This window comes from Amphiura filiformis, chromosome 2 (assembly GCF_039555335.1).
Source record: "Amphiura filiformis chromosome 2, Afil_fr2py, whole genome shotgun sequence".
In the NCBI taxonomy this organism is placed as follows: domain Eukaryota; kingdom Metazoa; phylum Echinodermata; class Ophiuroidea; order Amphilepidida; family Amphiuridae; genus Amphiura; species Amphiura filiformis.
In genome coordinates, this window is record NC_092629.1 from 4,394,811 (window position 1) to 4,466,899 (window position 72,089).

A 72,089-nucleotide genomic window follows, 5' to 3' on the forward strand; every position below is an offset into this window, starting at 1 on the left:
CAAATTTAACATAACATGTATATTAGACATAATATGCTATCTACTGAAGATAGCAATATATTCACAAATTTAACATAACATGTGTATTAGACATAATGCTATCTACTGAAGATAGCAATATATTCACAAATTTAACACTATCAATGGCTATCAGATATAATGCTATCCACTGAAGATAGCAATATATTCACACATTTAACACAACATGGCTATCAGATATAATGCTATCTACTGAAAATAGCAATATATTCACAAATTTAACATAACTTAGACATAGGCCCTAATGCTATAGGGCTAGATGAATTAGGCCTACATCAGCCCGCGCGGCCGCTAAATCATCCCGTTTAAAGGAGTATTTCGTGATAAAGCATCCTCTTTTTATGACATTTGTCAGTAGATATCCACGAAAAAAGCTTATTCCCAAAATTTCAGTTAATTCCGATCATTTTGCGAGTTAGGCCTATATTTATAGGCCTATAGTGCATTACGGTACCGTAGGCCTAGGCTACACTGCTCCATCATCGGGTCACTGTTGTAAATTTCGTTCGAACAAAATTCAAATATGACGATATTTTTGCTAAACGAATTAATCTGCAAGAAAGTTTTGGTAGGCCTACATCATAGCCAGAGGTTTCCAGTGCTATAAAAATCTCAACTTTTGAGAGAAAAGTGGGGGATGAGGCTGTGGATCACGAAATGCCCTTTTAATATAGGCCTAGATGCATGAAATGCAATGCACTTTTTTTTTTAATCCAGACACCATCTGTATGATATTTTGTAAAGTCATACATTTGCACCTTTTGAGACATTAAACGTTAGTGTAGTGATTTTATTTCATCATTTGCTCAAAAATAAAAATTACGACTAGAACTTGATTTTATTACCCGGTTATTTTGAAAGAGATGCAATGAAAAAAAAAAGCAAAATGTATATTTTTAATTCTAGTAGGGGGCCTACAGGCATCCAAACTAAACACATCCAAAAAAAATAATTTACCCCATTTCATTACGAGAGAGTAACTCAAAACATATGCAATGTTAAAACTGAAATGCCAAAAAGATAACAATTTTGTTCAGCAAAATGTTGATTCCTCATTTGTCTTAATAGCCCAAATTGTATTGCCATGGTGACCCTTAATTGAATAAAAAGGGATATGCACCCATTGAAATTGTTTCTTTTGTTGTTGTAGTGCCTGCTCGTCACTGATCACCAAGGAGTCATTTTGGAATTTTGTGTTTAATTTGTGAATATATTATCTTCAGTAGATAGCATTATATCAATTGTTAAATGTGTGTAGGCCCCCTATATATTGCTATCTTCAGTAGATAGCATTATGTCTGATAGCCATGTTGTGTTAAATTTGTGAATATATTGCTATCTTCAGTGGATAGCATTATATCTGATAGCCATTGATAGTGTTAAATGTGTGTATATATTGCTATCTTCAGTAGATAGCATTATGTCTGATAGCCATGTTGTGTTAAATTTGTGAATATATTGCTATTTTCAGTATACGGTGGTTGTTTATTTGCAAGGACTTTGACGCCCCCAAAAAATGGGGACCGCGGGCCAAAACTGAACAGAATCATCATCACAATTTTTTTTTGTAGGCTGGGACTACAATTTTAGTCTCGGGTATTTTAAATACAGGACATGATGCAGTCATGTCTACAGTAGAATTCATCTCGACCTTTGCAGGACTTAAACCCCATTAAAAGCTATTAAACCAAGATAACACTCATTGAAGCAGCTCAACTGATTAAATCAGATCTTCTCTGGTTGTGCACAAGTGTCTGTTTTCAATGTGCAAGTATAGCTTCAGTTGGGTAACCGATTATAAAGGAAACGAAAGGAAACAATGGTATGTGTAGGGCCTACCTTTGTTCACGAAATGAGACAAAGACCTGCTTTTTGTTAATAACCAGCATTCTTCAAAATGAGCAACATAATGATTGTTGACTTAACACGGTTTGGAAATAATTTCTTCATATTTTTGGTGTTATCTGTCGTTTACATATCCTTCCTAAAACACAAAAGTGCGACCCTCTCCAAACATCTAAATTAGCAAAAATTTAGGACATGTTACAAAACTATATTTTCTAGAACATATCAAAACGTTAGGGTACCCTAGCGTCATTGATCATTTTCTTATTTCATTCCATTAACAACCGTCCACTGACATCAACAAAATTCAGACATTTTCTCAAAACATTTGTATTACTAACCCCACAACTTTGACATTATTAGTCGTATATCATGCTTCTTCATACCAAAACAAGCATGAGAATGTCCTGCAATTTAAAATCGCATCGAAAACAATGTAGACGATATTGTTTACTCGCCAATAATTTTTATTCACCATCGCCTATGTATTAGAAATGCTCCGATCTGTGCCTGAGATCCGCGTTTTTCAGCTTTTCTACTGCTTTTCTATGTATTTTGACCATTTATCTCAAACCGTTATAACGTCGTGGCACCATTTGTATACCTGCTTCCTGGTATCCAATTGAAGCTTGGGATGTTTCAAGCTTCTCATCTAATAAAGAATCTGATTTGCCAAGTATCTCACTCGCTTATAGCGAAAAAACTATAAAAGGAGTATATGAACTTCTGAAGCAAAACCCCAATATCACCTCTGCATGAACCAGGTATATTGGTCTCTCCGCAATCTGTATGCAGTGCGTGCAGTGACACGGTTGGCATGCTGAGATTTCACCAAAGGTTAAGGATGGAATCTGAGAGAGCGATACACAGAGATTGCGTTTGACCTTGTGATCCCTATAAGCAGTGTTGGAAAGAAGTAATAAGTCGCAGTGTGCAAAGGGTCTCTCACAGCTAAAACGTTTTGATATGCCTATTTAGAATAGTTAAAATGTAGCTTTTACCGTTTTTTGTGGCATCCTTCAGAAGTGAGCGGTCCGATACCAATATTTTCGGTCAAATCTCCATTCAATTAACACGGGGAGTTGGCTAGCTATGCCTTGCCCTCACTCATCTATACTATTAAAGAGGAACTAGATAAATTATAAATTAATAAATAGATAAATAAATAAGTTCTAGCATTTCCGGATGAATGGTAAATGCATAGATAGATAGATAAATTAATAAATACAAAGAATTATTTGGATTTATTTGGTAGATCAACCAATGGTGAACCCGCACGCGTTGCTTCGTTGCTACGGACAAGCTTTAAAATACGCGTATCCTATACGCGCATGTTCAAGACAAACACACTACTCACGGCGGATATTTCATGCTGTAACCGCTACACAGATGATTTTCGAAAAATTTTAAGTGATCTTTTTGAAAGTGATCATAGTTTATCCGTTCGTGGTGACTTTCGATGGAGAGTGGGCATTATTAGCATGGTAACCGCAACCGCTATATAATAAATCAGCTGCATTCGTTTACGATGACTGTTGGTAACTTATTTTGTGATAACTTTCCGAAGATTTTAAATTCAAGGTAGGCCTATAATATTGGAAGTATAATTTGAGTTTATTCGTTTGTCATGTTGTGATGAATTTCGATGGGGAGGGTGGAGCATTATTAGCATGGTAACCGCAACGAACCACTATGATATCTCAATGGCGTAGATTTCTTTTTGACATTGGGGGGGGGGGTAGAGATATGAAAAACATTTCTTGAACTTGAAGTAGCCATACCGTATTATAATAGTGAATCCAGCACCTTTTGGCAACATTAACAGTGGCGTAGATTTCTTTTGATATGGGGATAGGTAGGGTCCGTTTCAATTTCTTGAAATAGGCCTACAGTGAATCCTGCGCCGTTTGGCGACAGAATAATTTATGGCCATAATGAAGATGGTATTTTATATGATGCAAAAGTGGAACAAATTCGCACGAAGACCGCAAAAATGGGCACTTTTTAGTTTGGCCAAATATGAGGTTGATATTGTCAGAAACCCACATGTATAGGCCTACTGTAGGTGTCAACTTTCTTGGGGGTGATTGTATGGACCATTGCCCTTATCAAAATATGGGGGGGGGGATATCTTGAAACCCAATGTTGCTATTATAGGCCTACTTGATGAAACAGAAACAAATTTAAAAGAAAGAAAGAAAGAAAGAAAGAAAGAAAGAAAGAAAGAAAGAAAGAAAGAAAGAAAGAAAGAAAGAAAGAAAGAAAGAAAGAAAGAAAGAAAGAAAGAAAGAAAGAAAGAAAGAAAGAAAGAAAGAAAGAAAGAAAGAAAGAAAGAAAGAAAGAGAACAAGCAAGAAAATGAAATAGAGAGAAATGGAACGAAATAACGGGAAAGCAATAAAATAGATAGAGAGAGAAACTGAAAGAAAAAAGGAAAGACAAAAGTCAAAAGGGTGTTTGGTACAAAAATTACACAAAAGATATATGCTAAAGGAAATCGTTTCCAAATAGAGGCAACAAATGGTACCACATCACTGACCGCGTACTAATTGAGCTGTTGAATCGATACCAATTGCCATGATTACCATTTCCATCGTTTATGCTAACTGCTACCGTTTACTAACCGCTCCTGTTTACTCATCTAGCGGGGGCCCGCGCGAAAAGGGGAAGGAATGAGGGCAGGAAAGAGGGAAAGAAAGATGGGAAGAAAAGAGAAACAACGGGAAAGCAAGAAAGAGAAAGGGAGAGAGAAACAAAGAAAGATAGGGAAAGACAAAGAAATAATAGACAGACAGAAAGAAAGAAGAGAGAGAGAAAGAAAGTGAACAAGTAAAGAAAAGAAAGAGAGAAATGGAACGCGAAAGCGAGAGAGAGAAACTGAAAGAAAAAAAGGGAAAAAGAAAAAAAAAAATAAGTAAAAAGGGGAAGGAGAGAGGGAAGAAAAAATGGAAAGAAAGAAACAAAGAGAAACAACGGGAGAGCAAGAAAGAGAAAGGGAGAGAGAAACGAAAAGAAAGAAAGGGAAAGACAAAGAAAAAAAGACAGACAGAAAGAAAGAAAGAAAGAAAGAAGAGAGAGAAAGAAAGTGAACAAGCAAGAAAAAGAAAGAGAGAAATGGAACGCAGGAAAGAGAGAGAGAAACTGAAAAAGAAAAAGGAAAGACAAAGAAAAAATAAGTAAAAAGGGGAAGGAAAGAGGGAAAGAAAGAGGGAAAGAAAGACAGAAAGAAAGAAAGAAAGAAAGAAGAAAAGAAAGAAAGAAACATCGGGAAAGTAAGAAAGAGAAAGGGGACAGACAAAAGAAAGGGAAAGACAAAGAAAAAATAGACATACAGAAAGAAAGAAAGAAAGAAGACAGAGATAGAGAGAAAGAAAGTGAACAAGCAAGAAAAAGAAAGAGAAATGGAACGCAGGAAAAGAGAGAGAGAGAGAGAGAAACTGAAAGAAAAAAGGGAAAGACAAAGAAAAAATAAGTCAACAGGGTGTTTGGTACAAAAATTACGCAAAAGATTTTATGCTAAGGAAGTCGTTTGCAAAGTAGAGGCAACAAATGGTAGGCCTACCACATCACTAACCGCGTAATAATTGAGCTGTTAAAAGCGATACCAATTGCCATGATTACCATTTCCATCGTTTATACTAACCGCTCCCGTTTACTAACCGCTCCCATTTACTCATCTAGCGGGGCCCGCGCGAAGCGCGGGTACCCGCTAGTATTTTTACAAAAGTGCGACCATTTCTGAACATCTAACCTAGCTGTAATTTTAGGTCATGTTAGAGAAATATATTTGCTAGAAGTTTTGGAGAATAAATAAAATATTGGCTGGTTATTTTTCACACAGTGATGTTAACTAGGCAACATGCATCATTTGTAGAGGTCACGCGTCAATGGTGAGAGCACTGTGTATTGTGTATAGGAAAACGGACAGTAACTGCAGTATGAATCTTCTGTGTAAATCATATAATTCTCGCCAGACACCCCCTGCCCACCTGCTGCCCACTGCTTAGCCCACTGCAGTTTACCCTGTAGTTACTAGTAAACTGGATAGACCCCGGGGGGGGGGGGGCACTTCCATAGTGGATACGCATCATGTGCCTCGGGAATGACCCCCTTTTTCAAACCGGCTTGTACCCAATGACCCCCTTTTTGTGTTATGGTCCTACCTATTACCCAATGACCCCTTTAAAAAAATCCATGTACTCAATGACCCCCTTTTTCTATTTCCTGCTATACCCAATGACCTCCCTTTTAATTCCCAAATTTAGGTGGTATTTGTGTTCTCCTCCAGAAATAATGAGATTTTTCACATTTCCAAGGTGGCCAAGTTGTTTTTACGCAGTTTGGCACTTATTTATGTGTACTTAATGATACTCTTTTGGCAATCCTGTACTCAATGACTCCCATTTTACTTTTTGTTACCCCAATGACCATCCTTTTTCAAAGTTTCATACCGAATGACCCCATTTTTTCAGGTTGTGTACTGAATGACCCCATATTTTTGTAATTGTACATTTGACCTGAATGCCCCCTACTTTTAACATGGCCGAGGCACATCCCTGCCATTTCAGATAGGGAGTGCCCCCCCCCCCGGGGGGATAGACATGCAGTGGATTTTTAGCCCACTGCAGGGGCCCACTGCTATGGAAAAAACGCCCTCTGTAAAGGAAAAGTTTAGCTATAAAAAATATTAATGCGCTAAATGCTCCGTTTTATTGCAGTATTTAGTAACATTATTAATAATTGATTAATTTATGTATAATGCCTTTTCACACTTCATTTCATTCAGTTTTGTTATGCTACTTATTTTTAAAGTGAGGAAGCATGCTTTGAAGAGTATAAAATCAATATTTTAGCAGAACTATTTGTTTAATTATAGCGTATACAATTTAAAATTTAGGTGTTGCTAGGCTCACGTTTCCACGTACACACGGTCACTGAATAGTGTCTAAGTTTTCACTTTTAGGAAGCCCGTTGTCACTTTACAACTTAAAAAGTAAGGATCATGTATGAAAAAATAAGGAAGTATATATATATATCCGACGCTCATCCAGACACAGCAAATTTATCCAATTTCAAACATCAAAGAACTGCCTAAAGTACTCATTTATACCACGTACCACTGTCGACTGGAATAATTTACCTTCAACTATAACATCAAATCCGGACAAGAAAAAGTTTAAAGAAACAGCTCTACAGTATTACACAAGAAAAGCAACCAACAACTAAGAACAGCAGCCTAGCACCAACTGCTTGTTTGACCCCTTTCAGGGGCGTTAGGCAGTATACAACCAGAACCAGAACCAGAATTGTTTTGTGTTGCTTGAAAGTTTCCAATGATTCCGAGAAGCTTAAAAATTGCATGTCATTTTTGGTGCAAAATTCGACAGCCTAGCACTAGTAGCAGCCGACGTACATGCGTATGTAAACACTAGCCTAGCTAGTACAAGGAACTTATACGATGTCCTCATTCACAAACTGATACTATCTGTCCATCGTATAAGACTGTCTCCGTACGGCAATGTGGTGAAGGAATATTATAAGACCCCTTAGGTCGGTTTTATGACGGGTCTCATTTAGTAATTCTTCTTAGTAGATTAGTGGTTATGTTAGACGACGGATGGTGTTAATAGTGAAGACAAAATCAAGACAGCATCAGGCCAGATGTGTGGTTCCTATTGATCCATGATTTATTGGCTGACAATCTTACAATATGAAAAGTTGATACGAAAAGTGAGAGAGAGAGCCACGATCTTCGCTCCGCTCCCCCTTATATGCGACCCCACCCTACCATCGATCCGGTATCTGGCGACTCTTGACCAATCGTAGCCGAGGATCGCCCGATACCCGTGATTGGCAGGGCGGTTCTCCAATAAAGAGGGAGTGGCGCGCATGATCGATATTAGGCTGATATTATCTTTATCTTATCGCGGTATGGTAACTTTCCTCAACCTTTTGTGGGGCTTTCCCTAGATGGCGCTCCACTCATTCGTTCCAGCCGGAGTATGATTCAGAGGGGCTTACATATACTTCCTCCCTCCGAAAACCAACGCTCCGGCGTTGATAATACGATGAATGGAATTATGGAAGGGGGTAATGAGTGGAACGCCATGTGGAAAAACCCCACGTGGAGACATGGAACCTTTGGTGCTACCAAAAATATAACATTGCCCTTTACCAAAATATATAGATAACCTTTGCCCTTTACCCAAATATATAGATAACATTGCCCTTTACCAAAATATATAGATACCATTGCTCTTCACCACAAATATATAACTTTATCCTGTACTAAGATATGCATAGCTTCACCTTGTACCAAAAAATATATAACTTTACCTTGTACCAAAATATATACAAGTAAGAAATAGACCTTTACGAACGTATGATAACGCGTCACAAGCTAACCTTTTGCACACCCAAACGGGCGTGTGTTTGCCATGGGCTATAATACTATGAAAATGAAGTAGCGGCATTTCAACTTAGTTCATTGTCGGATGACTTGACTCGAACCTCAAAGTATGAAGTAGAGAAGAAAATCATGTGAACGTCTGAACGAAAGCATCGTTAGACCGAACCGGCTTGGTAAATTGGGGGGGGCAACAACAATTTGTTTTGTGGAATGCGCCCGTAAAGTGGATGGAGTGGTACATATTTTGTATGTACCGCTATATAAAAAAAAATTTGACGTTAATTGCCTGCCAGACTGGACGGTAGCTGACGATGTAAATTAATTGAAATGCCACTACTGACAATTGGAAAACAATTGTGCCTACATACACGTGTGATAATACCCCAATACCGCAATTATTACTTTATTATTGCGTTATTAAATTACTAGCATGCTTGGCATAATTATGTTTATAACAGTATAATTGAAATAACTTACAAGTATGGACACCTCTTATGAAAAAAAAAAGAAAATGCAATTATAGGGAACAAAGACTTGTTGTTTGTGACTGCTGGTGGCAGTTACCTCTCACCAGGATCGTTGTCGAGGAACTGTTATTATCAAATACTAAATATGCAACTTTTATAATTTGGTGACTCCTCTTGAAACTGGGAACAATACCGGACTGCATACAATTAGCTGTAGGTGGGTGTTGTTACTGGTTTCGGTATCCGGACTCATTTGATACTCAACAATAGAGGAACTGAATAACTGACCGTAATTTATTCGTGGAGCGACGCCGTGTCGTGACCTGTTTGCTCCGAGCCCTTATCGAGAATGCTAATGAGCGCCCTCTCTTAACTAGGCAATTATTATGTGTATGCCGTCTCTGTGACGGCGCTATTGTGTCGGCAGGATGTAATTATCGAGACAATAATATTTGTGAGATAATCGAAACTCCGCTGATGATACACAGCGGTGTAAAGATTGAGTCGGAGAGTTGAAAGGTAGAATAACACCCTGAAACCTTTTAATCGGTAATGTATGCAGTCCAAACAACGGACTTCCGTCGTGGCTGGTGGATGATATCAACAGAGATGCATTACAATGAGCATTAATTCGTTATGTGGCCTTTTCAATAACAAAATGATTGCAATAATAACAGTACCTGACCAATAACTTATATTATGCGCTAAAATAGTCCTCCATTAGGCACAGATTTAAGTCAAATTCTACCCGTATTTTGGAAAACCAATCCTGTCCTGAATATGTGCGTGAAAATGCGAAACTGAAAGTAACAAGCATCTAATACCGTCCATAAAAATATATGCTTTAATATATAGTAAAGAAATTAGAATGAAACCATCCTTAATATATGGCTTTAATATATATATATATATTACGAAAGCACTCTTATCTCGTTTTGTTTTTCTTTTAAACTTAGTTTACTACCTTCACCTCTGAGGTGTTGTGACGTTCAAGGGATGACGGCCTCAAATAGGAAACCTCTATGCGTCATTGCCAAGTATGATATTTGACATTGACAAGTCGATGCACTAAGCAGTCCAGGAAAACGCGCGTTTTTCTAAGGTCCTGAACATATTACGTGGACCACCAGAACTGAAAAACGCGTTGTGTCGCTTACTGGAGCTAGAAATTGCGTAACTGACCAAATTCATGGTGATCCCCCCTCCCAAATGTCGTACGCATCTCAAGTCCTGACTCGGGTAGCGAGGCAGGTGGAGATCTGTATTTATTTATCATTGCTCCACACTAGCGAGCACCCAATTATGGAAATATTGCGAACTCATGCCAAAAACAAATCTGTCTTGCGCCTCATCTGGGGTTAGCAACATTGCGTGTGTCCAGGGATATGAGACAAATCATATCCCTGTCCCTGTGTGTCCCTTGAAACTCCACAACACCTCATTATACATACAATATATACAAACTTTAACATCTTAAAACTACTTTATGCATATAACGGAATGTAATACTGAATGACAAAAAAAAAAATGCCGACTCACCGTCCATTATGGGACATGAAGGATTTCGGAGACTTGGAGACAAAACATTTATTACTTCATTGACCTTACTGAAACTCCCTACGCGTTAAGCAAGTTATTAAACGCTCGATATTGTTTTCAATTGTGTGTTTGTTTTTGTTTTTGTTCTTCTCATTTGTTGGACTTCCTTACCTTGGGCCACTGGGAAGCTATCAAAGTTAAAGGGCAATCATAATTTAAGTTGGTCTTGTCGCCCTTGTATAGCTGGATTTTTTTTTGTGTGGTGCGAAAATCCATTCGCACTTTCATTGTTTAAGGGGGTTATGGGGGACTGGGGAATGTTTTAACTCATAATGGAACGGTGAATGGCATTGCGCGCAAACCTTCAATAGTGATCAAAGCTGTGCTCTTAGCGTTGGCTGATGTGAAACAAACCCAGAATGATAGCAACATTGTATTACTTAAACGCATGGACCCTGCTAAAAGAGAGTTCTTGAAAGATAGGAGGATAGGTCACAGTTAGCATGTTGTGGCACTAGGCTGCCCTTACAATGTAATGCAGCCTGGGTGATTTACTATGATGATCTGACCTGCCCCAATCAAACCTGGGGTTTATTTATAGGGGTGGGGATAAGGGATGGGGTGAGATGATAGGTATACCGAATTTGCACGCCTCGTAAATTAGGGGCACGATGACCAAATAAGCCAAGTATTGGCTAGTGTAAAATAAATGTGAAGCAGCATAGCCACCGGTTTTGCATACCAGTGTGTATGATCGAATACCAAAACATTGTAGCATATAAGCCTCGTAATCAAATTCAAACGGACATGACTCTCACTCCACCCGTGTCTACCATGTCGAGAAGTAAAAGGGGAAGGGGTGTGATCGCACAAAATCGAATGCCAGAAAATTATGGGCTGCCGGAAACGAGGGCCGCGGGCCGGATCCGTGTTCAATATTTTACCCGGAAGTACCCTCCGCAACTTTCCTGGAGCTGATAAATTTAGGGATTTTCCGTTTTGATCTGGGACATGCGCCTCAGTCTGTGAGCACGGGCGGGGATTCCTGAACACCCGTCTGGTGTTTTGTGAAAGAGTCATGTTCGTGTCGATTTCAAATTTCCCTTGAGTTACGCAATATTGAGAGTAGTACCCGTACCAACCCGACTGATCACATACTACTGTCCATATCGCTTTACAAGTTATAACTCCTCATTGGTCTCCAACGACCACTGAAGGAAAAGAGGACGCTTATAAAATGCCGAGGAGGTTCAAACGGTGGGGGCTGCTCACCCCCTCCCAAACGCACCTTTGGTGCCAAAATGAAATAGAAATATGTTATGACTTTGGGCAGATCTGACACCTGTAAACACTTAAGAATAAAATCGAGGCCATCCTGCATATTCCTTAGCGAAATATATACTAAGTATACCAAATGACCTTTGCAACCTGCAATAAGTAGGCTATACTCTGCGCTATTCATTTATGATATAGTATTTGCCTATACCATACAACGAAATTGAAAAGATTTGAGGTAAGTTGCTACCTCCTGACGACAGTATTACTGTACCGGTACGCGCAATCCCGACTTAACAAATGGCGAAATAATAAATTTTGCCAATTTTCTCCAAAATTCAGCTATCGACTAATATACTGTTAGAAACTCGTGATAGACTGTGTTGATCCCTCCTTCTTTTTTTTTTTTTTTTTTTTTTTTTTTATTATGAAATAATTGATAACCAGAAAGCCATAGAGCCTGTCGTGTTGCTTTAAAGCTACAAATACAAACAGAATTTATATCGCCTAGGCTAAAAGAAAAGTCAAGTAGGCCTATCAGAAAAGGAAATTCAAATACCATGTAAGGTCTATTACTTATTATACTATAAATGTGTACTTTATAGAAACATTGTGAATAAAATAATAGGCCTACTAATCACGCTAATATTAGATGGGCAAACTCCAACGGCCTAAATTTACAGTCTAGATTATACTGCATGCCCCCATGAGTGAGTGTTTATATCTCGTTATGTTTGTATTGTTGCTTGTTCTTTGCATGCAAGATGCTAATTATGTCTAATCAGGCAAGTCCAGGAAGCTTGTGGTCCTGTACTTGCCTGGCCTGTCAAAGCAGGCGCGACAGCGACCGGTGTCTCGCCGAATTGCGATGAATTGGCATCTTGCATGCACCGGAACCTGACAGCAGGGCATCCAGGTTGGATGCGCCGGGTTGTTATATGATCGGGGGTGAGCGGCATCGTCGTCGTCCAAGTACAACTTGTCGTGGCATGCCGCACACTCCCGACATGTGAACACTCGAGAATCTGGGTTGACAGAAAAGACTACTCGGAATAAAAACCCTTGTAGGATGGCCGCCTGAAATGGGCGGCAAAATACCGAGTTAGCCTGTCCCGGCTCTACAATACCCGGTGTGAGGCAGGGTAGATAGTCCGAACAGACGATCATGTCATATATCTCCGAGTTTGACTTGTACGTAAATTCTGAGAAGCGCCAGAGGGCCAGACGCGCCTTAAAAAGCGCATATTCTAGGGCGTCCCCAAGTAATTGTTCGTCTGGACCCCATAGCTTCCACGCGCGAACATCGTATTCGTCGCGCGTGAACTTGGCGATGGCCACCAGCATGTTTGGCATGTTTGCAATAGTAAAATGCCAAGCAATCCTGGTGGCCCAGAGTTGGATAATCAGATCGCAATTTAAGTATAGACCTATGTCTAATAGGGCATGGGGAGGAACGCGGTCCAGGGTGCGGAACGCGTCCTCCACTCTATGCCTGCTGTATAATCTGAAAAATATTATTACCTGCTGCCAAAACTTTTTGGCGATCGGGCGTGGGCTGTATTGGAACGCATAATATTTGGCCACGTCTCCCTGCACTGACCACAGAGACCAATCTGGGTGGATACGGTCGGAGAGGCAGGGGAGGGAGATGTATACCCAATTCTTATAAGGGAGGTCCCGAGTATGAGGGCCTATAATGATTGAGAGAGCCCTACAAAAGGGTAGCATGTATAGTAAAAGCTCCGAGTCTACTGCTATACGTTTTGTGCAAATCAAGTTCATAGTAAAATAAATGTCATTGATCGAGCGGCCTAACGCTGAATTGATTGTGGTAGTAATGTTTGGGGTAGGGAGCACCGATAATATAAGGAATTACCCTGGAGTATATGATACATGAATCATGTTATTGGCCTATACATGGTTGAGGTTAGAACATTAGTATTTGTTGTTATGTATGTCTGAATTTGTATTAACCTGTCCTCTGCTACCGTTTTGCATGTGTACCTTCGGGGTAACAGTGTCGATATTATATTATTTGTATTATTATCCCTGAATTCTTTAAGCGAACATGCATAATACAACTTCCACGGGACCTGGAGCAGGTGCCCTGAAGTGACCTCAATAAACAGAACCAAAATCTACCAAAGTGTATCCAAAGTCAATATTATGGTGTACCCACCCGATTTGCTATGCATCTGACACACGCCAGTGCTAATCAAACACTCCTGAGCTCATTTCAGTATAAAAATAGAATAGGAGGGCTATCCCCATTGATGATGGTAGCCAGTATATTTGTATAATTGGTGACTGAATTTCCCGTGACAGCACGCACATCTGTATATATTATGTGTGCGCGGTAGGCCTATACAGTTTGATATGCTAGTAGGTATATATATTAGTGATATAATAACGATAATAATTTATGTTTAGAACCCGGGACACCCACAATTGAACTATACTAATGAAAATGAACATCCGTCGAATATATACGATTAAATAAAGATATTACAATATTAGCGATTAATTGCGGCTAATACTACAGCCGGTAGTAAAGCCCGTTTCATAACTGAACATAGCAATTTTGGAAAACCTGGTGTCAACACTCCGGTCCCACTATGTCCGATAGTTAATATTTTGGGGGTAACTTTCGATTATTCATTTGGAATATATATCAACAAAAAAAACACAACAACAGCGGGGTTGTTCACTTGGGTGAAATCGCTGTTGCCTTATCACTAAGGGGGAAAATTTGACGTTGTCCGCCGACCAAGGTGTAACGCCTGGGAAACAAAACAGTCATGCAACCTATATGTATTTGCATGATGTATACTCATATTGCGTTGCAATAAGTTTATAAGATTTTGATATCCGAAATACCCTATGCATACTCTCATTCATATGTTATGAAATCAACCAATTTCAGGGGTCGAAATCGTCTACGCCCTGTACGGGGGGACAATTCCCTCTCACCGGTGTACTTGTAATGGAAGGATCAAATGTTGATGATGATGAAGTCGATTCTGGGGAAGTACCGGGGGTCACCGACTCTGCCATAGACGGGTCAGAAGATGCTAATTCATTACCCGTATTTGGGCTGCTAGCAGACGCTGCTGGGCTGTTAGCTGGCGTTGTCGACGGTGTCGACGGTGCCGACACTGTGACTGACGGTGCCGGTATGACGTATTCTTTTGGTACTGTGGTTGGTGCGCCTGTAGTAGGCTGTGTAGATTGTGGTGGTCGCCGCAGCAATAGAAAGATGACTGACGGTATGGTTTCAACTTGTCATAGTGGACTGTCGACGGTGCCGCCGCCGGGTTGGTTGTGTCTACAATACGGTACAGGCGCCCATCGTCCCACCTCTGGACGATACGAAACGGCCCCTTCCATCTGGGGTAAGCTTCGATTCCCGGCGTTCGTCTTTTAGCCATACCAAATCATCCACTTCATACGGGAGAAAGCGTACCGATCTGTCATAGTAAAATGCCTGTCGACTTTTACTGTGCTCAGAGTTTTCCCGGACGATATCATACGCGAGCAGTAGTCGCCGGTGCAATTCTGAGGCATAGTTACTGTGCTCATGTGGCATCGCCACCGGATCCGGTATCGAACCTGGATCGCTAAATAGGATGTGAACTGGTAGCAGTGGTTCTTCCCCCCTTTCCAGAAAATAGGGTGAAAAACCTGTGGTTGAATGCCTAGTAGCATTGTAACATAATTTGACGGGTCCTAACATCCGATCCCAATATTTGGTGCCTAAATTGCTAGCTTGCAATCTTTTTGTAATGCTGGACTTAATATCCCTATGCACACGTTCAACTTGACCGTTAGACTGTGGTCTATAGCTCGTGGTGCGGGACTTTGCTATGCCAAACCGACGCAACAACTCCCTAAAGACGACCGATTCGAACTGGGCCCCTCTATCTGATTGTATACTGATAGGTAGTCCATGTTCGCTGACGTAATGGTCAAATAAGTTGTTAGCCACTGTAAGTACCGATTGATCTACCATTGGGTACATCTCTAGATACTTGGTAAATAAGTCAGTGACTGTCAAAATATATCGGAAACCGGTTTGAGAGAGAGGCATATAAGTGATGTCTATAGCCAAATGACGGCGCCTAGGTACCTGAATAGGACGTAAGGGTGCCTTTAATTTAGGTACTGGGCTGGAATGACGTTGACACGCAACACACGATGCACAGTATTCCGTAATATCGTCGGGCATACCTGGCCAAAAACAGAATTTTCTAGCCACCTTTATGGCTGTCTGTGCTGAAGTGTGGCCCGCCAATGCCGCCCCATGCAATTGGTGTAACACCCCTGAATCAATTTCTGGGGAATAATTACTTGGTGTGGTTCTGCCTGTAAGTCTTGCACGGTAGCAATTCGATATAATAGACCGTTAGTGCCTAATTTAAGTTTACTCATTTGCCGCCATAAACCCGTAAGAAAATAACCTTTGTCCTCTGGTGCAGGAGGTCTGTCAGAATTAAGCCATGTAATGGCTTCCTGAATGTCAGAATCTGAGTCTTGTGCACGTTTAATTACTTCTTGGTTGAATGTGAAAATATCGGCATTATGCATATTATGTGGCAGTACCCGAACTGTATCGGAACTTGCATCTTGGGGTTGGGGACCCCCCAGGGCCCCCTCATCGTCCTCCATATCATCAAGATGGTCCCCAGCTAGCATGCATATTTCGAGAAATTCATTTTCAGCCCTGTCTGTGTCGGTTTCTGGGGGGGGGTACCTACTAAGGCTGTCTGCATTGTTGTGTTTAGCCCCCTTCTTGTATTGGATGGTCCAATTCAAGGGATCTAGTTCTAGCACCCATCTAGCCCGTTTGCCCGTAAAATCGGCTTCCAAGTTTAGTTTGCGCAATGCCAACAGTGGTCTATGGTCAGTAATTATAGTGAATTCGGACTCTCTGAGGTAGTGTCTAAATTTTCTGATTGATGCTACAATGGCGTATAGCTCCCTATCAAAAGTTGACCAGTTTCTTTCGGTTTTGGATAACTTTGCCGAAAAGTATGCCACCACCCTCTCTCTATCATCAACATGATGCTGGGACAGTACGCTTCCTATGCATTCATTGGAGGCGTCGGTGTACAATAACCATGGTAGACTAAAATCAGGGTGAGCAACGATGGGTGAGGACGTGAGTTCGGTTTTCAAAGTATTAAAAGCCAAATCACACTCTTCGTTCCATACGAATTTAATATCTTTTTGAGTCAGATGAAAGAGTGGCGATGCGATAGTGCTGAAATTTTGTATGAAACGCCTATAATATGAAGCTAAAGAGCAGAAACCGCGTACTTGGGTGGGGTTAACGGGCGTGGGCCAATTCTGTACTTTGGCAATGTTACGATCACAAGGTTTACCCCCCGCCTGGGACACTTTGTAGCCCAAGAAAGTGATTTCCGCTTTAAATAGATCACATTTTTCGGGGCTAAGTTTCAGATTGGCGGCCCGTAAACGGGCAAAGGTTTCACGCAAGTTCGCTAGTTTCTGCTCAAAATTCTTGCCGAAAACACATATGTCATCTAAGTATATGACTACTTTCTCCCATCTCATCCCCTTAAAGACCATCTGCATCGCGCGTTGGAAACTGGACCCGCTATTTTTTAGCCCCATCGGAAGTCTTTTGAACTGATAAAGGTTATTGCCATCCGAGAAGGCTGTGTATTGTTTATGGTCGGGGTGCATTTGAATTTGGTGATACCCACTGGTAAGATCTAAAGTACTAAATAACGCATTGTTTCTAAGGGCGTCAATTGCTTCATCTACCAACGGGGTCGGCATACTATCCGTCCTAGAACAAAGGTTGATAGCCCTGAAGTCCTGAGTTAGTCTATATGAGGGTGGTTTATCCCCAATTTGCTTTTTCTTGACCATGACTATTGGGCTTGACCATGCACTGTCACTAGGTTCGATCACATCATTGTCGAGTAATTTATCAATATGTTTTTGAATTTCAACCCGTAATTTTGGTGATGTTTTGTACGCTCTTTTCTTAATTGGTGGATGATCTCCTACATCAATTCTATGCATTACTATATCAGAATTACCATATGGTTCATCCTCGGAGGAGAAAACATCACAATACTCAGTTAATAAAGTTTCTACCTGTTCCTTTTGCTCGGCTGTCAGAGCTGAATTCGACAAGTCAATAGGAGGCAATGTTTTGGTTTTGCATTTACCCTCTCTGGAGCTTGAGTCAACATCCTCTGTTTGCTCTGTTGTTGATTCAAGTACCTGGAAATCATCACTCTCGCTGAATGAACATGTATGTAACAAACCAATGACACTATTTTCACCTAACTCTATATCAGAATTTGATAAATTAATAATTTTCACAGGGATTTCGTTGTTAGTAGGTCTGACCAAACTCTGTGCCATCAAAAGGGGAAAATCTATATCTGAGCTCATCTGTAATAATGAATCGTATTCTGAGAATTTTTCCCTGGAATGATCTAATGTATCCAGTTGAAGTAGAGCATGAAATACCGTTTCACTATTGGCTGGTAGAACTATAGATTCAGGCAGGCGAACTTCGCAGGTTTTCGAGCAAAGCTCGTCTTTATTTAATAGAGGTACCTTTTTCCCATTGAATGTTACATACCCCCTCTTGAAGTGTAGGCCTATATCATGTTTATTCAATAGATCCATACCTATTAATAATGGTTTCATCTTTTTCTCCGGGTTGGCAATATGAAACGTGTGCGTTATTTGGGACCCCCCTAGATTTACATTTAATGTGACTGCTCCTAATAATTTAACAGGATTACCTGTGACCGTGACCAATTTAATATTTGGGGGTTTTATATGTAACGGGGCATGCTTTGTCAGGGTGGCCAGCGTGTCGCTACGCACTAGGCTAGCCCCTGACCCTGAATCTATAAAAGTTTGAACCCGCCTATTGTTAACCGTGGTCATAATGGTCTGTGTAGATTGGCTGGACACCACTGAAGCTAATTCAATGCCGTTATATTGAAGTGTTGGAAGGGTCATTGCTAAATTATTATGAGACATTGAATGAAATGATGTAGGCGACGATCGACCCATATCGTCACCTAACGCGAGTTTTCCTGGTCCGTGTCAAATGTAACCCTACGGGTCGCTGGGCTAGCGGACCGTATGGACGGCGACGCGCGTCCCGGGTGGGGGCTCGGTCGCCGTCCTTGAGCGCCGTCTCGTCGACGCTCCCCTGAATATGATCTGTCACGCCGTTCATTGCCGGCGTTATAATACCTCCGCTCCCCACTATCACGGCGGTGGAACGGAGGTGGACCATTGCGGTCAACCTGGCTAGTACCATGATTACGTGATGGGTCGTCAAATGAACTTCGCCGCTGACCTTGCGGCCGATCATACGACCCTGACCTACTGTCTCTTGCACCGAAAGAGTAATGGCGCGATCTGTCGTTTGACATAGACCGGTTGCGTATGTCGCGCGGTCCATTAAATGAATTCGGGCGGTGTCCGTGACTTTGACCTCTATAGCCATCACGCCGGCGATCATTTGATCGTGATTGTCTATAGAACGCCTCCTGTCCGCGCCCGTCACGTAGCTCATTGATGAGGCGTTGCGTCGTCTCGTTCTGACGACGCATTTCCGTCACTAATGCCTGTGCCCCAGGAGTGTTGGTAGAGAGTTTTCTCAGCTCTGCCAACACCGTCTCCAACATTTTTTCAGTTGGGTTTTGCGCGTCTATTGGCTCCATTTGTGCTAAGACTGGGGTCGGAGGTTGTGCCCCCAGTCCAGCCGATGAAGCATATATGTCTACCATTGGCATGTCCGATGCCTGATACTCCTTCATGGCGCGTTCTGCGTTTTTGCAGACGCGGATAGCGGCTTCAAGAGTATCAACATCTGTCTCCCGACACTTACCCTCAAAAGGGTGAGACACCCGCTATGAAACGGCGTAATATCTCAGATTCTCTTTGTTGGACTGAATACGTGGGGAAGGCTTGGATCACTAATGAGCGCAGTTCGCTCTCATACACCTCTACATTTTCCCCAGAATGGCGTGGACGCGCCGTTAATGAGCCCTGGAATACCCGTAAGAAGTCCTGATTATTAAATACTGCGCTGAGCCGCGCTTTACACAGTTGATAATCGTTTTTTGTGTCCTGTGGGAGGCTGCGGTACACTTTATATGCATTTCCTGCTAGTTTTTGGGGCAAAATTGAAACTAATCGTAGATTCAAATCTGCGGCGTCTGCCGCGATAGGCCTAATGGTATCTTCAATACGACTGAACCAGTCGATGATATTATCATATTGTTCACCCAAAAACTGTGGAATGTCTAGCGTGATTTGGAATTGATTATGTACTGCCATGCTTAAATCGTTAGTATTATTCTGTTGTGAATGAAACCGGTTTGCACTGCTCAATTTTGATTTATTCTGCTGGTTAACACAAGTATTTAGTGGTATAAAGCCATGAAACCTTGCTTGACTTAAATAATGGTGTCAACTAACTACCCGCTTATGCCTATATTATTGTCCACCACGATGTTTGTAGTGATTTCGCTATCAAACTGTATCTAAACATATAGCCTAGTCGGTAAACTCGTTATCCACTTATGTATTAACTAGAGCTAATATAATTGTGCTTACAATAACACGCGTTTTAGGCCTAACGGTCGAGAAGGTTACTGTCCAAACAAAGAGAGAGGAATATTTTCTCACAGAACAGAATAGAACCAACAGAGTGTAAATAGCAACTTAGTTGCCGATCCCCTTTTTACCAGCCTTAAATCTGGCTTAGTTCGCAAGCGCTTACAAATAATCTTACAAATGGTGAAAACATTACAATATAAATGTAAAATACAATATCAATGCTATTATAAAACATAAGACATTATTGAACCAATGATTTCAAACGGATTGTGTACTTGGACCACTTGGTGAACAAATGTAACACTGTACTAAAATGACTCTTCTTTTCGACAATTCATAACAACCTTGGTAATTATATGAATCATATGAATTGTTCTTGTGCTGAAAAAAAAATATATTTCTCGTGCATTGGTCAGTATATTCGGGTTTATAACATTGGTTGTAATTTTGATCAACATGCAACCACTTATGGCTGAACGAATTTAAGCCTGTCCACAGGTTACTTCCCAAAAATGAGTAGACAAGTTTTAGAAAGCGGCCACCGGATGAACGAAAGCCTGAGCGGTGGTTTCAAATTGAACTTGCATGGAACAACGGTTAGCTGCTCGAAAATGGTAACGAATGTTATAAACTCGATTACACCTAACCTGCATGTAACTCAAAATTCTGTGACAAGCAGCACGAGATAGATTGCGAAATTTTATGATAGCTGTAACTGGATAGGTATTGTCATAAAGCACTGGGTCCAAAGTGAGGTATTGAATTTTGGGAGATACTGAGCTGGCCAAACTCGGGGAATTTGGACTGAAATGTTCATGCCTTATTTCTAAAAATTGGCCATAGCGGACCCTCTATATTTAATAAAGAGATTGTGGCTATCGGGGAGATTTGCCGAAACAGTCGGGACACAGTTATGATCGAGCACCTGCACGTTTGGATAAATATGAAAGTGGTCCAAAATGAACAAACAATGTTGGTGATTGAATAAATTTAGAAACGAAACTTCGTAAACCGCATCCAGTGCAACAGGACCGTTGAGCAATAATTGAGCTGGATTTTGATTATGTGAGGAAACGTGGATCGAAATACTGCGTGGTGCGTAAAGTGCTGGCCACGGCTGGAAATGCAATATACTAAAATATTTGGGTACACTCATGAGGCTATCAAATGGATATGTAGTCTGTTGGGGACGGGGTACAAAACAATATCACATATCAATCAACATTAACAAAAGTATATAAGTCGAACAATCTCACCATCCCCTGATTTGTTTTGAAGTGAAAGATGTACTCCGTCTCTGCTACCACTGTAGATTCGGAAAATATCGCGGAGAGTCCTGTGTTTCGCAAATAGTTGAAATCATGCAATCAGTGTTCATATCAAGAAGCGCTAAAGTTCAAGTCGTAGAACATCAGGTGCACTGTTAGATATTTGCGAATAGATGGAGCCAAAGAGTCAGTGTCCGTGATGACTAACACGCAAAAGTTCAAACGAAATATGTCATTAGTCGCGGAGAATCCTCGTGGTGAATAGATGGAGCTACAAAGTATAATGGAGGGAACGCAAAAGTTTCATTCGGTGAACCGCAGATCTGAGTTAACGGCGAGAGTCAATGTTCATCATGAAGAAAAAAAACAATGCCAAAGTTGACTCCGGTGTACATCAGATAAAGTAAGTTTATAAGGTGAAGAACGGTAAAAACAGTGGGATGACCGTGAAAAACTCCAGTGCAGCTTAGATGTCAAGTTCTGTAACAGTGTTGAATCTCGGTGTCCGAGCACATCACATTACCTCAAGAAAATGTACTTTTTACTTTGCTGGGGGACTGCGGATACTGTCCAATTGATGGGCGATGACTGCCGATTCCAATGGATCAAAAAAATGACTGTCCCTGGGTTTGAAGAATCAAATTTCTGCCCCTGGGTTGGAGAGGCGAGTTGACGAATTGAAGACTGGGCAACGTCGAAGAGCATTAAACAGCATGGAGCTGAGGGTAATTAATTGACAAAATCACACCTCTGTTTCATTGTCTTCGGTATTTGAAAATCTTCTATTTCGACGCCTTACGGACGTGCGTGTCTTGACGATTGTGGTATTGCTATACAAAGCAATGTAATCTGCGATTCTGCAGATGTGTCTGTATAGACCCCGACGGTGGGGAATTTCGTTGGAATAGGTATAAAATATAGCTGCCAATAGTGCAAAAATAGCAAAAGTGATGATGGCCTGTACGGCTATGAGTCCCTGTATCGCCCCAGCGATGTGATAATTAACATCGGTCGACATAGGATTAAAATTGTTAAATCCACCGGCACACAAGTCGAATCTGGTGTGGGAACCAGTTATAAGACCCCTTAGGTCGGTTTTATGACGGGTCTCATTTAGTAATTCTTCTTAGTAGATTAGTGGTTATGTTAGACGACGGATGGTGTTAATAGTGAAGACAAAATCAAGACAGCATCAGGCCAGATGTGTGGTTCCTATTGATCCATGATTTATTGGCTGACAATCTTACAATATGAAAAGTTGATACGAAAAGTGAGAGAGAGAGCCACGATCTTCGCTCCGCTCCCCCCTTATATGCGACCCCACCCTACCATCGATCCGGTATCTGGCGACTCTTGACCAATCGTAGCCGAGGATCGCCCGATACCCGTGATTGGCAGGGCGGTTCTCCAATAAAGAGGAGTGGCGCGCATGATCGATATTAGGCTGATATTATCTTTATCTTATCGCGGTATGGTAACTTTCCTCAACCTTTTTGTGGGGCTTTCCCTAGATGGCGCTCCACTCATTCGTTCCAGCCGGAGTATGATTCAGAGGGGCTTACAATATTACACAGTCAAGAATAGGCTCCATCATTTTTTTGTTCTGAACCCTCCCAGTCTCCCAAAACATCAAAACATCAAAAGCGTTGCACTTATACTTTACTTAAGACTGTCCTTTTTCATATAACGCAGACAAAGTAGGGCCAACTTGCCTAGAAATGGTCAAATTTTGGCAAGAAATATCTCTGTGTAATCCTATGTAAGTCCCATATCACATCGTTATCGGCGATCGAGGTTTTTTTTTTTCTGAAGTTTGGTTGGTACCCACCAGCGTCATGCATGTGACACGGCTAAAATAAGCGACCGGGAATCGGGGATCGTTAAAACGTCAACAAATTTCAAAACATAGAAAGCAGTAAACTTATTGGCGAGCGGTCCGAATTTTGAGCCATAACATAAGTTTACGTGGTGAACTATAGCCTAGCATATGTTCAGAACATCATACTAATTCACTTTCCCAATGGACTACCAAAACATGCCACCTTCGATGTACAGCTGTAATTTTCTCCCAAATATGTTTCACTTACCATTTCATGTTTGCTCAAGCTTGACCAGCACATGGTGAAGAATTTATAGAATCCATTTTCAACATGTATGTTCCTTCAAAATGACAATTTCATGTCAATATTCCCAGCAGCAGCTTCCTAAATGTCCAACTTTCATGAATTGATCAGAGATGTTATCATAGCATGTTCTGACCTTTATGACAATGTGCTTGGCCAAGCCTCCCAATTGCCATATCAACTCCCAACCACACTCATTGGGAGATGGCTTCTTCCCAAATGCAGGATAGGATGTTTTTTTCCATCTCATTCCTTGCACTGGCTGACCTATTCTTCAATACCATCTAGTGCAGAGAATAAGAACTATGCCTCAATATGATGATAATATGCACACATGTTCCAGATAATGATGCAATATTGCACACATCATTGCACATGCATGGCATGCTATGTCTTGAAATACCCTCCACTCAAGCATGCAAGCATTAACCAATGAGGAGTTAACATGTTGGCAATTTAGAAAGGGTTGCCATTTCATGCCTTTCTGCACACATTGGGGTGCTATGGATTAAATGCTCAGTGGACACACAGTGACTTTTTTATTGCTTGCACTGCCTTGGGCTGTATTGAGGTGTAATAATTGGAAATCATGATTTGGGGTTATGTTTTGGAGTATATACATTGAACATATACAGCTGAAATTTGACTGTGGATATTTAAACTTTCTTGAACAAAGTGAGTACAAATTGGGGATCATATTTTTCAGACATGGAATAAGGACTTTTAATGCAAGTTGAAAGTGGTAGGTATACAGGAATTTTTATAACTGGTGTAGTTATCATGTTTTGAAATATACACTCTTTGACAGCTCTCTCCGTGCCTGTTTGAATGCCTGGTAATACCATGTACCCATACACTAGGTATGGGTACATGAGACCAGGTATAAGCCTAGCATCAGCTCAGTAGCATGCTAGACTCCGCACACCGTCGACGTCCTATACGATAAATATAAATTTAATACTCCGTTGGTGAGAGACGGGCGAATGGTAGTGAGCGACAGGCGAGTGGTATTTCACTGAACGCAAGAAAAGGAGTTCTATCTGATTGGCTAGCAATCGATCGCTTAGGTCGCTCAGTAGTCAACTACAAACTCATGCATTCAATTCGATTGAAATCGATTATTCTATTATTGACGAAGACAAAGAGCGTGATAGTGTGTCAATAATGTACATTGTATTGCAGCTGGATTTTACATACATTCCTTTATATTATTATTTCTCAAAGAGTTGAATATGATCACAATTTTTACCCAGGATTTCAAATTTTTACCCGCAAATTGCAGTTAAACATATCCACAGCAAAATACCGGTCCTCACTAATTAGTACATTTAATTTCCAGTTAGTACATTTAAACGAAACCTGTGATTTACGTGACAACAAATAAAATTTTCTTACAATAGAAATATCATATGGGATACTGATATGGTAGGCCGCAACCGCCACAACGTGGAGCTGCTACGCGTAGCTGACTTTTTGTTCCGTGGAGCCAAATTGACCAATCATGTTAGAGTTTTTCATTACTCGGAGGTAAAACTGACCAATCAAGTACGACTTACTCATTACGTGAAGCGAATTTAGTCATTAAGAATTTGCCAGACGAGCTTCACGTAGTTGCAAGATATCCTCGGTCACGATAGTTATGATTCAAAAAGTAATTTATGAAAAGTACGAACCGACTTATTATTAAGATGGACATGCACTCACAAGAAACTCATACAGTATTGTACACAACTATATAGCTAGGCAGAGTGGTGGTAAACCATGCACACAATTCTGCGATCTGCAGTGTACGCCGGGAGCTGATTTGTACAACTTGCGCGGCGTGGCCTGCGGAATTCGACCTTCAGCAAACCAGTTCGGATTTACTTAATATACTAGTAGTAGGCCATACATACTGTAGTTACGGTACTGCCCGTTTTCCTATACACAATACTCAGTGCGCTCACCATTGACGCGTGACCTAGTGTATGTTAGAAGTATTATGCCATTGCCTATATGACGTCACTGTGTAAAAAATAACCAGTCAATATTTAAAGTATTCTCTGAAATTCTAGAAAATATAGTTTTGTAACATTTCCTAAATTTTTAGCTAATTTAGGTGTTTGGAAATATTGGTACTTTTGTGTTTTAGCAAGGATATGTAAACGACAGATAACACCAAAAAATATGAACAAATTATTTCTAAACCGTGTTAAGTCTGCAAACCATTATGCTTCTCATTTTCAAGAACGCTGGTTAACAATAAGCAGACTATTGTCTCATTTCGTAAACAAAAGCCCAGACAGTATTGTTACCTTGCGTTCGCTTTATAATCATTCACCCAACTGAAACTATAATACCAGCTCATTGTTCATTGCACAGGTAAAACAGACACAAGTGCAGTGTGTATTTAACCAGAGAAGATCTGATGTAACATAGTTGAGCTGTTTTCATTGAGTGTTATCTTGGTTTAATAGCTTTTAATGGGGTTTAAGTCCTTCAAAGGTCGTGGTGAATTCTATGTAGGCATGACTGCATCATGATTATTTTAAAGTCAACAACATTCAACAATATGATCACCGTGATAGTATGACAGTATCAGTACCGTGGGTGTCAGTGATCCTGGCCTGACACAGTAGACAAACAAACAAACACGCCACACACATGGCACATGCATGCAAGGTAACATTGACTATACACTAATCAAACAATGGTATTGATCCTGTACAACTGTTTGTGGTTTATTTACATTCGATTCATTTAAAATCCACATAGTAAACATTAATTTTGGCAAGAGTTTTCTCTCTCTGGAACGATGATGCATCAACTGGCTCCGCGTAATGAAAAGATCTAACATGATTGGTCAATTTAGCTCCGCGAAGCGAAAAGTAAGCTACGCGTAGCAGCTCCACGTTGTGGCGGTTACGGCCAGCCATATACTGATCATGCGAAAATCGTAAAACATAGAATAGAAACAGTGTGGCCGGCTCTCAAAATCTCAAATTGTATGCATAGCCTGAGTCGCACGGCCTATCTCGAACAAAATAGCTCAAAATCACCATGCGTAGTTGTTGAAAAACGTGAGGATTTATCGTACTACCACGGCAATTTTTAACACGAAGATATAGGGATGTTGACGGTGTGCTCCGGGGCTAGACTATGCCTAGTACAGGGATCTATACGGTGATTTTTTATTTTGGGTGGATCACCGTATTCTCTCGGTCAGAGCCACGTCACATCCATTCATGCAATCAATCATTCGATCAGGGGTCGCGCTAACCTGCGTTTCTGCGCGTATAGCGCATATTTTTAAGTTTGAGCGCATCTATTCATTTTTGCATACCAGTTCAGGGGTTTTCATGCGCGCAGAAAAATGAAAACATGTGAAAGAAAAATAAAAGCTTCGATCTCCAATATTTACAACCTGTCCAGAAATTATGTATTAACATAAAATGCAATAACATAAATGTTGAAGTGAAGTCGCCGTAGCATTGTAACATAATTTAAAAATAAAAATAAAATACACACCGCCAGCGTAATTTAACACAGATTGTGATATTGTCTAGAATCACTGATGAGTTTTATTGCAGTACTGAATGACGACACGTACATGTATGTGAGTTGGTAATTTCTAATTCTAGGGATCGGTAAGAAATGCTTCAAGGGTGGTGTGTAGAGATATGCCAGCGGTGAAATACGAGGCCGTAGAAGAAAAAAGTGACAAAAATTTGCCCTTGAATTATGTTTTATAGTCAAAATACTCCAGTAATTCAATAAATATCATGATATTTGGCCTAAACTTGAACTCATTTGCAATGAAATGTCATTTTTTATTGAGTAAATCATGGCTTTTTCACTCGTCCATGTGACTTGCAATGCTGTTGAATTCTGCACTTTGCCGAAGTTGAACTGCATTTTATGGAATTCGGCGAACTTTTATGGCATAAAGCAACACTTTTAAAGCAAGTACACTGCGTGGGAACTTTCTTTAAAAGCCAGATAGTTGGTTAATAGCGAGAATTGCGGCGTGAAAGGGAGATTGCGTTTTTGCCAGGCCTTAACTATTTACACTTCATAACCAAAATCACAAAATCTGATACTGATATATTCAGGCATTGAGTTTTGCAATGTGACAGGTGTGCTGGAAATCGCACGCCTGGATAACCCGAGGTGTGCTTTTAGGTGTGCTGCAAATCGCACACCTAAATAAACCAAGGTGTGCTTTTTTCAAAACTGGTGTATGACTATGATTTCATTTTCAGCTAAAACTTAGCAATTGTGACAACATACATGTACTTTTTTTAAATGGCCATGGTAAAAGCTCTGGGGTAATGAATGGTGTATACTGCATAGATGTCCCTGGACTTTGGACTTATTGCTAGTGTCATTTGTAATTTTTTTTTTTTAATAAGTTTTTTTTTTTGGATTTAGAATGTCCCTAGAATGTCCCTGGAACTTTAGAATGTCCCTGGAATTTTTTTTAATTAAAAAAAAAAAATTACAAAAAGATTTTAAAAAATTATAAATTCTTGTTTAAAATAGGCAAATTTGTAAATTATGTTCACATAATAATCTATGAATGATTTTAAAATGCATTTGTTTTGTATGCTTCTTTACTTCATAAATAGGTTGTAATGTGAACATCAATTATAAATTTGCCTATTTTGAACATGAATTTATAATTTTTTAAAATCTTTTTTGTAATTTTTTTTTCAAGTTTTAAAAAAAATTAAAAATATTTCAGGGACATTTTTAAGTTCAGGGACATTCTAAATAAAAATTTAAAAAATAATATTTTTTTTTTTTTTTAGGTGTGCGAAAAATCGCACCCTCGGCGTATTTTCAGGCGTGCGTATGGCGTGCGAATCGCACTTTTCACGCCTTAAAACTCAATCCTGTATATTGAAACGGGCATTCAATACTTGACTAAACCCCTCATTTTAGGATTTGGCGCATATTTTAACACTTTCAGGGGTTCAGGGTTCTGAGAACCCCTGGTTTTAAAACCTAGTGCTACCCCTGCATTCGATTCATCATCATTGCCATTGGAGTGAAAACAACTTATCGCATATTTTTATTTGCAGAGCCAGCTAGCTCGTTCACGTAGCGGTTCCGTTGTCCCACTGCGGCACTGGCCTACTACACCTATAAACGTAGATTGCATGGCGATCGGAGTGTTATCGTCAGAGCACCTCGGACTAAGAGCCAGCGAGTCGAACCTGGCACAATATACATTGTAGTGTGATAGCTTGTGATTTGTTCGAGCATATCTCTAACACGCAATGCATCCGTGAGCAAATTCGTGGCTAGTGTTTCTCGAGCAACTTGTGATGTACACTCCAGAGTTCAGTGAATGCAAATGTTGCATGTTTTCACTCCAGTGCTATTGTCAGCCGGTTCATCATGCCCGGATGCATGTCCGTCTGACAGAATAGGCATTAGGCCCCTAACACTAACAGTTTCCCGTCACATAATTTCTGAAAACAAGTGAGGTACATGTAACTTTTTCATTATTTTATTCATTTAATCATTATTCCTTTTTTTCTGCCTTTCATTATATGACCAACACGCATGTAAAATGTGTTGTTATTTGCCGCTCACTCACATGATGATAGTAGCCCAAATGAGATTCAAAAGAATAATTAAAAAGAGTCTGCAAGGTTGACAGCAAAATGTATGTTTTGATTTTAATTTTTCCACAAAATATAAAGGGATATTCATAATTTTTTAGAGACAATTATATTTTCTTTTGTATCGCAAATCCGTACATAAATTAGGGAGACTGGCTCTTAATAGTCGGGTATCTACCAGGTTTTAATGTGCATCCCCCCAGGACTCTACCAAACCAACTTTTTTAGCTTCCGGTACAATTACGGAATAGGGTGCAACTTGCTAGACTTGAGTCCAGTCCTCGTTTACGGAGGTTAGGGTTGGGGTAGTCCGAATAATCAGACCCAGAACAAATTTCTGACATTATCGTGTACTGGGTCTGAACTGTTTTCATTCGAAATCTTGATGGCAAATTGGACAATAGAAGCACATGGTGCTACTTCACAGTTTTTTAATCCCCTATGTTGCGTGAATCACTGATTTAGTCTCTATTGTGGACCATCCTTTTGATACTTGAGTATTTGGACAAGCGGAACAGGTTTGACAGGCCCCTTTGTCTACCTTTCTGTTTGTAAACAAACGAGGAGGTCGAAATCGTCCTCCTCGCCGAATACGAAAGTCAGCGTAATAGTACGGCACTAGGGTTGGGGTAGGGCAGTCTTGTAAGTAGAGTTGCACCCTATTCGGCAATTGCTCCTAGCTTCCTTTTATGGTCCTATAACACATTCAAGATGTTATAACAAAAAATATTTCCAGGCACTCCGGCCATATTCAAGGTTAAAGGTCAACACAGTGGTCAAATTTCAAAGTTGCTCAAATCTGGTTTACAAGCACACCAAATTATTCCTCTCATTGCAAGGATTCAGAAAAGTATAGTTTGACTTACCTCGACTTACCGTTCTTGAGTTATAAGCAAAAAGGTCAAATTTTGAGCGGTGGTCAGTTTTTTTGGCCACACAGGAGCCCGGCACAGGGGCCAAAAATGCTCTGATTTCAACGCAAAAGGTCATTTTTTACCATTTTTATTTTTCTCAAGGAAAAGCATGTTTTCCGCATATTTCTGTGTTATCCGTTTTTTTTTCTTAAATTCCGTGGATTTTTCTGTGACACAGAGAACTTGTCACTTTAGCATAATTGCTTACCTAGATAACGTACTGAATTTATTGAGTTATCGTGTACCGTACTTATATTGTCATTTCAGTGAGAAAATGAACATGGAAATAATTGCCATTGAAGTTAAAATGGTCACTTTTTGCACTTTGATCAAAGCTCACAGGAAAATGTAACAACTCTTGTTTTTCCCCTCACATTACGTCAACATCAGATGAATCCACAGCCCCTTTTGAGAAGTTTGAGCAAAAGTTAACCCATTCATAACTTGATATAAACACATCAAAAGAAATAAGTCCCCCTCTGAAAATTTCGTCATAACATTGTAAAGTAAAACTTGGTGAGGATTTTAAACTGTACTCAAACACATGGGGTTTTCCATTAGTAACAAGCCATGAATCAACTTTTGTGACAAGCATAGGCCTACTTTGTGACTTTTGAAAAGGGCAGTTTTTGCCTTCAATTTAGGCTCATTCAGCCCTGAAGTCAGACTCATGGAAATTATCACTCATTTTCACACAGCACTTAGTAAACAGTCATATAATTATTTCAAAGTTAGTTTTATTGGTACAAAACGAAACCTTACAATGTTATGACGACATGTTCAGAGGGGGACTTATTAGTGCCATGGTCGACATGCCTTAAATTTGTTTATTTTGATTACCTTTGCTTTTATTGAACAGTTAGGGACACATTGAATTATATTAGTATGCATTGCTACATTTTTTTGTAGCAATAGAAGCAAAAGTAATTAAAATATACAAATGTATCAACTTTGTAAAAAAAATTGGCTTTTTTTTTTGGTTTTTTTTTGAGTAGCAGTATTTCTCTGGTTTCCAACCTTGAATAACAAGTCATTTTGGGCCTATAACTTGCTTTTCTGGCCAAAAATATTTTTTGAAAATTAATTAAATTAAATTTTTTTTTTAGAATTTTTTTTATGTCGACACACTGTCAACGTCGGTATACGAATTTTATCGACATGTCGACATTAAAAAACGGTGCCGACCACGGCACTAGGACTTATTTCTTTTGATGTGTTTATTAAAATCGGACGAGAGAACTTGAAAAAACCTCACATTTTATCAGCTAAAAAGGATCGAGCCATTTGACCACTAGTTTTTGTGAAATCAGTACTTCCATAAGTTGCGCCGCGCATGCAGATAAGTGTTGCGTAGGCGTAGCGTATCTGTAGGTTAACAAATTGCACGACTACGCAACGTGATGCATTGTCGCATGTGTGTATCCCGCTGGTTAAACAAAAATTTCTTTCTTTTCAAATTGCGCACACGAATGAAATAGTGGAATAAAAATTTTTTTAAATGCAGTTGGGGTTTTGGATTTCCTTTGCTTGTATTAGGGTACACCCCGTCAGTCCAAAACACCATCAGTCCGAACCACCGCTAGTCCGAATTTTAAGCTTACTCTAACCCTAAAAATTCGGACTAGGGGTGGTTCAGACTAACGGTGTTTCAGACTGACGGGGAGACCCTGTATTAATAAAAAACATTACAAAGTACATACATATATCAAAAAAGCTCATTTTTTAAAAAGAAACAACATCTGGAGTATACAATGTATACTATACATGCCATGAATCACCTGATTGTTTTCTAAAAAATCACTGATTCAAATGAACTATTTCATTTTGTTTGTACCATTTTTTGATGTCAAGTTAATTTCTTAATTTGACGGCAACTTTTGGATACAATTACCTCTATGATGTTATTTCATCTATTGCTAGTAGAGTTCAACAGGTAGCATATCCTTTGGTGCTATTTTGAGTCAGTTATCCTTGAGAATAATAACTTTGGTTTGAACACATACTTTGATTTCAACTTTGTTTATCTTCTAGCTAGACACACATCAGGCTTGAAGGTCACCATGGCAAAGTTCATTCACCTCATCACGGCAGTCCTACTCATTACTGTCCCAGCCATCTCAGAAGATGTCAACGAATTCGAAGCAGCACTGAAAGATGAACCCGAATCATATTGGACCGATTTCTGGATCATCCGTCTAGCCTTAAACCTACTTGGCTATGCGTCTGTCATAATACCAGCGTGGTTGATAATACGATACGTCAGGAGCAGCGGTTACCTAGATAGGGGAGGTGAGGAAAATGGTAGGAGTTATGCAGTTTGTTTATAAATTCATCTTTGTGCTGTGGCAGCTATGCAGTGAACATTCCAAAATCTAGCACCCATCCATTGTCAAGATGTGCTTTGTGATTGTAAAACCATACCATACAATAATAACATGTTTTTACCTTTTACCATAGGGCTCCCTTTTACCATATTAGGGCACCCTTTTACCATTAGAGCACCCTTTTAGCTAAAGCCACGATTTCTCTGTGTTGCAAAATTAAAAATCTATGTTACAATAATTGGACGTATTTTGTCTTACATTGTACTGTAGTATGGCTAGAATCTTGCATCATAAGGCCACTAACAGTCAATTTTGAGTTTCCCGTCACATAATTTCTGAAAACAAGTGAGGTAACTTTTTCATTTTTCATTATTTTTCTGCCTTTCATTATATGACCAACAAGCATGTAAAATGTTTTGTTATTTACTGCTCACTCACTTGAAGATGGATGTTTAGCCCAAATGAGATTCATAAGTATATTAAAAAGAGTCTACAAGGTTGACAGCAAAATGTATGTTTTGATTTTGATTTTGGATGGATATTCATCATTTTTTGGCAAATATAACCAGTTTTTGTCAGTATTTTCTGGAAAATCACAATAATGAATTCAAGTGAGGGTCAGAAAATGAAGTGAGGGCGGGTGACGGGAAACTCAAAATCGACTTTGATTGGCCTAAGCATAGAACCAAATGGTAGGAGTTTTGCAGCTTGTGTGGCAGCTATGCAGTAAACATTCCAAAAACTAGCACCTTCCATTGTCAAGATGTGCTTTGTGATTGGAAAACCATCCCATAATAGTAACATGTTAGTGAAGAAAATTAGATGCACCTTTACCATACATTGGAAGTGCACCCATTTACCATATGACTACGAATCAGCCGTAATGTCAGCCCCCGGTTAATTTTGTTTTATTTCATGTTAGAAAATATATATCATAAGCTTTAAAATGGTATATCCATTTGACTGCAAATGATAACCAGAAGCGGGGTTATGGTTTGTTAAACTCTGCTCCTTCAACAAAGTGGTACCTTTTTCGGTTCTACATGGGTCTCTTTTTCCACATTGCTGGTAATAAAGTCATAATTGGCGGTCATTTCAAATCATCCCCAAGTTAACGAGGTTCAGGAATGTCCTCTCATTGTATGGTTATATACCTAGACAAAATACAATGCAATTGAACAGGATTTAGCTAAAGCAAACAAAGACTAGAGCAATTTAATGATTCTATAGAAATAGGTAGCAGATTATTATCCTCTTCAGCATTACGGTTATTGATTGGTTTTTAAAACACTATCAAATGAAAATATCGCGCCTAATTGAGGTACCTATGAACATGATGAATATGACATTCATGCACATTTTACACTGTATCTCAGAATTCAATTTGCCGACTAACAGACTTTACGGCTCATGTGTAGTGTACGCTCACATATTAGGCCACCCTTTTACCATATTATTAATTATTATAGGGCACCCATCAGGCCACCCTTTTACCATACAGGTTATACTTTTCACTTTGAAGTTCACTGACAGATGTTTGAATAAATCAATACATGTTTTCAATCGATTTTCAAAAATCATTAAAAAAATATGATGTAGAATGACATGTTGTGTATCTTCATTGTTAAAATCATGCCAATCCATTGACACTCACAAGTAACGAGCAGTTGAATCAAATTTGACCATGTGTTCCATGTGTTGACTTCATCATAATATCTCACATTTTCTTTCTCACAATCATGACAATAACAAAAAAATGTCAAACTTGAATATGATAGGCCTTTCAACATGTTCAAACCGCACCTCCAAGATTCTGTCAAGCATGTTACCATAATCAGACGCCCTTTCACCATATTTAGGGCACTTTTTACCGTATTTATATTAGGAGACCCTTTTACCATATTAGGGCACCCTTTTTACCAGAATTGGGGCACCATTTTATATTATCAGGGCCTTGTACAATGTACAATGTATGAGCATTTTTGCTATACAAATGAACAAGCATCTAATCTATATAATAATACGCTATTCTCTGTAGAGTTGTCTGTTTGTCTGTCTGTGACTGCTAATGTGAGGCCGTCATAGGTCGTACGGGGCTCAAACTCGGTGGGTGGGTGTAGTTCTGTCCTGGCAAGAAGAAGTTTATGTTTGTTGAAGTCATCTAACCCCGGGGCCCCCTCCCAGGGGGTAGTCTCTCTTATTCCCCATAGGTTGCCATGGCCAGTCTCTCTTATTCACAGTATGCATGCTTAATCAGTGTACCATAGATTATTATTATTTATTGAGTAGTCCTACGGTATGGGGTGGGGTGGGATGTGTGAGTCAGTGTTAGATGAAAGTAGTCCTAGGGGGGGGGGATTTTTTTTATACATTGCTGCATGTAGTCCTACAGGGGGCCCATTTTCCTTAATATTATTTACTGAGTAGTCCTGCGTGTATAGGGGCGGGTGGGTTGTGGTTGTTAGATGAAAGTAGTCCTACGAGGGACCTTTTTTATACTTTGTGTCATGTAGTCCTACAGGGGGCACACTTTCCTTATTTACCTCTTTTCTCTGAGACTAGGGGTCACACGTTTCTCAAACTTGGTGGGTGGGTGCATCTTGACCCCATGCAGAACAAGTTGGTATTGGTTAGCGGTTTAAGGTCACTTGAGGTCATCCAGGGGTCATCTGAGGTCAAATTAGCAAAAAATGTCGTATGGGCATGAAACTTGGTGGGTACAGACAACATTTTGAGCCAAAACTTTGGAAGTTCATTTTGGGGTCATCCGAGGTCACCCAGGGGTCATCTGAGGTCAAATTAGTAAAAACTGTCGTATGGGCATGAAACTTGGTGGGCGTAATCAACATTTAGAGCCAAATTTTTGGAAGGTCATTTTGGGGTCACCAGGGGTCATCTGAGGTCAAATAAGTAAAAACTGTCATATGGGCATGAACTTGGTGGGTACAGTCACCATCAACCAGGTAATCGCGCCAGCCGAGAACCGCCAAATATGGGTAACCGCCTAGTATATAATAATGTTGACAAATTTAGACAGTTGCTTTGGACTGCCATGTGTAGACAGGTACAATATACTGTGTGTAAATTGCCAAATGTTCACAGGGCAGCTATTACACTTACCCACTTCTGGCACTGAGCATGCAGTCAATATGCATAATAATTGACTTTCCAAATTTCTGTGCAATGAACAAAAACCATAAAGTATAGCAAGGTGCTATGTGTGATTTAGGCCAATGATATGGCAATGGGAAGGAATGGTACTAAGGCCAAAACAAAGTGTTTGTTTGCCCAGACATAGGGTAGAAAGGAATGGGTCTTTGTCTTGGATCTTTACACTTGTTGCAGCAAGTGCGGTAAGTTTATATACAACATTCAGCCTTACATTTTGTACTTGTGTCAAACTTAAATGTATTTCAACCTTGCCATAAATTATATTAAAAGTTCAATCTCTTTGGCAACAAATCTTGATAAAGGTTCAGAGAACCTTACAGCATATCTTTGCCATTTCAGATCTTGAACTTGCCTTAAACTTTGCTTAAACAAACTACCAGCACACCAGCAATCACACATGCATACTTGTTGCGAGGGTGACGGTGTAGTGCAAAATCCCAGACCATACTTGTCATGATTGCTTCTCTATATATATTGTTGTTGAGATGGTAAAATATTGTTGGGGGGGGCTAAATGGGGAAAAATGAAAGCTGAGGAATATTAACTTTCAAGTGTCATTTGACATTTTGTCATAAAAATTCCTTTTTGGGGTCCAAGTATTTTATTTTACATGTTCAGCAGTGTATCAGGGTCAGTTATCTGAGGCTTTACAAAATAATCCCCAGTTGACATCATTTTGGCCCTATGTTACTACATGTATGATAATTGTGTAGTGTACCAAAGGGCAAAAAAAAAGTTCAGCTATACATTATTTTAGCCTCAATTTAAAAGGTGAAAATTTATAATTTACTAGGCTAATTTTCAATTTTACACAAGTATGTTTGCCCCAAATAAAAATTGTGTGTTTACAAGGTCAGGGTCAGTTGCCAACTTTACACTTGGGGGGGGCAGTTAGGGGGTTTGTAATTTCTTAAGCGTGGTTTTATTGGGGTTTGAAATGTTCATTTTGGAGGGTTGAGTTAGAAAGATTCGAGCCAGGTATACCAACTTGGTGTGGGGAACAAAGACAAAGACAAGATAAAAACTAATGCAGTATGTAAACCAGAATGGTGTACATGCACTGTTACGTCTGCATTAGAAAAATCCAAAACCACAGGGATGGTAGACAAAGTTAACAAATCAACTAATTTTGAGGTTACTGGGTCCATATTCTCTACCCCTTGCCTATCTGTAGCTTTTCAGTGAGTGATTAAAAGGGTGTTTGAGAATTTATTTGGACACTTTTATTTTAAATAATGATTTTCTCATCGTTGATGTTGGTTGTGTTGCTTGACCAGTATGGATCCTCTGTTCATTTGTTTTATAAAACATAATACTTGCATATACATCAGAATCTGAAACCTGACAATAATGAAGTTAGGAAAGACAATGTCACCAATAATTCACACATATTAATGTTGTTTCTTGCAGGCCATGGTTGCTGGTTCAAGACGGTGAAAGCTTGTGTAGCTGGTGCAGAACAAAAAACATCTTTGGAAGAAGGCGGTACAAAATCCAGTACACAAGATAAACCAAAGGTAATACACACATTTACAATATACATTAATTGAATAAAAGCTAAATATAGGGCTAAAACAAATACAAGGATAAAGTGGTAATTTGTGACATGCCTGGAAAAAATGTAGAAACGAGGCAACTCATTCCAGGGATATTTTGAGATTTGGAGGGAAATGGTTAAATGTTTGGAAAAATATATGTTTATTTCCTGAGAAGATAAGCCCAATTTCCCTCAAAATACCGGAAACTGTTCCAATATAATGTGAAATGTATTTCTTACACTACAAGATTCTTATTTTGACCGCCTGGCGACTGTGTACCTGTGCCCCGGGGGGGTACTCAAGTTTGGTTTTGGTAGGGACGTGCCGCTGAGAATTTGAAAGTGGACCCATATACCAATTTTTCAAGAAATTTGGACCCATTGATATACCAAAAGTCAAAATTTTCGACCGAATTTAACCCAAATTGTCATAGTTTTTACAAATTTTCCCAAAATTTTGGTAAAATTTTGAAAATTTTAGGAAAAATTGGGCTATTTTCCGAAAAAAATTGAGAAAATTTTGAAAAAAGGACCCATTCATATACCAAAATAGGCTTTGAAAAAGGGGTCATTGATATACCAAGAGGCTGAAAATGATACCCATATTTGCGGCACGTCCCGTATGGTCATTTGTATTGAGTATCCCCCCCGGGACCTGTGCAGGGGACTCCAATAGAAATCGTGTAGTGTAAGAAATACATTTTACATTATGGAACAGTTTCCTGTATTTTGAGGGCAATTGGGCTTAACTTTGTGGGAAATAAGCATTTTTCCAGCCCTGAATTTTGTGATCACTTCATAAGCTTTATAAATTATGCGTAATAATAATAGATTACGAAGTGAACAAACATCATCACTTTTATTTGCCCTTTCACCCTTTTAGATTTCGCATTTTTGGCAGGAAATCGCACCTTTTAACTTTTTGGAAAATCTAGGTGCATTTTTTGGCCTCACTAATTGCTTATGTTGTAGCCCGACTGTTTGAGATCCTAATGTGTGAAGGTCATTCTTTTGAGTGTAGAAGCATATTGAAGTTAAAGAGTTAACAGCACATCTGGATATATTCATAAAGTGTTACACAAGCTCAACATGTTATGGCATAACATAATCCATGATAATAAAAGTATCCATAATCCAACTCGCCAAGGTCCTGAAAAGAACATTGTGATATGTAAGGACAAGGTTACCTGCCCAAATCCTACTATATAAACATTAATTGTTGGTATTTAATTCCTGCACAAACCTGTCAGTTGACCAGGCCGACGATGTTAGAGCTTTAAGGAACTGTGTCCTAGAGATTGTCATGTTTGAGATCTAAGGCTGTGACCTATCAGGTAATGACGTATCGACTATTCGGGTACCCGGTGTAATTTCGGGTAACCGGGTACCCGTATCAGACGTAAAAAAAAAATTAAGTCATTTATTTTTTCGGCTTTGTAGTGTCCCTGGACCTAGAGCTAAATGCTAGGATAATTAATTGTTGACTTAAAAAAAAAAATGTCATACTCTTTTAATGATTTCAAAATGCATTGAATTTGTATCCATTTTGAAATCAACCATGAATGATTCTAGCATTTAGCTCTAGGTCCAGGGACACTACAAAGCCGAAAAAATAAATATTGTTTTTTGGTTTTTTTTTAATTCGGGTAATCCGTAAATGGAATTTGTATCCAGGTAGGGGAAAAACGGGCAGGTACCTGAATATCCGGGCTTGATTCACTGCCTTATTGAGATCCTAGTGTGTGTAAGTCATTCTTTAAGTATTGCGGTTAAGGAACTGTGTCCTAGAGATTGTCATGTTTGAAATCCTAGTGTGTTTGTATGATTATATTAGGCTGGCGGGTAAGCATCATTAATTGATCTCGTACACTGGTATGTAATGTGTTGTTTATACTATTCACCCTTGACTGCTCATATATAAGTACCAGACTTGAGTCCTGTTTATCAGGGACAGTCTGTGTAGCTCTGTGGTAGAGCGCTCAACCGACAAGCGAGAGATCTGGGGTTCAAGTCACCGCACAGGCAGGTATGTCCGGAGTTTTTACTCTGGTATATCTGCCTATGCATGTTATGTTTCCATTTGTAAATTCATGTTTAAATGTGCTAGTGTGCGCGCGTAATTCTTCTTTCCCTGTATCCTAGTGTGTGTATATGTCATTTTATGAGTGTAGAAGCATATTGGCCTGGAACTGTGTCCTAGAGATTGTCATGTTTCAGATCCCCTAATGAACGTTTTGTTTGTTTCACTTTTCAGATGAACAGAGCAGTATTACTAATCCTCTGTGTAGCTGGATTACAAGGATCCTACCTCACATGGGGTGTACTTCAAGAACGAGTCATGGCACATGAATACGGCAAAGATGACACTAATCCCGGAGAGAAATTCAAGAATTCACAGTTTTTAGTTTTCATGAATCGTGTTTTGGCACTCTCCGCAGCAGGACTCGTTATGATGTTAACGAAACAACCACGACATGTAGCGCCATTGTATAAATATTCGTACTGTTCACTATCAAACATTCTCAGTAGTTGGTGTCAATACGAAGCATTGAAATTTGTAAGTTTCCCAACTCAAGTGCTAGCAAAGGCATCCAAAATCATCCCCGTCATGCTTATGGGTAAGGTTGTATCATCAAAATCATACGAATATTACGAGTACTTCACAGCAGGGATGATATCGGTCGGAGTGGCCATGTTTTTGTTAACGCAAGGCAAAGAGGATACCGGGAACACAGTGACGACCATATCGGGCGTGGTCATATTAGTCGGGTATATGACGTTTGACAGCTTCACATCAAATTGGCAGGCCGAGTTATACAAGCAATACAGTATGTCCAGTATACAGATGATGTTCGGTGTCAACTTATTCTCATGCATATTCACGAGTTGGGCTCTTCTAGAACAAGGGGGATTTGTCGAAGGCATTTCATTCATGCTTAAATATAGCACCTTTATGTTCCATGTTAGTCTTATATCAATATGTTCCGCGACCGGACAGCTCTTTATATTTTACACAATTTCGCAATTTAGTGCGGTTGTTTTTACAATCATCATGACTACGCGTCAAGCCATTGCAATTTTCCTCTCATGCATCATTTACGGACATCCAGTGTCGGTATCCGGTTTTCTAGGCATCATGGTGGTGTTTGTAGCGCTGTTTTTGAAAGTTTATAGCGGCGAAAAAGAAGTCTGCAAAAGCAAAACAAGCGAGTCAAGCGCCCTCACAAACAATTGATTCAAATAAAGTGTGAAGAATTTAGCGTTAAATTTAATCTGATTTTATTGGTGCATACTGACAGGAGCTATGACAAAGAAAAATGGCTCAAAGATTTTGGAATTCCAACCAAGGTGAGGGGTTTCAACTTTGGTGCGAGTGAGGATGTGTGGCTAGGACTCCTAACTACTCGACTTCAAACCAAATTGGACAAAAAACAAACCCGAAAATTATACCATTTTACCAAAAAGCGATGACAAATTGGCACATATTCAAGAACATTTTGAAAAAACTCCCTTACATAAACCAAATTTTCATGAAATTGAGGGCCATCAATAAACCTAAATGGCTGAAAATGCACCCGAGTCTAAACTAAATGGCTGAAAATGTACCCGGAATCTGCTACACATCCCCATACCATTATTTCCACTAAACCCCACCCTGGGAATTGCAACCAACTTTAACAGTTGTTGATAACTTTCCACCTGGGTTGACCATAATTATATAGTTCAACTGGAAATGAGATGGCATTGAAATCATCCACAGGGGGTATGGATTTCAAATGAAATAGCCTAATTGCCCATGTGTTTATTTGTAGAGTATAAAACCCACCAGAAAATAATGAGCAAAACTTGATAGATCATTGATCGGCAAACACATTGCATAATTAGGCCAGCTGAAATGCTGTTGGTGTACATGTAGGACGGGGTTGTCACTACACTGGTCAGTGTCGGTCGGTTGGTAGTAACCAGATTTGAGGCTGACCAACGGCACTCAAGTGAACATAAGGACTTGTCAACCATCACTCTAATAGAGAAATTGTACTTTTACCAATTACAATTAAAACAGCTGGAAAAAGAACCATGAGAGTATTTGGGACAAATAACATGACATTTTAGCTGGCACTAAATAAATTCAGTCTAGTGACAATCCTGCTGCATGCTACAGTTGAGACAAGAAATTCTAGCCCTTGTACAGTACATGTACACCACTCATGTATCACTAGTACTACTACAGTGGAAACTCTTTAATACGAAATTTGTGGGGCCACAAAAGTTAGTTTGTCTTATCAGGATTTTGTCTTATCCATCACATATTCAGTTCAAGCTTGTCTTATCAGGTTTTTTGTATTATCAGAGCTTGTATTAATGAGTTTCCACTGAAGTATTCTTTTGAAAACAGGTGGCGTACCGAGTGTGCTCTGTCCATAAGATTGTCGAACATGGTTGAACAAATTCATCAGGATCGGTAGATAATGAAGGTGGCGTACATGATTGTGCAACCTAGCCAGGAATTTTGAAGCAGTTTTAGGTTCCAAAAGAGCTGATCAGTGTTGAAATGATCTATTCCATTTGAAATCCATACACCCCCATGGAAGATATGACCTTAATCTCCCTCACAGGGGGGTGTAAAATGGAGTCACCCATTCAGATAACATCATCACTAAGCCATGTAGTTTCCAAATTAAAAAAAAAATAAGCATGTTATTTTGTTTTGGAATATGTCCATAACACCATTCACACCAGGGTTGTCAACATTTCAGAATTGCTTGGCGTACCGGGACGGAAGTATTGCTAGCCAAATAAAATTGCAGGGTCAGAATTTTGGCGAGAATCCAAAAATCGATTCTTGTAAAGATTCTCGTAAAGATTCTTGTAAACAGAGATGTGTGAATCAATGTTGATCTTGCAAACTTTTGTAGTTTACACTGAAGTTGATTTGTAAGAACCAAATACTTCACACAAATTGCGTCTGCAAGAATCAAGAATGATTCTCGCACAGTGGAATGAAATTCTGACCCTGAAATTGTTAATGATATTTTTCACCTGGGCACTCAAGATTCTAAAAAGTGGAGGATGTAGGGAAAGGGCACACAAAAATTCTCGGGACTATATTTTGTCGATGGGTGAGATTTTACTACCATAGCATGATTTACTACTGTGGCGAGTGTGAGAAAGTACCCAAAATGTGTGAGAGTCGGCAACCCTGGTTCACACTGTAATTATACTAGTGACACACACTACAAGATTCCTTTTGGGGCTGCCTGGACAGGTACACTATCGCCAAGGTACCTGACTGGTGCACACAGAGTACCTACAAAGTACTACACAGGATCCACCAGCAATCTATTGCACTGGTACTCCACTGGAACAGTACGGAACCAGACGAGTACCTTGGTGATGGCGGCTCCAATTAGGAATCTTGTACATAGTGTAGTTTAGATTTGTGGCATTAATAAATATTTATTATTAGTGCACTTATCAACATCATCAATATTAGGAAAATTGAGGGTAAGAAGGCCCTATCTGCAATAGCTGTCCTATAGTAGACATTTGACAATTTCTGCATTCTATATTGCTCAGTACACTTCTAAAGAATATGACACCTGGAAGCTACTGTAGATAGGGCCTTCTTATTTGTTGATTAATGGTACTATCAGTGACTTGCTAAATAAGAAAGTCTTTATAATATCAACTAGAATTATGCGGTTTGTAATTAAGGTGGCCCCCACACAAAGGTTTGTAAATACATATATGCAAATCAGCTCATTAATATTCATAAATATGCAAATAAGATGACACAAAACTATACAGCACATCAGACTCCCAATCCCATACCAAGTTGATCGGTCATTTCGATTAAGCTGCAGAGTGGATTAATGAAAATGTAGGCAAAATATGCAAATCAGCTAATTATTATTCATAAATATGCAAATAAGATAACCCAAAACTAGACAGCACATCAGACCACAATATCCAATCCCCACACCAAGTTTGAAGTTGATAGGTCTTTGCAATTAAGCTGCAGAGCTGGATTAATGAAAATGTAGGCAAAATATGCAAATCAGCTCATTAATATTCATATATGCAAATAACATGACACAAAGTATACAGCACCTAGGTTATTACATTGGAGCTGCAGTGGAATAAAGAATCTGCTTCTGCGCAGACAGCCAGCCAGCCAAACAGAAAAACAACCAGGCAACCATTTGGATGATAAATGACATATGGCCCACATACTGTGGGGGCCAAAAATGTGACGTGATCTGTGAAAACCCTTCACATGTCGCATTATCCGACTTTGTTTTATAAAGATAATAAAGGCCAAAGCTTCTTTATTTTTTCAACCCTCTTTATTTGCTCATAACTTTTGATGTTAAGTCGCAGGTATAAAATGAAAACAGTTCCTAAATATCCATGTTTTTTGTCTTCAAAACTAAAAAATGTCACCATCTGTGCAAGGGTTTTCACAGAGAACATCAGAAATCTTGAATTTTGCATATTTGTAAGAAGTAAAGAAGAGGTGTGCCCAGTCACATTCTCAGCAAGTTAAAAGACTGTAGCAAATTTTAAATAAGAAAAATTTGTCATTTTCGTCAGTATTGGGGATCTCTGTCTGTCTGTCTGTCCGTTTTTTTGCCCTTTGGTCAAATACATGCTGAAAGTTGTATACACTTCTCCTTCATGTCAAGCTATAAAGTTCAAATGTATGTTTTCAAAAAGGTCACTGATAGGGGTGTAAATTAATGGTTATTTGTCTATCTGTTTAAACGGACCACAATCCAGGTCGGTTAACCGTGTAAACATTTGTAAGAAAAAAAGAAAGCAAAGAAGGTCTTCTCTAGGTTTTTTATGTTTTTTCTAGGTCCAGGGACACTCCAGAAGCGAAAAAACAACTTAATAACTTTTTTTTTTTAAACGTTTAAACGGTTAGTGATTTTCCTAAACGGAGAGTGCATTTACGGTCGGTTAAACGTGAAACGTGTAAACGTAGACACCCCTAGTCACTGATAGTACCTTTGATTATAATCTTTTTTTTTTATTCTTTTTTTTATGATAATCATTTTCTTCCTGTACAGTCTCATTACCACATTGCCTTTCATCTTTGCTAGGGGTAGAATTTCATCACAAATGTGTAAATTACATGTCACTTGCTGATTGGTTACAACAAGAATATTAGTAAGAAACTTTTGCATATTTGTTACATCCATCGAAGAAAACCTTCCCTCCAGCAAATTCCAAATCAAATCCTACATTTTTGCTGGGAATTAGCTTCCTGAATTCCATGTTTCCAGGCCTACAAAATGTACATGTGATGAAATTCTATCCCTAGTTTAGTAGTTTAGGGACTGGTCAATATTTATGCCATGTGGATTTAAAGAGATAATGTTTTGTTGAAAAAAAAAGGGGGGGTGCTCATTCAGGAAAAGAAGATGTGAAATTTTAAATGCAGAAATTGGAATAAAAGGAGGGACTGAGACATATGCTCATCTCACGGAAGCACGGTGGCCCAATGGTTAGGGCGCGAGCTTCATGATCGGAAGGTTGCGGGTTCGAGCCCCACCACGGCCAGTGTGTTGCGTCTTTGAGCAAGATAGCTTAATTCCCAATTGCTTCACTCCACCCAGGTGTAAAATGGGGAGCTGCTGGGGTAATCACAATCTAAGTCGCTGAGAGTACCTGCGCATCAGTTGCGGACTTGGTGAAGCGGAAATGATTCTGATATATCCTGATGGCAGCGGAATAATTGCTGAAGTGTGCTGATAATTAGGCCATGCCTAGCTGAAGCGCATGTTAAATCAAACAACATTTATTTATTTATTTATTTCATCTCATAGTTTGTGAATTCCTGCAACCCTGATGGTGTAAATATTGGTCAGTCTATTAAACACTTATGTACATACATGTACAGAATATATTTATAATATAATTATTAACAGTGTGTTATAGCATAGATTCACAGCACCAGGGTTCTGCACAGGTAGTCCTCTCTTGGCATTGCCATGAAATGGGCTATTCCAATTTAAATCCATACAACCCATATATAGAAGATGTGACCTTAATCTCCCACAGAGGGGGTTTAGATTTCAAATGGAGTCCCCCATTCAGATGACCTATTTGAAATTCACACTACCTGTCAAGTCTTACATAGGGTGTATGGATTTGAACTGGAATAGCCCAATCAAGAACTGGCCGATATTGGCTTGATTAAAATCTGTGGTAATAGTGGGCTATTCCAGTTGAAATCCATACACCCCTTATGGAATACATCACTTTTATCTCCCGCACAGAGAGTATGTGTGTAGCTTTTAAAAAGAGTCACCCATTTAGGTAACCCCATTTGAAATTCACACTCCCTGTGCAGCAGGTTATGTCTTCCATATGGGTGTATGGATTTCAACTGGAATAGCCCAACAGGGAGCTGTCAATCAATAAGTCTTATGCGTAATATATGTTTCTCATAAATATGAGGTGTTTCACCCAGCAATACTCACCCCGATCATGCCGTGGGGCTAAAATAGTGTAAAATACCAAAGTCCTTTTTGGGAAGCTCAGAGACTTCTTACATCAGTCTCTCTCTAAAAAAACCCGCTATTAGTATATGTCCCCCGTTAATACCGGGGAAAAATGTTTGGTGCCACCACTGAGCTAATTTATAATGCTAAGTGTTGTAGAAAACAGGTCTACATAAAATATGATGTGATCAAGCAAAATAAGTCAATTGTCGAACAAAATAAAAATTCAGTGTTTAAAATTCATTATGAGTTCCAATTTCAGAGCTTGATTTTGATGAAAATCCCATCACAATTGGACTTACGGTTCCAGAGATATGGTCATTTTAGTGTTGCTGAGAACAATAAAAAGAAAAGGAAGTTGAATACTATTACTGACTGTATCTAAAAATCCGTATTAGCGACAAAATACATACTTAGCTTGATTGCATCACAAATACAGTAAGCCAAAAAATTAAGGTACCAGTTGTTTTCACCCCTGTATATCCTAAATAAAGACAATTTTGTCAAAATTTAAACAAGCAGCCGATGCCTGTACTCATTAGCTCTGATTTAAGACCTTATTTGTTGAAATTGGTTGAGAATTAAAGAAATGGTAGTCCAAAACCTGATGAAGATACAAAATAAAAAGTTGCACATTTGTGTTCTAATCAATGAAAGCATAGCGCTAGTTTTTCGTGCTAATCAATGAAAGCACAGCGCTAGTTATCTTGTTCGCGAACGCTTTGTGTACAAATCAATAGGGCATGCAATGTGGCAAACTGCAACTTTTATAATTTGCATCTTCCTTGGGTTTTTGGATCGTCGTGTCTTTATTTCTTCAACAATGTCAACGAATGAGGTCTTAAATTCGAGCTAAAAGATGCAGCTATTGGCTGTTGGTTCCAATTATTACATATCTGCCTTTGTTTAGGATATACAGGGTGAACGAATTGGTACCTTAATTTTTGGCTTACTGTATATCAATTACAAATTTTAACAAATCACATGCATAGAATTTTGATCTTTATTTCCTTACAAAAATGCATACCTTGTATTTTCATTTTTTTATAGAATTATAGTTCATTTGCATGTTTATAGTAAGCACTCACTTTATGCAATAGCGCTACATAAGCATTTTGTAGTCAGTGTATGCGCATAAAAACACATGTGCACATATGAACACTTCTAAAGATTATTGTGGTGCAAAAGGTTAACTACTTGATGCTAATAGTATTGGTGCAAACTTTTATTTTAACATATTTTAGTATATTATTGTAATTTATTTTGTCAAAGTTTTAACCTAATTTCTAAACCTTATATTTAAATTTCAAATTATAGCAATATCTTGTACAAAGATTATATTAGAATTACACCCAGAGTTTGGATAAAATTTGGCTGTTCCATTGGAAATCCACACACCCCCTATGACCTTAAGCTCCCACAAGGGGAAATCAGAATACAAATGGAGTCACCCATTCGGTTAACCCCATTCACAATTCACACTCCCTGTGTGGAACATTGATGTCGAATCTTCCATGGGGTGTATGTATGTCAACTGGAATAGCCAATTTTATCCTTGGTTTTGTATGACTTAAAAGGGCATTTCGTGATCCACAGCCTCATCACCCCACTTTTCTCAAAAAAAGTTGAGATTTTTATATCACTGGAATACTCTGCATATTAAATGTTTATGTACAAAATATTTCTTGCAGATTAATTCAGTATAGCAAAGATATATCGAAATTTGAATTTCGTTCTGGTGCACCAGAACGAAATTACAACGTATTGTCTATGGAGCAGTGTAATACACATAATCATGCATAACTCGCAAACGCATAAAATCGGAATCAACTGACATTTTGGGAATATGCTTTTTTCGTGGATATGTACTGAAAAATGTCATAAAAAGAGGATGCTAGGATCACGAAATACTCCTTTAAGGAAAAAATGTGCAACTTGATGTGTTCAGCAAATGTTATTCTTTGCTCGGCTTATAACTAGCAAAAATGGGACTCATAACATTGTTACGCATTGAGTTATGCATAACTTGAGGATTCAAGTGAGCGCGAGTTGTTGGGACTTAATTCACGCTAGCAGTAACAGAAATGATTTTTTTCTAATTATAAGCCCAAAGCATACATTGGATTGGATTCATAGCTAACTGTATTTGTTAATCAGTATTGTATAATTAATGTGTGCTGAATGTAAGGCAGCTGTAATTCAAGTGGTCATTATGGATCAGGGTCTTAGCTAGGATGTTTTCACCAAATCTGGCTGTCCAAAATGTAAAACTGACAACATAAAACCCAGACCTTTGCATCTTGTGGAGGGTTCAGTCAGTTCAACTAATGCTATGTTGCCTTGATTTATAAGTTTGGTCTTGTTCAACTTGTTTTGAGTTCACTGAACTTGAACAAGCATTACTTTTGGAATTAAGGTGGCTGTGTACTCTCAGACATGCATGTAGTAAAAGTGCAATAACTTTGTAATTATTCACGCAAGACATATAAAAGTATACATTTTTATGAAGGCAAGATATCAATAAATATTAATATAAATACAGATTTGGGGTAAAAACAACAATTCTGAAGAAAATCACAAAAAAAAGTGAGTTTTTGGCAATATTTGTTAGGTACATCATAACAAAAAAACACTCTTTCCAAAATATTTTATTTTGTTTTTAGCTCAATCTTGAGGCTCCATTCTAAAAACTTTTTTTTTATTTTTTGATATTGGCCTTATTTTTTGAGATATTGACCATATAAGGCATCAAATTGAACTTTTTAAAATTCACAAACGCTTATTTGCACAAAGTGATGCCTAAAATCGGAAATAGACCAAAATATAAAAAAATGAGAAAACCGTTTCTTGAGTCGATCATGCTTTTTACAATGATCATATTTGCTTACCTATAGATGCTGTATTTATTGAGTTATCGTGTACCTAAATCGTCATTTTACCGAGAAAATGAACATTGAAATAATAGCCGTTGAAGTTTAAAGTGGTCACATTTTGCACTTTCATCGAATCTCACAGGAGAATGCGGCAGTTTTCGTTTTTGTACCTTATATTACGTGAACATCGGGTAAATCCACAGCCCCTTGAGAAGTTTGAGCGAAATCCATTCATAACTTGATATTTAAATCGGGGAAAGAACTTGAAAAAACCCACATTTTATCAGGTAAAACGGAGCCATTTGACCACTAGGTTTTTGTGAAATCAGTGCTTCCGTGGAGTTTCCATAAGATGCGCCGCGCATGCAGATAAGCGTCGCGTGCGTAGCGTATTTGTGCGTTAACAAATTGCGCGATACACAAGCAACGCGATGCGTTGTTGCGCGTGTATCCTGCTGGTTCAACAAAGATTTTCTTTCCTTTTCAACTTCAAAAACGAGTGGAATAGTGAAATAAAATCCTTAAAATATTGCAGTTGGAGTTTACAAATCTGGATTTTCATTCCTTGTATTTATAAAAAACATACAAAGTACAAACATATCAAAAAAACTCAATTTTGCGAAAGAAACAATGTCTATAGTACACAGCCGCGTTAAGCATCTGTCATCAAAGGAATCAATCTTGCCTGTCCGAGGAGCAAACTGCCTGTCCAAAATGACAGGCAGACAGGTGGCTAGCTAAGACCCTGACTGATTATCTCTTTCTATAGTCTTGGATTAGGATATTCCAATTGAAATCCATACACCCCCTCTGGAAGTCATGAGGGTCAGTCCATGTCAAAACAGACTGAGTGTACACCCACCCTCTTGGATTATGCTCTCCTTTGGCTCAGGGGTACCTTTCATGGACCCCTAGGTGAGGTCACAAGAAAAAAATTCAAATTCAATTTCGTTTCCGAATGGCGGGCCATCTAAGTTTGGCGACCTTGACCAAAATTGGGAATTTAAGGTGTCCAAATGACAAAGCGCTCTCTTTGAGAGGCATTTTCTTCTTAATTAAATCAGTTGTGACCCTCTTTTTGAATGTGGTCACTCACTGGCTGTGTCTGAAATGCCTAATGCCAAAAAGATTGATTTGAATTTCGTTTGGGATTTCAGAGGGGTCAAAATCAGCACTTCATACTGTTCAATCAAATTATCTTTGATTTTGAAGGACCCATGATAATGCCACAGTGCACTTATAGGTCCTAATTATGTTCAGAATGGATTAACCATGTGCCAATGTCTATGAGCAATTCAAAAAAAAGAGAAATTTCTAGACCCCCTACAGAATTTTAGGCCCCCTAAAGTGGTTCAGCCACAAATGGCGCTTAAAATCGGCAAATTTTGACACCTAATAACTTTAGGTGTACACCAGATATGAATTTCTAGTCTTTTGCATCTGAAAGAATGTAGTCTAATGTTACTAGGAACATAAGATTTGTTTTGTATTTTTGTGTTTTGATACTTTCAAAAGGTCGTTGACCTATGAACATTTTTTAAGTCATAGCGCCCTCCTGAAAGGTCTGACACATAACAAACTATACATTTTGGAATCCTCATGACCATACGAGTAATTTGATATATTACTTGACATAATTGGGAGCATTCTGAAAATTTGACCCCCATAACCTGTACTTTGCATGTGCATCGTTGCCAGGAAGTGCATTTTTGACCCCTTAAAAATCCATACAGAGGATTAGAAAGTAGTTTTTTCTTATTACTTGACTCAAGAGCAACTTGAAATATCAGGATAAATAATACAAATGGCTATAAAGTGATCAAAAATATATAAAATATCATACTAAAATTGGCATTTTGTACCGTATCCTGTATGCATGGTATGTTAGGCAAAAATGACTATTTTTGAAAGCGTCAACTTAATACTAAAACACAAAACCTACAAAACAAATCTTATGTTCCTAGTAACATTAAACTACATTCTTTCAGATGCAAAAGACTAGAAATTCATATCTGGTGTACACCTAAAGTTATTAGGGGTCAAAATTTGCCGACTTTAAGTGCCATTTGTGGCTGAACCACTTTAGGGGTGGCCTAAAATTCTGTAGGGTCTAGAAATTTCTCTTTTTTTAATTGCTCATAGACATTGGCATATGGTTAATCCATTCTGAACATAATTAGGACCTATAAGTGCACTGTGACATTATCATGGGTCCTTCAAAATCAAGATAATTTGATTGAACAGTACGAGGTGTTGATTTTGACCCCTCTGAAATCCCAACGAAATTCCGAAATCTATCTTTTTTGGCATTAGGTATTTCAGACACAGCCAGTGAGTGACCAAATTCAAAAAGAGGATCACAACAGATTCAATTAAGAAGAAAGTGCCCCTCAAAGAGAGCACTTTGTCATTTGGACCCCTTAAATTCACAATTTTGGTCGAGGTCGCCAAACTTTGATTGCCCGCCATTCATAAACGAAATGGAATTTGAATTTTTTCTTGTGACCTCACCTAGGGATCCATGAAAGGTACCCCTGAGCCAAAGGAGAGCAAAATCCAAGAGGGTGGGTGTACACTCAATCTGTTTCGACATGGACTGACCCATGACCTTAATCTCCCACACAGGGAGTGTGAATTTCAAATGGAGTACCCATTCAGGTCAGAAATTGACACTCCCTGTGTGGTAGATTAAGGTCATGTCTTCAGGGGTGTATGGATTTCAAATGGAATAGCCCAATAGGATCGGAAACAAATGGCACGATACATGACTCGATATAATCTACTAAAAAAATCAAAGGATTAGACTAATTTATTAGAATTTTTCAAACACTAACATTTAAAATTGGATTCATTCAGTAATTTTCAGGCAACAGAATTTATGACTTACCAAATATGTGAAGCCTATGTGATGTAATCAAGCAAAATCAGTCGGAACTTTAATTTACAATTAAACAATTTTATTTCCTGTTGTTTTGGAAACTCTTTAATAGCTCATATCTTTGGAACTGCTTGTTCAATTTCAATGAGGTTTCTGCAAAAAAAGAAACTGAAAATCTGACTGATCTTGCTTGATCTCATCACATTTGACATTGAAAAACTCTTTGGTCAGCACCATGAGAACAGAAAAGACACAATGTCAATTTGGATTGTCAATTTGGATCTTAATTTCTTTGTGCAGTAGTTTCTTTTGACTACAAGGGCTTTGGGTTATTCCAGTTGAAATACCTACACCACCCATGGAAAACATGATCTTAATTTTTCACACAGGGGATATGGATTTCAAATGATGGGAGCCACCCATTCAGGTAACCCCATTTGAAATTCATCCCTGTGTGAGAGATTATCATATCTTCCTTAGGGGGTGTATTATTTCAGTTAGCCAAACTTTTCCCTGATCAAAATGTGGATTGGGGTAGAGTGCAACTGCAACTTGTTTCTTTCTAATAATGAGTGATATGAATAAAAAGGGCTGGATCTGGATATTTCCAGCTGTACATCTGCTGTGTCATTTTTACACATTTTTTTTTTACTTTGGGAACAGACTATTTCATTTTTTTAGTGATTCACTACTGTATAGACCTGTAGGCAATGAACATTATTCATGTGGAAAGATGCATCAATACTTCAATTCAGACCTTCAATACGTAAAATACACCACAGAAATGGATTCAATTATTGGAATGATACTTACAGGCATAAGACACTTAAGTTTATTGGAAACAATGATGCAGGAATGGACAGTTATAAATGTTATAATGAATTTACAGTAATGATTTTCTTAAGAAAAATGTTGACCAAATTAAGCTTGATTTTGGCCAATTTTGGGTGGGTCGGTCGGTACAGGGGCAAGCAAACATTTTTTTTGCCTACTAGGCAGGTCCATCCCAGGAAAAAACTACTGCTTTTCCCTACCAAAACCATACTTAGCATGTATGTTCTATACTTTGTATGAAAGAAGTAAAATAAGCCCAGGAGCAACCTCGATTTTTTCCTTAAAATGTAAATCCAAGATTGTGACCAAAATTCCAAACATCACTAAAATCCCTAAAAACTCATGTTTACAGTCTTAGAATGTTATGGAACTATTTCATTTTACCTTATATACAGACTGTTAACATGAGTTTTAAGGGATTTCAGATTTTTGGGATTTTTGGCTGCTATCTTGGAAATAAAGTGAGTTTTCATAGTAGCAGTATCAGTGTCCAACCTAATGGGGATACTCTTTTTTGTAATAGCCAATCCAATACCATTACACAAAAAGTATGGATGATACTTTCCACCAATACCATACTATGATACCGATGCCAAAATCAATTATTCAGCTTCAACCAAACTGATCATTAATTAACTCACCAATTTTTGAAAATCTTGCCAAAACTTGGTGATTTTGCACAGAAATTGCTGGAAGATGAATAAAATCTTGGATGAGAGTATCCTATCTGGGCTCACTGGATACGGGGGATTGGGGTTTCTCTACCGTAAGTCAATTTGTGTCAAAATTCTTTCCCACAATGCAATCTGATACAGTTCAGAGGTTAATCCATCTCCTTTGTTATATGTTATACGCAGGGTTCGCCTTAACTCATTTTTTTTGCATAGCAAAAATTGCTATGCAACATTTGATTTGTATAGCAATTCCCAAATTTTGCATAGCATTTTTTCAAGGCAGTAGTACCGCAGTACCAACATGTTTTTTACATCCATTATTAATGCAACGGTGTTACTTGAATGTTGATTGAGTCAATGTATATTATTGATAATGAGAATTTTAAGTTTTAATGAGTTTTAAACTATTAAAATATGGAATGTGAAATTAACTGCAAAAAAAAAAAAAAAAAAAGAAGAAGAAAACCATAACAATAAACACAAGAGTTTTTATTAAGTCTGTTTTAATATTAGTGCACAAATAAAATTAAAAACAAAATACCTTGAATAATGTGCTCTTATACTGTATAGTCATACATATATACATGCCATGACATGCCAACCCAAAATTGTATTTAAAAAAAAAAAAAATCAAAATTTTTACCTTATTTGATTTTATTATGTTATTTTTGTTTGTTTGGGGGAGGACTTATTATATTTCTTTTTTTTTTCATTCTTTTCTCCTTCTCTTCTTATTTTTCTTTTCTTTTTTCTTTCTTCTTTTCTTTTCTTTTTTTTTTTTTTTTTTAATTAATTTATTTTATTTCAATCAAATTTTATTTCAATCAAATTGTTTAAAATTCACCAGCTGCTGCCTGCTGGTCAATAATTAATTTAATATTTTACAAACACTGCCCTCTATGAATATGTCAACAAACATGGTCAAGACCTTTGACATGGTGGAAATACAGATTCACGCCGCGGTTTTTCGATATCAAGGTCGTGTTTGCTGTTAAAATTTCACTTCAAAAATCAGTATTACTGTGCAATATGTTAATTATTGAAGTGAATTAGGCCATAAATCAACATTTCAGGGGTTCAGTTGCTTCGAAAATGATGTAAATAATACAATTTGAGGCAGTTTTTGACGGGGCTTTTGAGCCTATGAAATCTAGATATTTCGTTGCATCGCATTTTTATATGATGCATTTGTGCAATTGCATCGCAAGTTTTGCAAACTGCGTCGCATTTTGCGATGCGACACAAGGTAAATCGAACCCTGGTTATACGGTAGTTGTATTGCACAGTGGGAAGGAATTTTGGCACAAATTAACGTCCGGTAGAGAAACCCTAAATTCACATATTGGTATTGAGATGTTGATACTAATCCCAGCCCTAGCTAGTAAAGCTAGATGTACAGCATGGTCCAAAAACAACTTTACCCAATTTCAGAGGGTGGTTGCTCAAATTGTAGAAGAGCTATTCATAATATGGTTACATATTCTAAATTTATATCTTTCTAAAAGTATGTGATAAAGAAATGAAAGCAAAAGAAGCTAAATTAACAAGATGGTGCTAGTTTTACGTCCAAGGGTCAAAAATCACTTTGTCCACACGTAATTCAATGGGATGTGTCCGATTGCTACGAGTAAGGCATACATAATGCGGTAGGCATACATGTAATTGGTAAACACGTTTGACTTGTCTTTGAAAAGTGATGATTGTTTTACATGCATAATCCCCATTTACTTGTCATGCACTTGAACTTCACTCCTGTCATTAACCAACAATTAGCATAAAAATTACACAATTACAAAGGTTTCATCAGGTGCAATTATTTGAATTTTAAATAGGCCTTTGTGCATTTTGTGACTGCGTTGCTTATTTCTAAATAGGTTTGCAAGGTGTCAAGATGAGGCAATTCACAACACAAGAGAGGACTTTTATGGCAGAGGTATACTTAAAAACAGAAAGCTTTTTTGAAGTGAATTTGTTTCCTGAACGTAAGAGTCCCATCGAAACCTACCATAACTCTATATACCAACAACTTTCACAACCTTGGAAGTGTGATGAATAGATGCATAGCACAAAGTGGACATCCAAGAACTGGCCGTTCAGCTGCAAATATTACAGCGGTTCAAAGGGAACTTGCAGCTAACCCCAGAGTCAGTTGTCGACGCAACAATTTGCCAAACATACCACAAACGCAATAACTTTCTTGTAGACAACATATGTTGCGCATATTTGAAGAGAATTGTTTTTATATCTTTGCAGCATGAAAGCTGCATATCATGACAAAAATATCATAGCTTCACATTTAAATTGTTTATGTTTGATTTATTTGATTGTGTTTTAAAATTGCTGAACAAATTTGTGCGTATACCGAGTGGTTTTCATTCTCTACTGAACTCGCTATTGCAAGTGATGCGACATGACAGCTAGTAGGCCTTCGCATGGACAAAGTTCATTTTGACCCTTTGATTTAAAACTAGCATCACATTTTAAATTTAATTTACATTTTTGGATAGTATTTTCTTGAAGTAGATGTTCTTTATGAATATGCGACAACAATTTGAAGCAGACTTCTCAATTTTGAGATATGAACCTTTTTAATTGGGTAAAGTTGTTTTTGGACCACCCTGTATTGCAATAATAGATGAGGTCACTTATGCTTCCTTGCTTATGTTGACTTGTCTAGTCGGACTCCGCTGATGGCTCTCCACACAACTCTGTTCTGCATGCAGTTCCTAATGTCTTGTCTCTCTAGTCCAGTATCCTCAATTAGTTGCTTAATGTAGTCCTTCCCTGGTTGCCCTCTTGATCTTTTACCATGCATTATATAGGCTGCCACAGTAAAGCTACATCTTGTTTCACTTCTAGCACAGTGTCCAGCAAATCTCAGCCTTTTTGTTTTCAGCCTTTCGGAGATGAGGTCACTAATTTTGCCTATTTATTTATCTTGAATAAATTTCTATAAATGACCAACGAAACATATGTCTACAAAGCTGATTTATTGCATCATGTGTTTATATTTTCACAATATACTGAAAAATAGCAAAATTTCATAAGAAGTCAGTGTAAGGAGGCTCCATTGGTAATAGCTGCCCTATAAACATCGGACAGTTTCCACATTCTATATTGCACATATCTGGCACATGGCAGCTATTGCATATAGGATGAAAACTGAGTGAAGTGTACATAAAAATACCCTAGACTGCTGGATTGACGACTGAGAAAACTATGTGGCAACAAAAGTGGCAGACTTTTGTGAACTTTGAACTTGCACTGAAACTGCACAGTTGTGCCTAAATTGATGTTTTGACCGAGTTTGTTGCTTTTAGAACTTCAGAGCGTGATCTTGTCACAACGACGAAGTACACACTGTGCGGTAAACGGGCGCCGCTAGTCAGTCGCGCTATAGCACATTATAACCAAAGTTGCAAGAGAATATTTTCAGAAGTCTGCCAAAATACGAACTGTAAGATAATCAGTCGTCACTACGAAGCATAACACAGTACATGCGCTGTGTAGACGGCTGATTGGAATTAGTCTACATAATACCCTACCTGTAATAGCTGCCCTAAAAACATCTGACAGTTTCCACATTCTATATTGTACATATCTGGCACCTGACAGCTATTGCATATAGGATGAAAACTGAAGTGTACATATAATACCCTACCTGCAATATAGGGTCCACAGCAGTTCACCCTAAATACTTTTTAAAGTAAATCAAAAATATTTGACAAAATGCATACCTGTAAAAGGTATGGGTAGCCTTATACACATATGAACCAAATTATAACGTCATGCACACACATTTGTTCAAGAAACCATTTTAAACTGTGTTAAAAGATGCAATGCATCTGAGTCAACTCTCAAACAATGCAGTAGGCCAGGTCGATTCATGTGTTTGTAGAAAGCCTGACTGCTATGGACAGGGCCGGATTTACCATAGGGCCAGATGGGCCTGGGACCAGGGCCCCAAAAATTGCCCTGTGCAGTGTGCACCTTCCATTTTAGCTGAAAAAAACACCATGTTTTGGGGCCAAAAAATGTAAACTGGCCTGTTATATAGCAAAATTCAGCTTCAATTTGGCCTAAAATAGTAAAAATTGAAATTTGTCCCAGTAAAATCTAAAAAACTTGGCCGTTTGAGTGCACATACCTTCCTCACGGTGAGTTTGGGGGCCTCCAAATTTCGGCCCTGGCTATGGACTCTGGTGCAACTTTTAAAACCGCCTCTCTTCTTACACAATTAACCATTGTGACTGAACGCAATGATGTGTGACACTACAAATTGGTCCACATGTGTAAAACAAATAGAGCTATACATACCTTTTTATATTTTTACATTTTGTAAAATATTTTTCAACTTTTTTAAAAAAGTATTAGGGGGAAACTGAAGTTGGGGACCCTATCGCTGCCCTAGAACAAACAACAGTTTCCACAAATTCTTGAAGATATTCATCAGGACTGTTCATAATAGATTGTTATTTGCAAATTCATACAACTAGTCCAATAAAATTCCACTTACATGCAGACGTTTCGTAAACTACCAGTTAGGATCGTAGGCAAAGAGAGTAACAAGTCGGAACACCAAGTTGTTCCACTTCAAAATAATGGCATCTCCCATGTTCTATCAGGCAAGATACATGGCTGGGGTCTACTTTTATTGTCATTATTTAAATACGAATCAGTCTAAAATCATGTTTGGATGTACTGGTAATTCATAATCACATCCACTTTTTATGGTTGTTTTATCAAATTCAATGGGGTTTATACAAGTTGCCCCTTGTGTGCAAAGAATTGGCAAATCCATTAAAATCTATGTGTTGTGCAGCAAGTGCTTGGACTTGACTTGACCAGGTTTCTTCACACACAGTTGTGACAGAATCGCATTCTGAAGATATGTTATCAAAACAGGTCGCACATACGGTAAAAAGTCTCTTGTGTAATATAACTTAATACAGCTCAGACCTCACACGAATATAACTTAAGGGATACGAAGCAATGCACAGCCCTAATTGTTATTACGAATCGATCATATTTCGAAGTCTTTCACAGTAGCTTCAACAATGAACTAAATGTGAGTCAATTTGTGCATCAATATGCAGCTTTATGGATAAACGTGAAAATATCTAGTTTTCTGATAGTTAGAATTTGTAATTTGGTTTGTGCATTCGGCCGGCGAAAATTGTAAACATCTTTCTGACCCCAGTGTATTGAACCCATAAGTGAAGCTGTGTAATTGATTTGAGCGTGCGCAGTAAGCAGGCAAGGTTAGAGCTAGTGTGATTTGCATAACAATATCCACGGGAGACCTTGATTGCACAAGGTATGAATGAATGGGCTTTGAATCTCTTTAGTTATATTTGTCTCAGGCTTAGACACAAGGTTTTGAAACCTTGTAGCCAATCAGATTGGCAAGATTATTATACCCTAGTTGCACTACGAAAAAGGAATAACTATCAAAACCACTAATCCCTCCAATTATCCCCTGCTGATTTCCTATTATAGAGCTATCAACATGGTGTGAAAAGTGTGCCAACAGATTCCATAATACCATTATTACATAACAATTTTCTATCTATTGGCTTGTCTACTGTGGTGTATCATTGGGGTGGACTTGTCCAGCTGGGAGTGAATTTAGCCAAAGTGGGTAATTACCAGTAATTGGGCCTGGATTTATATCCTTTTTCATAGAGCAAGTACATTTGTTTCAGACTATTGAATACAGTCATCACTTTGGAAGATCATTGAGTGTGCCATAACCATCAAGTATGGGTTAGTCCAGCTGAAATCCGTATACCCCATATGGAAGACATGGCCTTAACCTCCCACACAGAGAGTGTGATTTTCAAATGCCTATAGGGGACTCCATTTGAAATCTACACCCCTTGTGTGGGAGATCAATATATTATAAGCTCACATCTTTCTTATGAATGGATTTCAACTGGGATACACCTTGGGCCTTGTAGTCCTATTCAATAAAGTCTTGCAGCACATAGCCATCTTTTGGGTAGATCATATGAATACTGAAGTGTGCCGTCATCATATGGTATATGCCAGGCTTGTTCAGTCCTTTGTACTACTGTGTCATATGGGCGGATTGCCTGAAATGCAAAAAAAAACATGGCGTTCTGTAATTTTATTTTACCCTACTTATCTTCAAGGCATTGTACAGTAATTTATCCCTAAATAAGTTCATCAACATTATATTGTCAAAAAGTATAATTCGCAAATTCAAGGAACTATTAAATATTAAAAATTATGCAATGTGCAATATTCTTATCAGTTCCGTCAAGGCTTCCCCAACTTTTTTCCGCATATGACCCAAATTTCAGAAGAAAAATATGGCACAGCCCATGGCATAATACAAATACAGTGCTGTTTCTTACTGAAACTTATCAGCAGCGTACTGGACAAAATTTCCAAAGGGGTGCAATTTCCAAGTCGTTCTGTTGACCGGCTCCCAGAATAACTTGACCGTGACAAATGCGTGCTGAAAATGTGCAATTTTAATGCTAAATTGGGGTTACATGACCAATACAATGGTACTCTGCACTTTTTTATGAACGGAAATGTATTTCCTTTTAATCCCACGACCCCTTTTGGAAGAGGCCACAACCCCAAAAAGGGTCGCAACCCAGTTTTGAAACCACTGAGTTACATGCTGTATCTAAAACATTCAGCTTTCTTGTAGATGTTCATTTTGTTCCATCCAATTTTGTGTTATTATTGATAAAACGCATGACAAAGCGCCCTCTGCAGCTACTATATCTTACCTGGAAAGCTACTCTTCCTTTACTCATACTATTCAATTTTGGTTTGAGTTGTCGACTTTGTTGCCATCTCTCAAAAGCCACTTTCATGTCATCATCAACCAGATATTTGTGATCGCGTAATAAATCGTTGGTAATATAACGTGCCTCAGGACCACTTTGTAATGTAGCATACAGCATAAACGGATCGTCCTCTGATCTGTAATGGTGCAAGATAAATATGCATTGGTTAATTCCAATTGAAATCCACACATCCCTATGGAAGACATGATCTTAATTTTCCAAACGGGAGTGTAAATTCCAGGGTTACCTTGTGTGGGAGATTAAGGATTCAAATAAACCACCACTGATATTCTACATTATGCTCTTATTGTGTCCACCATGGTCAGAGGCGTACTGACCAGGGGAGGGGTAGGGGGAAAGTCCTGGCTCAAAATACCAGGCCAAAATTGACTAAAACATTAATGTGCCATGCTTTTAGGCTACAATTGTGATCAGTTTTTAGCATTAAAATTGCACATTTTTGTGCTGTTCATGCACATTTGTCCTTTTACTGAGCTGGTCAGCAGGACAATTTGGAAATGTTTCCCCCTTGGCCGGGTGGCTCAGTACACCCCTGCTCGGGGATTTATTAAAGGATAATTTAAATTATAATTCCAAAATATCGCCAGGGTTGGACTTCACATACGCCCGCACGTGGCGTGTATCTTCGGTGTTAGGCCTGTAACTTTCTAAAAGTACATGCCCAACTGGGGTGTGAGCATTTTGACACTCATAGGTAAATCTAGTTGGATGTAAGACTGGTTAAATACAAACAAATAAACTCTCTTAAGTTAGAGTGCAATATACAAGTGCACGATACTTACCTTCCATGGCCTGATTTATGTTCAAAACAGCCCTTACCAACACACATTTCTTGAGTCAGATCATGTCATGGGAGGTAAGAAGACGGAGGCTGTGCAGTGCATAAAGTACATGTACTTACACATTTTGAGCAAAGAAACAGTCAGCGAGGGCCGTCATCTTCTGTATATAACTTCCTCTGTGTTTGTTAGTCATGTGATGCCGACCCAACACAAGACACTTAAGGCCATGATCATGGACAAGATGTGCCACCAGGTCATATAACTATAAGAAGAAACAAGGATGATACATAGATGCAAATGAGGTAAGTCATCCTTGAATATGCAAATGACCACATTTTTCAATAAAGCTTCCTCTCTGTGTCATATTCAAAAACCCAATGCAAGATAATCCCATGCAAGTAATGGTATAACAATGCATGAATTATTTATTTGATCATTTCAATCTTTATTGCAATCATTAAAAAACATACAAACTTTAAGCACAATAATTGAAAAGAAAACACATAAACCAGACTAGAGAATGGAGAAGACAAAATGCCATCCCCATATCTCCGCAGGTGCATAAATACCAATACATACAAAACATTCAACACTGTACAAGAAAATAAACCTTCGGTAAAATTCATTTTTTTTAAAAGGAATAAAAGACATTTTAAAAGGGGATCCAGAAAGTCAAAAAGCCAAAGCATTATTCGACAGACCAATCGTGGTCGTATTTTGAATAAAGAATTGTATATGAACCCAATATTGCACGTTTACTTATTTCTTTTTGAAGTTTTTTACACATCCTTTTCTTTTGCTCGCCCTTTGGTGTTATAAGAGGGAAAATAGAATCAACATTGCACTTGTTTTTGTCAGAGATAAGGCCTCGACTGCAAATTTCAATACATAGAAGTTTGGCGTCATAATTCTGTTCCCGCAAGTCCATGATCAAACCAGGATATTTGTTCGTCTTGTAGACATGAGCATTGTGAATGTTTTGTTCAAAAGGGATGGTGAGCTCGATAACAATTATTTTTTTGGAAGGGCGGTTGACGAGGACCAGGTCAGGTCTTTGTTGGGTGGCCAGGATGTCAGGTGGGATTGTGGTCCCCGCAACTTTAGAAGCACCGGCAAGATCGCAATAGAAGGTCCAGGAGGAATCGCTAACTTCACGAAGGGTGTCAAGGATAATGCGGAGAACTAGTTACAGAATGCTACATGTATCTATGGAAGTAGCTATCTACTATAGATGGTATCTACAATAGCTTGTAGATGCTATACACATATTTACTGCTCATGAGGGATCTGGTGGAATCTATAATGGTCCCCGAGGTGAACTGGAGACCATGAGCCAACTGTTTTCCCGAGACCACCAGGATGAGGGAAAATAGTAGGCTCACAGTCTGTAGTTCACTGAGGGGACCAATAGATTCCACCAGATCCCGAATTTAGAGCAATAAATATTTGTTTTATATCCTTCATTAATATATTCTTTGTTCATTTTAAAAAGTATTACAAACCCAAGGCCTTTTTATCATAGACATAGTCCTAGGCATAAATTTAGGCTATGCCAAGTCAGGGCTAGGCTGGCCTAGTTTTGAATGAATGCATGTAAGCCTATGCACAAAGCACGCACACAGTTGAGCTTACCATGAAAATGTTGTAACCTCTACAATACTGCCGTCAAAGGAGTAACCATGTTTTTAGCTGCACCTCTGTGCTTCGCAAGACAACATATCTTGCTACACATTAATACCCCAGAACCGGCTAGACTGCTGCCCTCAGTCGTCAACCGTCTGGATTGACGACTGAGAAAACTACGTGGAAAAAAAGTGACGGATTTTGCAACAGGATTCCTGTGGCATAGAGCATGCGCAGTTGTGTCCAAATTGACCTTTTGACCGAGTTTGTTGTTTTAGAAGTTCAGAGCGCGATCTTGTCACAGCGGCGCAGTACAGCGACAGCGGTACATGGGCGCCGCTAGTCAGTCGGCCACGGCGCACAACCAAAGTCGCATTGAATAGTTTTCAGAAGTCCGTCATGATATTGGCTGTAAGATAATCAGTCGTCACTACGAAGCATACACAGTACATGCGAAGTGTAGACGGCTGATTGGAATTAGTCTAAGAACCGGTACTGATACCCCACGTATGTAGCGAGTTGGACCAACCACTAGGAACTGCGATGTGACTATGAGGTTATACACGCTCAGAGGGTAATAGTACTACTATTTCTCACTGAGCGCGTATAACCTCAGGGAAAATAATACTTCAAATAGTATCCCATTCCCTCATCAATCAGTTTTTTGACTGCTTTGCAAAATAGTTTTAACTATTTTTGGTCACTTGATACTCGTTTGACCAATTAATGAACGAGAATACATGTATATTAATGAAGGATATAATACTGCTATGCTATCTACCGTATATGCTATAATACCGTAGATGCTATAATACTGTAGATTTGGAGTGAGAGACACATTTTCGCAAATGTTATTTTCATGATTGCCTGGACCTTCCTATACTTGTAATTTATTTATAATAATAATAATAATATTTATTTCTTATATAGCCCATTACATACAAAATCTCAATGCGCTTTACAATATATTAAAAACACCAAAACTACAAAGATTAATTGCACAAATACATTTCAACTATATCAAAAATATACAACTGATACCCAGATAAAACTCAGAACCAGCTGAGATGAGACTAGGTTAAAAGATAAACAAATTTAAAAGTTTAAGAAACATCACTAAATGCATTGGTAAAAAAGGTGAGTTTTTAAAATACTCTTGAAATGATTGATGGAATCTGCAGATCTGAGTTGTATAGGCAAGTTGTTCCACAAGACTGGAGCTGCATTACAAAAAGCTCTCTCACCATAAAACTTTGTATTGCACTTTCTGACACTCAACAACTTTTGTGTAGTGGAACGTAGTGAACGGGTGGGTTGATATGTATTAACCAATTCTTTTAAATACAATGGGGCTAGATCATGCAAGGCCTTGAAAGTAATCAGGAGCACCTTGTACACGATACGCTGTTCAATCGGAAGCCAGTGGAGATCGTATAAAACTGGCTTCATGTGGTCACGATATTTTGCACGAGAGACTAGACGTGCAGCAGAATTCTGGATGCGCTGCAATTTGGCAATCTCATATTTTGGCAGGCCAACCAGAAGACTGTTGCAGCAGTCTAGTCTCGAACTGACGAATGCGTGTACAAGGCGCTCTGTTGATTTACTATCAAGATACTTGCAGATCTTACCAATCTTGTAGATAGCAATAGAGGCTGATCTTGTTAAAGCTTTTACATGCTCTTTCATGTTAAGTGCACTATCAATCACAACACCAAGATCTTGGGCTGAGGTCGATGGATCTATAGCTGCATTACCAATGGTAAGTGGTGGTAGTGGCAGGGTCTTGACAAATTGAGATGACAGATGAATAACCTCAGTTTTTGTATCATTCAGCATTAGCTTATTGGTAACTGCCCATGCCTTAATATCTGAAACACACCGTTCAATTATATCAATACTCTCACTACGCTTGGATGGATCAAGAACTATATACAACTGTGTGTCATCAGCATAAATCATATGACTCAACCCATAGGATGAAATGATGTCACCTAGTGGGGCAGTATACATGGTAAATATGAGTGGACCCAATACGGATACCTGAGGTGCGCCCTCATGAAGAAAGAATTCATCAGAGGTGACACCGCAAACATCAATGCACTGAGAACGGCCCTTCAGATAGGATGACATATATTTCAACGCAGTGCCATCAATACCGTGAAGCGTTGACGCAGTCGATGCAGAAAGATGTCGTGATCAATCAAATCGAACGCAGCCGAAAAATCAAGTAAAATGAGAGCGGCCTCCTGACGCTGATCAACTGCACAAAGCAGGTCATTCTGAACGCGAAACAGAGCCGTTTCAGTGCTGTGATGTTTGCGGTATGCTGACTGCATTGGAGCATGCAAATTGTTTTCATCAAGATATGAATTCAACTGAGAAGCAGCAACTTTTTCAATTGTCTTGAACATGAATTTAAGATTTGATATAGGTCTATAATTATTTAGTTCTTCTGAAGCTAGACCGGATTTCTTGAGCAGTGGAACAACTCTCGCGACTTTGAGTTCTTGTGGCATTTCGCCTGAAATAAGTGATATATTGACCACGCGAGTGATACTTGGGAGAAGAGACTCCAAGCAGTCTTTCAGCAGCGATGATGGGATCGGGTCCAAAGGACACGATTTGATTACCGAGCTTGATATGATGCTACCAACATCCTCCTCAGTTACAGCTCTAAATGCGGTGAACTCACTAACACATTGGTGGCGTATTTCAGCAGAAATGTTGAGCGAGTCCGAGTTGTCAAGTGCACTCCTGAGATTCTTGATCTTGTTTTGGAAGAATGTCACAAATTTGTTGGCCAGCTTTTTTGCGTCATCATGTGGTGGTAAAATTGGCGCAGAAGTAGGACGCGTCATGTCGTTGACAAGTCGAAATAATTGCCGATCATCACATTCGGAGATCTTGTTACGATGGTGATCACGCTTCGCTTGTTCTAGTTGTCGGGTGTAAGCTTTGCAGCTCTCAATAAATACTTCACGATCACATTCTAGTTTGGTTTTCAACCATCTGCGTTCATGACGACGCTTTTCTTGCTTTATGGAGCGAAGATTCTCGCCATACCACAAAAGTGCGTTAGGTCGTAGTACCATTGACTTCGATTTCAATGGCGCATGTTTATTCAACAAATCTCCAAGCGTCGTTTCATAATTTGAAACAAGGCTGGAAAGATCATCAGCTGGATCTGTAGACAGAGGAGAGTTTCGGATATCATCCTGAAACTTCAAAAATTCATTTATTTCTTATTTAACCTGGGGTGACCAATCAATGCACTGGCACTGTTCTCCCTTGGTTCCCAGGTAATTGCATATTTATTCGCGAGGTGTTATTTTCGAGGTTGGAGCTTCCATCACGAAATTTGGAGCTCTAATCAGGAAAATAAAACCCTTGTGAAAATTACCACTTATACAGTATTAATCAAACAGTAAAAAGTGTTGGGGTAAATTTGTTTTTTAATAGATGCACTATCTAATCCGCACATTATGACACCCCATTGAATCCAATGTGACTTCAAAAAGCAAAGTTACAAGCATTTGATTAGACAAATGTCCAGTTTTAAAAGTGATAAACTGGCCTATTCAAAATTCCACAGACTAGATATGGTTTGAGAGTGGTAAATTGCTAATTTGTTCGTGCCTTTAATATAAAACAAAAGGAACAGAAGAAAACTGAAGCAAAAGAGCTGACAAATAAAATGGAAGTTATGAAAAGTACAGAATACTGCTTTAAATAAAGCTTCATTGAAGAAAGTGTGTTGTATCTTTGTTGCGCTTGTTGGAATCTTTTTGCGTCTTGTAATAGGCCAGTTTGTCACTTTTAAATTAAATTTTCTATTCAATTGCTTGTAAATTCACTTCTTTAGGTCACATTGGATTCAATTTGGTGTCATAAAGTACAGAATTAAATTAGAAATTGTGATTATTTTTGCAAGTGCAAGGATACTTTTTTGGCGCAGTATATGAGATATATTGCAATTTATATCCTCTTAATTGCAAATGTCTCTGACTCAGTAGATGAACACCCCCCCCCCACCAGGAGGAGGAGGGGGTGTCTATATCCTTAACCCAGGCACAAAATCTAGCTATATGCCTATACAAATAACAAGACACTCACCACTTTGTAACGCATATATCCTGCAGCCTTACTGCAGGTATATGCAACATTCAACCCATCAATGATGATGTTGTATGGAGCGCCCTCATTGACAAAGTTGAGAAAGCTTTCAAGTTCGTCTGGAGTAGTCTGCCGATATATGTCAGTTCCTTTAATTACCTAATGTAATAGAATCAATTAAGAATAACACACAATGCTTAATTATCACTATAACAACCGAACATTAATTATACAAACAGGGAAAATCTGTTCCAACTGACCAGCGGGAAACCAAAGGATGGATCCAACAACAGTGTCACACTAGCAATGGATAAAATTAAAAACAGGGAAAATATAAACAAAGTTAAAAACCTGACATTTTGGAAAGACAAAACTTTTCTTTTTCACAGGATAAAATAAGAGACATTCAAGGGATAAAATATGAAACCTGCTCTCAATATAGTGGAGACCAGCAGGTCTCTTATTTTATCCCTTGAAAAAGAAAAGTTTGGTCTTTTCAAAATGTCAGGTTTTTAACTTTGTTTATATGTTTTGTGTTACTCCCCTATTGGATGTCGTGTCATATTTTCCCTGTTTTTAAAAAGAACATTAATTGTCACAAAATATACAAACATGACTGCCGCAGCGAAATATTTACAGGATATTGAGATGGAAAGAACAGAACATAATGTCAAATCAGCCCCATCCTCTTTCCAATCCATGCAACCAGGATTAATCTCTCAATAAACGGGACTTTGCCCCCCCCCACCGAATGGCCAAACTGGTTCACCATCAAATCTAAAACCCATCACACAATCAATATAATGACTTACTGACTCACTTGCTCATTAACCAACCATCACTCACTCAGCCAGTCACCACCCACTCAAAGCATTCAACCACCTGCACATCACAAAACAATTGCCTCATCACATCAATGCCACTGTCTCACCAAGGTGAAAACTATTATACTCATCACTCACGCATTCATAAAACTCAATCAATCCCCCACATTCAGTCACCACCCACCCAGTCACCCATCCTACCACCAACTCACTCATTGGTACTTGTTTATAGTCTTATTTACTTTCTCCAGTAGCAGCTGTCTTCTAAGCTCTTCAAATTTCTACAGGTTGCAGTTTCCAGTCACAGGTGTCACAAGTATCTTCTATGACTCACCAATCATCATCAATCACCTGCTCCCTCACCCACCCACCCACCCACTCACCCATCCACTCACTCACTAACTCACTCACTCACTCACCCTGCTCACTCACTTATTCAATCATCCTCTCATTTGTGACCATCCACCACGAAGTGGTAGTAAAGTCAGCTCTAGACCATTTTCTGTTTATTGCAGATTTTGTAACAATGTACTTTCAGCTTTAGAATGACACCTCAACCAGCTTCATCTGACATCTGGAAGTGAAGTTATAGTTCATCAAAGGTCAAATTTCTTATATATTTTACATAGAAATCCATATATTGTTTTTGATTGTATCTCAAAATGGTAAATGCCGACTTTACGACCAGTTTGTGGTGGATGGGCACATTTACTCAATCACCCATTCACTCACTCACCTCACATTCAATCACTCACTCACCTCACACTCAATCACCCGTTCACTCACTCACTAACTACACACTCACTCAATTCCCCACTTACTCACTCACTCTCTTACTCAATCACATTCTCACTCACTCAATCACTCGCTAACTCACTTGCTTACTTAATACCCGACACCCATCCAACCACCAACTCACTCACTATAACCTGCTTTTACATACTTACTTTTTCCAGTAGCTGTCTTCTGAGCTCTTCAAATTGTTCTTGAGATATTTCTAGAGGTTCCAGTTTCTGTTCACACGCATCACATGTTCCATCTCGTCTAATGGACGTCAACCGTGTATGCCATGTCTCTCCCTCACTGCCATAAGGCCTGGAAAAAAGACATAAAAGCAATAATTAATTAGTTATCATTTACAATGTAAGGTCCATTGTGCGATCTTGTCTAATGGACGTCAACTGTATATGCTACGTCCGTCTCACCCTCACTGCCACAAAGCCTGGAAAAAAAGGACATAAAAATGTATAATTGGTCATCAGGTCACAAGGTCACATGTGCGATATTGTCTCATGGACATCAACTGTCTAAGGCCTGGAAAGAAGGACATCAAAAGCTGTAATTAGTCATCAGGTCACAAGCTCACATATGGTCGTGCGTCATGAATTGGGGTATAGGAAAAGGTGGCGGCGTTACATTTTTACATTTTTTTCAGGACATTCTATACCAGATCTCAAAAATGGAGAGGGGTACTGAACCAGTTTTGGTCTCATTTTGTTTCTAATTTATCTAGCTAACATTTTGGAAAGTAACAACTTCACACTACATTTCCTTCTTGAGATATTGCAATTCAAACGAAGTAGTGTCAGGGGTGGCGGCGAATACGGTTGAGGCGAATACGGTTGAGGCATGTGTTAAAGTATAGGGAATATTGATTTTTAGTGCCTCTCGAATTTATTTTTTACTCTAACTTCGTAACCCAGCAAGGTATTGGGATGGATTATGTACCATTGTTTTGGTATTTATGTCTAGTAGGTAATGTGACCAATTTTACTCCAAGCTAGTTAAATTTGTTGTAAATGTGCTGCATTCTGTGTCATGGGTTCTAGGCTTTTCCTATACGTTACTGTACTAAGCATCAATTTATGCTCCGAAACGTTCTGAATGTCATATTTCTTGAATAAGTTACCCTACTTCCGTAAAAGTTATCATTTCTTAGAAGGAAATTTGATGAGGAATTCAAATATGCCATTGTTTTTTGTGTAGGGCATGAAGGAAAAAAGTTTTGATTGAAAATTTAATAAAAATCATAAAAATTTTGTACGACTTTTGAACACCCTGTATCTCAGTTAGGCAACATAACTCATTATTACAAGTTTGCTTTTTTTGAAGGTCTACAATGTTATTAGCACATCTAAATAGTGATGTGGTCGACATGCCTTATGTCGACATAATGTCGACGTCGGCACGTATGCCGACATGTCGACATCAAAAAATCATGTCGACAAAAAAAATTTTTTTTTTTTTTTTTTTAGTTTTCAAAAAATATTTTTGGCCAGAAAAGCAAGTTATAGGCCCAAACTGACTTGTTATTCAAGGTTGAAACCAGAAATACTGCTACTAAAAAAAAATAAAATGCCAATTTTTTTTTACAAAGTTGGATGAACTTGTACATTTTGATTACCTTTGCTTCTATTGAACAGTCAGGGACACATTGAATTAGTATGCATTGCTAGCTGTTCAATAGAAACAAAAGTAATTAAAATGTACAACTTTTTTCAAATTTGTAAAAAAAAATTGGCATTTTTTTTTTTTTGAGTAGCAGTATTTCTCTAGTTTCCAACCTTGAAGAACAATTCATGTTGGGACTACTTTATTTTTTGGTCAAAAATATTTTTTGAAAATTAAAAAAATTTTTTTTTTTTTTTTTTTTTTTAGAATTATTTTTTATGTCGACACACTGTCGACGTCGGTATACGAATTATATCGACATGTCGACAATAAAAAACGGTGCCGACCACATCACTACATCTAAAAAGGTTTTAACAGACCAGGTGTTTATGTTAGTAAATAAGAGAGGAACAAAATTGTATACTTTTTGAACCAAAATTTAACTTTTCCACCCTATATGACATTTGTGGCACCCTGTATATTGACCAAATATTTGTATGTGTGTATTCCTGGTACTCTAAGCTTTACAGTGATGTATAATTTTATAGGGTTTTGATGAACAGAATATGAATTAGATCAGTTTAAGTATAAAAACATGTCAATTGTTGAATTTTTTAGTATGTAACGCATTTGGCCCCCAATTCATGGCGCACGACCATATATGTGTGTGATCTTGCCTAATGGACGTCAATCGTGTATGCCACATCTCGCCATCACTGCCGTAAGATTTGTATTAACAGGGGGTGTGAATTTCACATGAAGTCCCATTCAGGTAACTATTTGAAATTCACACTCCACGTGTGGAAGATTTTTAAGATCATATCTTCCATATGATATGTATGGATTTCAACTGGAATAACCCATTTTTGAGAGGACAACCCAGAATGGGTGGCCCCATTTGAAATTCACACTCCCTGTATGGAAGATTAAGGTCATGCCTTCCATAGGTGGTGTATGAATTTCAACTGGAATAACCCCCTGCCTAATATTAGGCAGTTCCATTTGAATTTCATTTAAATCCCTGACTCTGTCACAGAAGGAGGGAGAGTTTCAAATAGAATCAGTTAATGAGCTAAATTCCATTTGACATTCATATACTCCCCTGTGGAAGATATCGCCAAAATTGTCCACAGGGGTAAGCTGTGGATCTTAAATGGAATAGCCTATTATGCAATTACTCACCTTCTGAAATACAGTTGTAACACTTCAACAACATCCAACGAGGGGTAAGTCCTCTCATGTCGATGCCGTTCCAACATCTTCACTACTGCTTTGTGGACATCCTCTCTCAATGCCTCCGCACATAACACGCTGTACCAACTTGCATCATCTTAAGTACTTCCACAACAGTCATATCGAAAATCTCTACATTGCCGCAATGCATTTCACGTAATAGTTGTGCCGTCAAATCCATATCGCCATGGTGACACGCCATTGCAATTATTGTATGATACGTCTTCCCATGCGGTTGTTTCTTTAGCAAGTCTAAACTCTGCCTCCAATGCTTACGACTCTGACAGATACCTTTTATTATTAACGAGTACAGATTGGGCTTTATTTCCAATTTGTGCTTGCGCCACATATCGTACCATTTCAACACATAATCCGCCTCATTATTATTCACGCATAGATGCAAATACATGCCAATTATATTCTCTGTAATTGGTTTTCCCTCTGCCAGCATAAATTCAAAAAAGGAAAACCCCATTTTGTAATATTGTAAGTGGGTTATATAAAACATTGCAAAATACTCAAATCGGGGATTACGTTGAGTCTCTAGAAAGTTCTGTTGTATATCTCGCCATTTTGCTACCGATACATGTTCGTCTTGGTTTCCTAGCATTGCAAGCGCCCTCGTTTGAAGCTCACCTTGGCGGCTCAACATCCGTTCTTCCTTTGTAACTTGGCTACAGAACGTCCTCGATTGGTAATGACAGGGTGGATTTGTAGTTCTCTGTTTTAGACGGCAAAATATGTTAGAAAGTGGCCATAGTTGCCTTGATGTAGGCTGATTTGTGTGCAGGTGACTAGTTCTACAGTGGGCTGTTGATACAAGACATGGTTGTTGAGTACCAGAGCAAGTAACTGCAAAATAAAATAATAATCAATATGATAGAACTCATTAAATGAGTATCACACATTCAACAACTCTTCCTATACAGGAGCCAATCATTGTTAATCCGTGATGAACCCACACTTTTACTGTAGCGTATACGCTAACGCGAGCAAGACTACGCGTTACATGAGAGCACGTAAAATTCGTCATGCCTGGAACCTTTGTGCGTATGCAAGCTTACAATTTTAATTCAGTATTTTACAGGTAGCGGCTAAACATTGCCGTTTTATTCTGTAGTTTTATTGCTGATATCAACAGAGAAATCATCGAAGTTTTTGTAAGGCTGAGTGGCAATGATTAACTGACATTCCTCGTAAAATAATTGTGAATTATACGATCACCGGTACGATCTTTAGCTTCTTTTCGTTGTTGAAAGGGATTCAATCATGTTTCACCGTTGTTCATCACCGATTAACAACTCGCGTCTGGTTTGTGTGCCTCACTGCCTGGGCAAGGCACTTTATCCTCAATGCCTA

At 38.6% G+C, this 72,089-nt stretch overlaps 2 protein-coding genes across 2 annotated transcripts; one reads left to right on the plus strand and one right to left on the minus strand.

Moving 5' to 3' along the window:
* The first annotated feature begins 6,784 nt into the window (after positions 1 to 6,784).
* On the plus strand, positions 6,785 to 46,569 carry LOC140145791 (adenosine 3'-phospho 5'-phosphosulfate transporter 1-like). Its single transcript, XM_072167470.1, is given in 5 exon segments — positions 6,785 to 6,876; positions 32,148 to 32,413; positions 37,018 to 37,124; positions 39,399 to 40,318; positions 40,320 to 46,569. Coding segments are annotated over 4 exon segments (1,344 nt in total). The 5' UTR covers positions 6,785 to 6,876; positions 32,148 to 32,172; the 3' UTR covers positions 40,396 to 46,569.
* Positions 46,570 to 57,599: 11,030 nt separating this feature from the next.
* On the minus strand, positions 57,600 to 70,880 carry LOC140145792 (mitochondrial ribonuclease P catalytic subunit-like). Its single transcript, XM_072167471.1, has 6 exons — positions 70,680 to 70,880; positions 68,054 to 68,201; positions 66,283 to 66,441; positions 60,663 to 60,805; positions 59,681 to 59,876; positions 57,600 to 59,008 (listed from the first exon to the last, which is right to left on the minus strand). Exons 1-6 carry the CDS (start codon positions 70,754 to 70,756, stop codon positions 58,880 to 58,882), a joined length of 852 nt encoding a protein of 283 aa, XP_072023572.1. The 5' UTR covers positions 70,757 to 70,880; the 3' UTR covers positions 57,600 to 58,879.
* Positions 70,881 to 72,089: the final 1,209 nt, after the last annotated feature.

Bases quoted from the DNA above. Each gene is read 5' to 3' on its own strand.
- LOC140145792 (XM_072167471.1), bottom strand. From the start codon at position 70,756: ATGTTGGAACGGCATCGACATGAGAGGACTTACCCCTCGTTGGATGTT. The intron at 60,806-66,282 runs GTGAGTGTCTTG...TTCTTCTTATAG, and splicing joins GATATATGCGTTACAAAGTG to TTATATGACCTGGTGGCACA. The intron at 59,009-59,680 runs GTAAGATATAGT...TTTGCATTTCAG, and splicing joins AAGGAAGAGTAGCTTTCCAG to GCAATCCGCCCATATGACAC.